The sequence below is a fragment of the Leiobunum rupestre genome, chromosome 6, assembly GCF_980474605.1.
Source record: "Leiobunum rupestre chromosome 6, qqLeiRupe1.1.hap1, whole genome shotgun sequence".
NCBI classification, from domain to species: Eukaryota; Metazoa; Arthropoda; class Arachnida; order Opiliones; family Sclerosomatidae; genus Leiobunum; species Leiobunum rupestre.
This window is the reverse complement of record NC_143389.1, coordinates 68643065-68715153: the sequence shown is the minus strand read 5'-3', so window position 1 is coordinate 68715153 and position 72089 is coordinate 68643065. Positions and strand designations below refer to the sequence as shown.

Genomic DNA, 72089 nt, shown 5'->3' with positions numbered 1-72089 from the left:
CGACGAAAAACAACTTATTTATCAGTGAAAATTCGAGCTTGAAAAATTTACAAGTTGGTGAAGCCAAATTACGATTGTTTGAAACGATAATTGAAAAGGGAACAAGTCTAATACAAACGTAGTAGAGTTTTCACAAAATGTACACGTTTGGTTTTTAAATGCAGATATTTTATTCACATAAATTTTTACAAAACATTTTCAATAATATCACCATTGGCAGCAACACAGGTTTGTGCGCGGACAATTAAGTTCTCAAACGCTTTCTCTACCATTTCTGGTGTGACGTCTCGGCAAGCACTGATTATTCGTCTAATGAGTTCCTCCCTAGTTTCAATGGGCGTGGCGTATACCTTTGCTTTAACGAATCCCCAGAGAAAATAATCCAGCGGTGTTAGGTCAGGTGACCTTGCTGGCCAATGCACTGGACCATTTCTCCCTATCCACCTTTCAGGAAACTCGTTGTTGAGGTGCTCAGTTACTTGCCGGGGAAAATGCGGAGGGGCGCCATCTTGCTGAAACCACAACTGACGTCTTTCAGCCAATGGAAGGTCGTCGATTGCGTCACTCAGTTCGTTCTGTAGAAAATGTAAATACCTTTGGCCGTTGAGGTTCGTCGGCAGGAAAAAGGGACCAATCAAACGGTTTCCAACAAGTCCAACCCAAACATTGACCCGTTCAAATTGAACCTGGTGATGATATTCAAAACCCCAATGTGGGTTGATGTCAGACCAAAGATGGCTGTTTTGATGATTAAAGGGCCCATCTCTAGAAAATGACGCTTCGTCGGAGAACAAAACATGGCGCAAAAATTGTCTATCTTCTTGGACAGCATTTAGTAACCAGTTGCTAAATTCATAACGTCTTTGATGGTCTCCGTCAATTAGTCCTTGGTGGAGCGTAGCTCTGTATGGGTGATAGCGATTCTTACGAAGAATTTTCCACACACGATTTGCAGAACAACCCAAATCAGCAGCGGCGTTAGCGCAACTGTGACGAGGATATGCCACAAAGTACGCGAGTACATTGTTCTCGAAGTCTAAATCCGGTTGACCCAATCCGCGAAACCTAGGTTGCAAGTTACCAAATTGATTGAAATCGTGAATTGCTCGTCTTACTGTATTTACAGATGGTGCTCCATTTGGATGTCTTTCTGCGAAGATTTCAGTCACTCTTCTAAGGTTTTGCGCTGCTTCTCCATAGTAAATGGCAACTATCTCGGTAGGCTCAGCTACTGAATAACGAGGCATTGTTCGAAATATTATCAAACACTGATAATAATCTCCCAAAGTTTTCCTTTAAATACCCAATGTATGTTTAGGATTGACCTATAGCCTCGTGTTTTTTAAATCCGGTCGTTTTTTTAACCAAAGTTTCAACTGGATTAGGTAATTCGGTTTCAATTATCGTTTCAAACAATCGTAATTTGGCTTCACCAACTTGTAAATTTTTCAAGCTCGAATTTTCACTGATAAATAAATTGTTTTTCGTCGAGTGAACAATTTTTAAGGGTTTTCGATGACGGCCTACAACTTTATAATAGAAATTTTTTATCTCGCACCTAGTGGTCGAAAAATAATTTTTCAAAATTGGTGAAAAACATTACCGAAAACGCTCAAATTTCTCAAACTGATGTCCCCCGGTATAGAGAATTGACCTTCCAAATTTGAAATCGGTACTATAAATAGTTTTTGAAAAAAAACACTTTTCCGAGCAAAAAAAAAGACCCTGTATGTTGAGTAGAAATTACTTGATTATTAATTGAGATCACAGGGTGGTATTTTTCTGGAATAGCATTCCAAACTAGTCTTGATATCTGAAACATAAATTTTACTAAGCTGCTCTATTTATGTTATTACCCATGTTTACTTTATTACCTTCCGTTACTTTTGAAATTACATTGGGTGAAGTGGTCACTACAAAGTTTCCACCTTTTTTCGCGAATATATTTCTCTTTTCCCAATAAATCCTCTCTTCCAGAGTTTTTTAACCACTGTTCACATCTGTAAACAAAAACACGCGATTCACCAAGGGTTAACGAAAAACCCGTTTTTATTTATAATCACCTTTGAACATCAGTTTTAAAGTCAAAAAAAGAAACCCCTGGCTTTTTTCTACCTTGGGAATTGCTCCATTTTGTGTAACAGCAAGTTTTCCCTCCTTGATATTCAAGTTTTTTTAAGTCCTTGTCAAAATTAGCTGTGACAACCGCCATCGCGTAAAATAAATAAATGGCGATAGTGCCCAGTACAAATTCTAGGGGGCGATAGCGTCGCGACTCGAAAAAAACTTTCATAGCTCAATGGGCGAGTTAGTCTTCCTTATCTTTCTTCCATGGTTCATCCTTGTGGTAAAACCTTTTGAAATAGTCATTTTTCCTACAGCACCTTATAAAATTCAAAGGCAGATAGACGCATGATAGATAATATCGGTTGTTCGTTATTATTTCAGTGTTAATTTTCTACGTTAAATTTGGCAATCTGTATAAAATTTATAAAAATACCTAGTTTTAATTTCTATAGATGTTTCAATTTTTTTCACTTAGGGTAAATTAGGTAAGTCGGGAATATTATAGTGATATTCTTTAGGAAAGTGAAAATTTTCAAGCCAATATTCCTAAAGTTGCGTTGGGTAAAGATAACGTGTGATACATTGTCGGTTGTTCTAACGTTAATATTTCAGTAATAAGTGTTTGAATTGTTGATGTTATATTTGGGTATGAATAATTCCAGTTATTCAAAGGCAAAGCAGTTCAGTTAAACAACAACTAGTATTCGCCAGGATGAAATGTATCTATTTTTTACTACAGCAGGATACACGACGAGAAAATAGTAAGAGGGTTTGATGGGATTTTTAAATTGCTGTAGCATCATTCAATTTCTTTTTTCTTCTTCGTGTATCTCGTTTTATATATAAAGAGAGTACGCAAATGCTTCACTCACTATAATTAGACGCCAAACCATTTTCGCCATTGAATTGGGAATAGTACCGCTAGAATTACGTAGGCGCGTTCGGTAGCCGTGGTTTCAGGAAATATAATATATAATAATTTTAATAAAACATTTAAATTGAAATCTACCGTAACAATCCAAACTTAGACGACTTGACAAACTTTGTTTTTTACTTGGCAAATTTCACTTACCTCCCCCCCAAATGTACTCTCTTCGGTACGCCCCTGATTTGAGTCGAGTAATATTGAAGTCGAGTCCATTAATCACGTACTTGATTAAGTGGAAATTTTCTCTTATTCGAGTCACGTAATTCAGAAAAAACCTTGAGTAATATTTTTAACGAGTCATGTTACCGAGTATTTGATTAGGAGTTAGATTTATTCAAGTAATTAGGAAATTAAATTTAAAATGAGTATAAACTAACTTTGAATGCTTAAAAATATTCAAATGAACCACAGTTTCCCAAACTTTAGTAACCTTATAGTGACTAGTGGGATATAAAAGACTAGTATACTTGGCTACTAGCCAAATTATAGTAATTAATGGTAAACTAACAATACAATATACATTTTTTAAATTATTAATGATTAATAATTAATTTTAAGCGACTTTTAAGGCCATACCGTCTGTAGTTATGTTGCCGATCGGCTGGAAATCGCAAATCGGCTAGGTCGATTGGCGAGCTAGAAAACAAATCGGTTGCAAAAATCTCCGAAGTACGATCTAGAAAAATGATAACTAGCCAAAATTATGCCCCGCCCACTTTATAACCAATAGGAGAGTCCTATTTTTGGGCAGACGACAGAACGTGAACTCCGTGAAAATTTCCTTTTCTGAAGTTTGCTTTCAAGAATTTTTGATAATTTTGTGTAGTTTGGTAATAGACATCCGGTGGTATGGTCTCTGTTACTAGGTACACCGGGCTATATATTCTGACACATTGTAGTTTGGTGGTTGAAACGTAAATAATTATGGCACAGCGGGAATGATATCAGCCACATAATAATGAAAGATAAAAAGAGGCACTAATTTCTGGTTTGGAAGTCGGGCAAGGCCTAATAAACCTAGATATGTGGTAAGGAAAAAAATACAACAGTCCTGAGGAAGTTATCAAAGGCTGGGAAGCAATAGCAGTTGGCTCTGGTTTTATCCGAAATGGAAAACAATTTAGGGACAAATGGATTGATTTGAAAAGTAGAACCTGGCCATGATACATAAAGTGAATTTTCAACCATATTCGATATTCTTCTAATGTATTTTTAAAGAACTTTGACGATCGACTCGATACCTTTTCTCATTTATTTCAGTTGGTTTTACTAAAAGAAAAACACATACCTGAGTTGCAGAATGTAACGGTGGTTGACCTCTCAAGTAGTCGGTAATTCTCCCAAAACTCTTTTTCATCCAATTCCAATGGTTGTTTTCGTGTATTTTGTACTCTTAAACATCTTAAATCCGGTTCTCCAGCTTCGTTTTCGCGATTAAAAAACCCGCCTTAAATCAAGTATTGCGCAATATTCCGCCATTTTCCCCGTTCTAGCCGATTGGCGAGTGGGTTAGACCAGTTTCCAATCGGCTAGAAATATTAATTGAAAGATATACTTTTGCAACGCGTTTCTCAGCTAGAATCGCCAATCGGCTAACCACGCCTATTTTGGCTAGAATTATGACGTAACATTCTAGCCAAGCAGACTTTTGCAACGGGCCCCAAGACTCCTGACTTCCGAACTCATAAAGAAACATCAAATGACACTCGAAACTAAAACCAAAACTTAATAATAATCGTTGGAGAAAAACCGCAAAGGCGCACTATGTTTTAGAAACATTGATCCATCCCCAAGGTCATTCAAAGCATTTGTTGTTTGTACGTCTTGTAGGTACCGTTTATTACAGCCACCCCAAAATTTTGCAAAAACCTCTCTTTGAACTTAGAGCAGCTTATTCGAGTTATCGAGTACCCGACTATGCAATTTTTTGCTACTCGATAATCGACGAGTATTTTTCAATTACTTATTCGATGTCGAGTTTGAGTACTCGACATAAAAAATGCCGAGTAATCGATGATGTTCGAGTACTAGCACGGCCCTATTCAACGTACTTTTGTTATTCACTAGGCACGGGATTTTACTAGACAAAACTTTGACTCGACACATTTTGTCTCGTAATTTTCCGTTTAAAGTGTTGTGAAGTGAAACTTTCAAATATATGAGTACATTCAACATCCAAATTAATGGGTGGAAAACCTGAAAACCAAGGGCGTATTTTGGCTTACCCAATAAAATGTTTAATATACTGCGAAGAGCCAATAAAAGTTGGGTTTAAAAGTATTAGACAAACTTTGTAGAAATGTCGATGCAAGATGGATGTGTAGTAAAATAATCATTTTGTCTAGTCAAAACGGGGTATACAATTTCTGGTAGTAACATCGGCTCGTGTTTCCATACTTGTACCTTCTTCTTTCTAAACGACTCGCTAGTGGTCCAACAACGTTCAAAGTTAATGAGGTTGAAAGGGCTATAATTGGTTGGTCAATATTTATCTACTCTTTATAGTGATTGGTTTAAATTTTGACTAGACAAAATGAAAAATGACGTGACACAGTGTCATTTTGTAAGTTCACGCTTCAAGTCCCAATACGTCCGTTGGGTAAATGGTAAAGATTCTACATTGAATCTCATTTCGCAGTCTCCTCCTAGGATAGTTTGTTTAGGAGAATCCATTGATTTATTTAGTCAAGCTTGAAGTAATGAAAGTCCTTAATCCCTCGACTGCAAATCCACCATCACTACGGTGATCTTTTAAGTACAACTCCAGAAATGCATTCGTCGCTCCCACGATTTATCTTTTTTCTCATTAACGTTTCTTTAAAAGTTAATATTTTTAATAACTTAAATCTGCTTAAACAGATAAAAGATGGAAAGGAATTGCTTTTGTTTCTCCGTCAGTAAGCCTTGGTTTAATTAACTTTCAAAGACCTTAACAAGACCAAGCCGGTATGTAAAACAATTCTGACGATATTCTAAGCTCTAACCATCAACGCCTTTCAATGAACTAGGTTTTTTAATATTAGAGAACTTTGTCGGCGCAAATTTACAATAAGTACTTACTCATTTATTACAAAAAAAATCTATAACTTAATTTTAAGAAATATTTTATGTAAAAAATAACTTAAGAAAAAAAGCTACGAGGGAAAACCCGTGAATGTCATCATGTATGTCATTTGTGGATCAGTTGGACTGCCAGTTGGTTTTTGCTAGAATAATTCATTTTATGGAGATTAAGCTTATATATTATAAAATTTGTTCAGAGCTATAATAAATCTGTAAGTTGACGAACCACCTCAAAACCATATATTTTACCAACTTTAAACATGATTAGCGCGTAAGAGAAATAAATGGATTTGTTTTATTTTGTTTAATAAGTAATAAAAAATCTTTTCCGAATGTATTAATATTTAGATCGTTAGTTTTTATTTAAAATGGGCTTCTTAATTCAAACTTAAGTTTTAATTTTTTTCTTTTTTTTAATAGTGTATTAACGCTTCTAAACACTTAACAACTTTGTCATTTCAATTTGCTTATATTTCCGCTACTATATTAAATACTAAAAAGAATAAAGATTAGTTAAAAAATTAAAGATTAATTAATTAAAAGTGGTTTGTTACTCTCACAATACAACACGATGCTGATGATAAGGATTTTCTTAAAACCCTAATAATACCTGTGGAATTAAGAATCTACGTGAGTCAAACCATTTAACAAAAATCATCATTGGGCGAAAACAAGTCCGCATTATGACTTACAACGTTTATCTGAGAACTTGGTCAGCGTCTCATTGTGTAAAGCGAGTAGCAGCTTATGTTTAGTACCTGGATAGTGCAATAGATGTCGTTTTCGGCAGCTCCTTCGACCTAGGGTATTAGGTCCGATTGGCGTCGCTTTTCAAATCCTATGACCGAGGCTTACCGTCAAATTTAATCGCAAATTATTGAACAAACATAACTTGGAATTTGAAAAGGTACACGCCTAAAATATGTGTATCAATGAATTTGGTAGTAGATCAGGTATTATTTTTAAATAATTTTCTTTCTCGGCTAAGCTAAGAAATGGTCGGAACTTCTCTTTGGGTGGTAAAATTAAAATATTTCGCTCTGCGGCTACGGTAGTGGGCGACACCTGACCGGGGTCTTTTTGGTGTGTAGTACGGAAAAGTATTCAAGGGTTTTTTTGGCGCCACCTCTTGGCTTAACACTATCAGTCCGTTTCCAATTGCATTTGATGATTTGATATCTAAGTCGCGAGGTTGATTTTCTAATCAAATAAAGCGAAGGTGATTGTGCGTAAAATGTGACTGTGGCCATGACTTACAAGTTAGTCTTAATGTGGTGCCTTGGGTATTAACCAAGCTGATATCTATTATTTAAATGGTTTTAAAAAAAATTGAAGCAATCCGTATTAAAATAGTTTAAACAGAATCGTTTAAAACTTCCAATACGTGTATTTATTAAAAAATTAACTAAATTTTAAAAAACGTTTGAATTAGGTGAAACCAACATAAAATATAATTCTAAGCAATAATACTTTCGATAAGCTTATCGTTGAAAAATAGTTTAATAATTTGGTGAGATAATCCACGACAGTACATGTTACAAAACTTCGCTTAAAAAATTGTGTTTTTTAAATGAACGTTTTAGGTAAGTTCTAGTTTAAAAATCCATTTGCACGAATAATTAATGGCGAAATAAGGTTAACGTTTTATTTGTGTATCTTTGTTCTAATTTTATTTTCCCACAGTACAACGAAGACGTTAGAAATAGCAAAGGGTGAATATGATAGTCATATTTCGACCACAGTGCCTCTAAGGGATTTAGTAGAAAACTTGAAATTACTTTATCGGAGGATTCAACTAAAACGCCCTCGAGAAAAAAAACTGTAAAAATGCGAGCTCTTTGCTCCTCACCTTTTAAGGAACATTTATATTTATTTCAAATACTATTGACCGGGGTAAGGTTGTCTTCCTCGAAACGGCAGGGTGACCCTAGGGTGGAACAACTCTCAAAGGAGTCGCCAGGGCTTCTACGGCTATTATTTTTTTACCGCGTTCTCTTTATTTAAAGACGGGGATTAACAGAGGGAGATTTTCCCGTCCAATTTATTTTGAAATGTTGACAGGCCACGGCAAACCTACTAATGAAGTGTTGTTCAAAGTAAATAATACAAGAAAAAGCACTTTTTGTTCGAGGATATTGATTCGCGGCTGTGGTTGACGAGATACTTTGAAACCACTACTCTCATTAAAGGATTTTGCGCGTCTCAATGCAACGTTTCTTCAGAGACAGACTCAAACAGGCATTTTTTGAAACCCGCAGGTTGACTAGGCTTATATGAAAAAGGGTTCACCAATTTTACAAATAATAAGTCACACTGTAATCGTAATGAAAACTGCGTAAATATTTATTGATTTTGAAGAAAAACCCCTTGAACAAAAGTTATTAATATGGCATATACGAGCTGTCTCGGACTCAGGGACGTAGGACAGTATGGTAGGAGTCATTGCCTAATAAAAAAATTACTGGAGATGGGGCAACTAATATAATTGGCATTATTAATTTTTGATAGTTTAGAAATTTAAATTTTACGAATAAAATATAAATAGGCTTAATGAACCAAAAATGCAATCTATTCTAAAAATTTTAACTTTTTTTTTTTAAATAGAGCTAATACCCAAGGCACCACCTTCGACCACATAAGCAATGTTGCTTGTGCGTGATCAAGTAACAGGCGGCCAGGTTACAATACGTAGGAGGGTGGTGGCAAGCCCTTCATGCCACGCGAGCCAACAGCTCCCTACACTAACTATTACCGTTAACCTCAGCAAGTGGAAAACCCCTTTAACCAGTGGGGAGAGAACTTACAAACTCTACGAAGAAGGAGTGGTTCCGGATTTTAACCCAATGCCACTAGCTGGGATCGAACCCGGCTCCTCTTGCTGCGAGGCGAAAGTGCTAACCACTCCGCCACCCCACCTGAAACAGATATTTTTATAATTGTTCTTTCAAGTGACCTCAAAACCTGGACCCCTCTTTCTTATGAAACGATCCTACGCCCCTGCTTGGACTAGCGGTTCCACGCGTTTTCTAGCTTGACTTAGTTCTCAAAGTGTTAATAAGCTAGAATTGGCTTTTCTATAAAGTAACATTGGCCTTCTTGTTTAGATGTATCGGGCGCGTCACTCGTGACGTAGAAGTGACGTTTCGCTCTAACAGCCAATAGACGCTAGCATAAACTTTATTCATGTCTTATTCAACTTGTTTGAAGTTCCACGCGCGTCTTGATATTTTAGCGCAAATGGGCTCGAGCGATTTCGCGCGTGCTCCCTGAAATAAAAATGCGCGAGCCTTTTACGCTAAAATATTAAAGAGCGCGTGGAACATTTTAGCAAGTTGAACAAGATACGAATTAAAATTCGAAGAGTCGCCCTTTTTATAAAGATCTAAACTTCGAGACTGAACTCGGCTGTCCCATGGCAAAACCTTTTAACCAACACGAACGTAATTTTGAGATATTTGAATTTTTCAAAACCTAAGTAATAAGATTTTAACGTGGTTTTTAATGCGAAAATTGCAAAATCCAAAACCATTTTTTAAAGTCATATTTAGTTAAATATTTATGACTTTTACCTGAAACTTTTAAAGTACTTTTGTACATGCCTTAGTAATACTGATGCGTAAAAATCTAATTTCTCAAAAATTTGTTGGTTAAAAGGTTTTGCCATGGGGCAGCCGCACTGAACTCCTACGTATCTCGTGACGAAAGCGATACATTAAAACAAGTTTTGGCAAGCGTAATGACTTAATAGAAAGGCTTAATGCGCCTTTTAAGACACTAGAAATGAAGCGTCCACTCTCGCCTTGCAAGGAACTGGGTGACGACTCTATTGAAAGGTGGCTGACTATCTCTTTAGACTCTTGTCATAATCATATTGAAATATTCATAAAATACCATATATATATTATTGTTTTCCCAGTCTTCAAACGTTTTGGGAATTAAATATTTCCCCGTTCAATTCATTTTGAAATGTTGACAGCTGACGAAGCAATTGCGGTGTTAGATCAGAGCCTCGGATGTCAAGTCATCCAATCTAGGGAGGCCAGGACCCAAGGTTTCCCGCTGCATATTGGAAACCCTTATTCACAATTCCACGAATCTCTCGCCACTACTGGACTAAATCGCTATTCAAGCCAGGAAAATATTGGTACACCTCACACGATGGACTGTTCCGCTCTTCGCCCGTTCCCTCACCAAAAGTTAGATACTTTTAATCTTATGAGCTCCTGACAAACGTTTTAACGACCGGAGTTTTAAGGGCGGGAGGTTTTATTTTGAAACGTTGACAGGCGACGACAAACCTATTAACGAACTGTTGCCGAGAGCAAATAATACAATAAAAACTTTCTCATTTCAGAGATATCGATTGGCCTGTGGTGGTCGTGATATTTTTCCTTTACGGGACAATCCTAATAACCTTAGCCATGAAACTATATAGGTATACACTTGGAATGTCTAAGGAAGATTTTTACGGCCAGGATGAAGCTCGTAGAAAAGGGCGTGTCTTAAAGCGGGAAAACTCTCGCGCCTCGCTACCCTAATTCGACGAAAACTCGTCATTAAGCCTAGTCATGGTTATTATATTATTAGCTTACCTGATTATCTCTTTTATAACCATACAAATACCTGAAATTAGGTATCACTACACTTCTTTCGCGAAGAACATTATAATTACTTCAAAATATTAAGTACGATAACAAATTGAGGTTTTTAAATCCATTGTTTTATAAGCCTTTTTTGCGCGGGAAGATAGTCTATTTGTTACCATGACGACGCAATCTTTTCGCGTCAAACCTCGGGCCAATGAATTTGAAATGTCGTGTTACTATCCCAATGGAACCTTAGGCATTCCAAGTGTATACCTCTATAGTTTCCTGCCTTAGCTACATGTCGACAACGGGGCTCTAGTCACATTTCCATTTCTATTTCTAATTTGAAGTACATTCTAACTCTAATTTAAAAAAATTGAAATAAGAATCCTCAAGTATTTTTATATTCGACTGATGCATAACTTAAATTTTTAATACTTTTAAACCTAATTTTTGTTTACTTATTAGATTACCCTTGTTATTGCTCTCGATTTAAAACAATAACTCAAGTTGGGGTTTTAAGACTTTTTTGACTTTTTTCAAACGAAATATTATTTTTAAAAACAAGTTAGTGTACTATTAATCTCTCTAATTGATCGTATTAAAAATAGAGTGAATTAATAGATACGTTGGGCTTTTACTTTAGAATGTACTTGTAACAATAAAGTTAGAGTTACACCTTTTGGGAACTCAGGTGTCTAGGCAAAAATCCCTGAAGTTTTGATTGGCACCATCTTCAAGCTAGGCACCGTAATAAGGATTATCATTGTGAAATTCTGCTTTTCTTAAAGGGATCCATCACGCACAACAGGGGGGGGGGGGGGCATAGGGGTAACATGAAATCCAGACTTGCAGTGTGCTTACAACAAAGCTACTCAGTATATAGCTCAAACTCAAACAAGATCAAACAGATCAATTTTTATTTTTATAATATAAAGATAAACCGATTTTTCAAATTTGATATTGTTTTATTATTGTTGCGTGTTTCGGCAGATTTAATTCTAATACAGTTTGTTTTGGTATTTAGGAACAGGTAGTCCCTTCGTTGAAATACAAAAACGTCTAATATCAACGTTTGTATTAACTAATTATCAATTTATTTGCATATTTTATATTTTGAAAGAACAATTATAAAAATATCTGTTTCAGGTGGGGTGGCGGAGTGGTTAGCACTTTTTCGCCAAGCAGCAAGAGGAGCCGGGTTTGACTCCAGCTTATGGTACTGGATGAAAATTCCCCGCTGTTTAAAGGTGTTTTCACCCTGAGTTCTTTGGTTCCCCTTTCCTTAAAAACTTGTAGAGGTTAGCGCTAATAGTTAGTGTAAGGAGCTGTTGGCTCACGTGGCATGAAGGACTTGCCACCACCCTCCTACGCATTGTAACTCGGACACTTGTTTAAGGCATTAAAAGTCTCTAGATAACTTGGGTATTAACCTAGCTGATTATTAGAGTGTTCAAGGTCATTATCAGGAGTTGAGAATCGAAGTGGTCTACGTGATCCCGATAGTTCACACAATATATGAAATGTAGGATCCCTATGGTTGGCATCTTCTATAAGATGTCGGGAAGTCGCGACAACCAAAATAATTTGACCTTCAAAATGAGAAACTCTTTCCCCTAAATACAATTCAACGACAAAAGCAAGTATTTTTGGATGTATGGTACAATTTGAAAGTCTATTTAATACGACAAAGATGGAACCTTTTGGCACAACGGAGATGATAGTGTGATAGGACTATAATCCCACAGGCTAATAACGCTTCGTGGCAATAAAAATAGTTTTTTTTTAAATGTTAATTAGTTGCAATCTTTGTAATCTTGCGAGCGCTATTTTTGAGCTTAGCCCCCCGTTGACCGGGATTGTTATAGGCGCGTCCAAGTTTAGTTTCCACCCATTAACCTACTTCCACTATAGGCTTCGTCCAACGACCCTTGCTGGAAGACGGTGGTAATGGCAGACGAGGGGGGTAATAAGGGACCAAAAAGCCTTTAACAATGATATATCGTTCTCCCATAAGGATTTCATTTAGGCTAAGGTTAAAGCATTTGCATACAACTACACAAAATAGCAATTATATTTTTAGGGCCAATTTCATGTTTTTTTTACTTAATGGTTTTTTTTGGTCGTGCTAACCCCAATATATTTTGATGATAGCGCCGTTAAAAATAGAAACAGTTTTTGCGGTGACACATCAGGGCTTCCTGCCAATCTGTATTGAATTCCCTTGAAAGGACGTGTATAACCTTTTATATTTTTCTTTATACGGGTGATGATGTACGTCCTAGCGGCCATAAATGGAAACTATTTGGATTGAAATTTCAGAACGAAATTGAAAATAATGATTTTTTTCTTGTAGACTACGTAGAGTTGAATCTGTGTTTAGCAAAACGGAATATCCATTTACTGTGTCATAAAAGAAATGAGGGTATGTTTTGCGCCGTTTCCTAGAAACACAATTGCCCGATGCTGTAAAGGTATTTTCCAAGGGCAGTAAGGAAATTGATCCCTAATTTATTCGACTATAGCAACAGCCGCCTGAAGAATGTATCTAGACAATATGCATTCAGTATCTTGTTTGACTCGTGATTCCCGGAAAAAAAACCACGCCCTCAGCCTTTTCTCGGGTAATATTTCTCCCCTTTCTGACAGTAAGGGGGGAAGCTACTTTGGTATCGCGGAAATAGTGAAAACAAAGGTTATAGTCGCGGCTTCATATTGTACGTCAAGCCGAATTCATTCTGGGGCGAATCAATAGGGAAGGCGATGTGTCGGGTAGTAGATAAGTGAAGAGAAGCGTTGTATGGACGCCGATATCTTCAGCATTGCCAAGCTGTCCTGACCAACGTCGGGAAAGCGAGGTATATAAGTACAGCCAGCCCTTTCGTTAATTAAGCTCTATCGAACCAATAATCGGCCCTCCTAAAGTCTGAGACGATAAATGAGGAACTTGTGACCCGGGGCAAACAGCGAACACACCCTATGTTTGACCAACATTGCCTCTACTCCACTGAGGCGCACGTTTTACGAGATCGTAAAAGTAACTTGCAATTTGTCGAAGAAAATTAACTTTGGCTAGACTTTTATATCCTAAATTTAAAGTTTTCCGGTAGAGTGACTTCGCTTTGGGTGCAAATAAAGCGCGATCGACTAAATAGGGTCAATACCGCTTTCAAAACTAGCTATTGAAAGTGGTTTGAGTGCTAGTTTATTCAGACGTACTTTAGAATTCTTAAAGAGCGTCTTTTAGTATGTGTTTAGGGTAGCAGGGTACACGAAGATGAAAAAGTCACCCTGGACAAAAGTCATTTGCGCTTCCACAATCGCAGTTAAATCGAAGCCAATGTTAGGGAGTGTTCTGTTGCATTTTGTCTGCAGCCTGGATGAATATATTGAACTCTGCTCCCTAAAAATTATCTTACTTTCTTTAATTTGGTGTTTTCTAAATCTCCAACCTAAAATTCGATTCCTTGTATACCGTTAAGGTAGCGTAAATGTTTAGATTTTTTTCAAAATAGCGCCAATGGAAATGGTTTATTAACGAAATCTGCGAATTAACGGCATTACACCGTAAACATTTGATTTCGGGATAAAGAGCTTAAGGTTCTTTCCAGATTGAAATTATGTTACCTTTTAAAGGTACACCATTGTATGCAGTGATATCTCAATCGAGGGGTAAGACACTCTCAGTTGACTTGTACACCTAGTTCGCGTACTTAGTACTGTTAAAGGTACGGATATTTAGGAGTTCACGAACTCTTATTAGCACAGTCAGAGGTACGACAGTGTACACCGAGTTCGCGGAGTGACCAACCCCTCGATCTCAATGGTGCGATATTATTCTAAATCATATTTTTATATTTTGAAATTGGGGTTTAATAACATAAATATGACATAATAATAATCAGCTGGGCTAATAACCAAGGCACCACCTTAGTCCCATTTCATATAACGACTTTTCGTGCAATTCGTTCAGATGGCCAGGTTATTCTGCGTAGGAGGCAAGCCCTTTATGCCACGCGAGCCAAAAACTCCCTACACTAACTATTACCTTTAAACAGAAGTAATTGAACCAAGTTATCTGACTGCTATACTCCCTAAGTTGGAGGCGTTTTCCTTATGAAGTTACATGTTTACCTCGAATTTTAAATTTTGTACGCTTCTAGGCCGAAAAAAATGTTTTTCTTTTTACGCAACCATTTTTAATACATAGAAATAGCTAAACCCACAATTCCCTGGCAGTGGCGGCGCCAGGAATTTTCACCAGGGTAAGCAAACCAAATAAATGGGCCCCCTACTCGCCCCCCCTTTTCAACGAAATGCTTGAATAAAAAATTACGATTAAAACCTTCTAATATGCTTGGTTACTGGAATAAATTTTACAATGAAAGACTCAAATATCACTTTTTCATTATACATTTTATATAAGAAATTAATGAGATTCGCCTATTGCCTCTTTTAGCGAATTTTATCTCTTGGGAGAATTTTGAGGCCCTTTCTAGATCAATTTATAGGATTATTTTGGGGCCCCCTTGAAATTTGAAGGTAGGCAGTGGCCTACCTGGCCTACCCCCTAGCGCCGCCACTGTTCCCTGGTGCAATTTATCACGTCAAAAGACGGGGATCGAAATTAGCTATTATTTGACTCGATTTTCTCATCATTTTCATAAGGAAAACGCCCTGCGATTCTGAGCGCTATTTCAATAACTTCGGTTCTTTTACTTCTGCTTTAACCTCAACCAATTTTTTAGAAAGTGAAACTGAAGAACTCGGGAAAAACCTCTCAAATCAATGGTGAGAGAACCATCAAACTCAAAGCAGAATTCGTTCTTCCGTGTTTTCTTCCTCTCGCTGCGAGACAAAAGCGCTAACAACTCCGCCACCCGCATTTAAAACACAGGGAATGTCATACTTATTTATACTTATTTTACTTATAACAATTATTTCTCTGATTCTGAAATCCTTCTTAAGTGCTGGAAAGTAAAAACTATTTTTGCATATATTTAACAGCTTCGACTTCATCCTTATTATAACCAAAATCATTCGTCTAGCGTAATTTCGTTTCCTCCTAAAAGGCTTAAAGGGCCGCTAAATCTTTCGAATTCCTCTCGTTTCCCGCGCTGTTCTCCGGAAATGGACGTCGGAAAATGCTAAATAATAATTGGTTGGATCGGCTATCACGTGGTACCGAAAGGTAGAGCTACCGGTGAATTTCGTCAAATTATTCATATTATCCCGTAAGCCTTTACAGCCTCCCAAAATCGTACACAGGCTTGAGACATAGAAACTGACATTGCGAATGAGTTTCATTCAGTTTCGGACGAATTCTCCATTTATTCAAATCAAACGGCTCTCGAGAATAAAAGAGTCCAACAATCAATTGTGGATCTTCGCGGCTCATGTTCCACTCAAGCTTCCCATTTCTCCATTTTAATCTCGCCGCTGAGCTCTGTTGAAGTCTATTTGTATCGAAGACTTCGTTCTCTCTAACCCGACCAAGTTTGAATAAGTTACGAACTTTCCAACTCCACTTTTCAAGATGATAACATTTTACACTATATATATATATATATATATATATATATATATATAATATATAATATATAATTTTTATCTGTATATCATATATATCATTTATAACATATACATTGTATTTCATAGATCATATATAACTTATATATCATAAATAACATATATTACTTGTATGTCATATCTGTCATAAATAACATATATTACTTGTATGTCATATCTGTCATAAATAACATATATTACTTGTATGTCATATCTATCATAAATTACATATATTACTTGTATGTCGTATCTGTCATAAATAAAATATATTACTTGTATGTCATATCTATCATAAATTACATATATTACTTGTATGTCATATCTGTCATAAATAACATATATTACTTGTATGTCATATCTGTCATAAATAACATATATTACTTGTATGTCATATTTATCATAAATAACATATATTACTTGTATGTCATATCCATCATAAATAACATATATTACTTGTATGTCATATCTATCATAAATAACATATATTACTTGTATTCCATATCTATCATAAATAACATATATTACTTGTATGTCGTATCTATCATAAATAACATATATTCCTTGTATGTCATATCTATCATATATAACATATATTACTTCTATGTCATATCTATCATAAATAACATATATTACTTGTATGTCATATCTGTCATAAATAACATATATTACTTGTATGTCATATCTGTCATAAATAACATATATTACTTGTATGTCATATCTGTCATAAATAACATATATTACTTGTATGTCATATCTATCATAAATAACATATATTACTTGTATGTCATATCCATCATAAATAACATATATTACTTGTATGTCATATCTATCATAAATAACATATATTACTTGTATTCCATATCTATCATAAATAACATATATTACTTGTATGTCGTATCTATCATAAATAACATATATTCCTTGAATGTCATATCTATCATATATAACATATATTACTTGTATGTCATATCTATCATAAATAACATATATTACTTGTATGTCATATCTGTCATAAATAACATATATTACTTGTATGTCATATCTGTCATAAATAACATATATTACTTGTATGTCATATCTGTCATAAATAACATATATTACTTGTATGTCATATCTATCATAAATAACATATATTACTTGTATGTCATATCTGTCATAAATAACATATATTACTTGTATGTCATATCTATCATAAATAACATATATTACTTGTATGTCATATCTGTCATAAATAACATATATTACTTGTATGTCGTATCTATCATAAATAACATATATTACTTGTATGTCATATCTATCATAAATAACATATATTACTTGTATGTCATATCTATCATAAATAACATATATTACTTGTATGTCATATCTATCATAAATAACATATATTACTTGTATGTCATATCTATCATAAATAACATATATTACTTGTATGTCATATCTATCATAAATAACATTTATTACTTGTATGTCGTATCTATCATAAATAACATTTATTACTTGTATGTCATATCTATCATAAATAACATATTACTTGTATATCGTATCTATCATAAGTAACTTATATTACTTGTATGTCATATCTATCATAAATAACATATATTACTTGTATGTCGTATCTATCATAAATAACATATATTATTTGTATGTCATATCTATCATATATAACATATATTACTTGTATGTCATATCTATCATAAATAACATATATTACTTGTATGTCATATCTATCATAAATAACATATATTACTTGTATGTCGTATCTATCATAAATAACATTTATTACTTGTATGTCATATCTATCATAAATAACATATTACTTGTATGTCGTATCTATCATAAGTAACTTATATTACTTGTATGTCATATCTATCATAAATAACATATATTACTTGTATGTCGTATCTATCATAAATAACATATATTATTTGTATGTCATATCTATCATATATAACATATATTACTTGTATGTCGTATCTATCATAAATAACATTTATTACTTGTATGTCATATCTATCATAAATAACATATTACTTGTATATCGTATCTATCATAAGTAACTTATATTACTTGTATGTCATATCTATCATAAATAACATATATTACTTGTATGTCGTATCTATCATAAATAACATATATTATTTGTATGTCATATCTATCATATATAACATATATTACTTGTATGTCATATCTATCATAAATAACATATATTACTTGTATGTCATATCTATCATAAATAACATATATTACTTGTATGTCGTATCTATCATAAATAACATTTATTACTTGTATGTCATATCTATCATAAATAACATATTACTTGTATGTCGTATCTATCATAAGTAACTTATATTACTTGTATGTCATATCTATCATAAATAACATATATTACTTGTATGTCGTATCTATCATAAATAACATATATTATTTGTATGTCATATCTATCATATATAACATATATTACTTGTATGTCATATCTATCATAAATAACATATATTACTTGTATGTCATATCTATCATAAATAACATATATTACTTGTATGCCATATCTATCATAAATAACATATATTACTTGTATGTCATATCTATCATAAATAACATATATTACTTGTATGTCATATCTATCATAAATAACCGTTTATTCCCATTCGACCGAAATCCCATTCGACCGAAATCCCATTCGACCGAAAGAATTTTAAAATGTAGCCCAATTGGCGGGGTGATTTGGTATTTTATTTATAAGGTATGTACTATCGATGTTCCATGTTTAGATTAGGTTAGGTTAGGTTAGGTTAGGTTAGGTTAGGTAAGGTTAGAGTTGGTTAAGTTTACTATTTCAGTTTTGGTTCAGTTATTTTTCTTGACTAGGTGAAGATAAAAATATAATTCATGCTCATTCCATTTTATTGCCGCTCCATTGCAAACGACTTCAGTAACTAAATTGAAAACATAGCAAAAGCCAATTTATATAGCAGCGTTCGGTCGAATGGGACACATAAAAACCGCACGTTTCGGCGGAATTCGGTCGAATGGGACACCTCAAAAACCGCCTTCGGTCGAATGGGATTTCGGTCGAATGGGACTAAAGCTAAATAACATATATTACTTTTCAAATTGCTCGATCAAACCGTTTTTCTCAAAAACTTTAAAACTTAGAATTACGAAATTTTCAATGTGTGTAAATACGTTAAAGATCTCTTTAATTGTTAAATTTCAGGAAAATCGAGTAACTTTTATTGGTTTTGAAAAATTTATTTTTCATCGATAGGTGGCAGACAAAAAATGTCAAAGACAAATTTAAAGGGAATCTTTTAAAACCTACAAATAAATTTTATCCAGTTGAAAAAGACCTATTTTTCAGCAAAAATAATGCTCGTAAAAATAACAAGTTGATACGACCCAAATGTTTACTTTTTGTCTAATTTTTAATTAATTAGATTTAAAAACTACAATACGTTAGGTTGAAGCAATAAAATGTGGTACTCGGGATAATTTCAACTATTTGATATTTATCAAAGAATGATCAAAAGTCGTGCTATTATTAAACTACTCCGCGCTGACGAACTAATGAACTTCCGAAACAAAATTCTGGAATTGTTTTTTAAACTTTCGTATTAAAAATCAAGCTCCTTAAATATTACTCAAACAAATTAATACAGCTGTTTAGGCTAAAGCCTGCGTACTAATTCATTTTGAACTGCAGAGTCGACTTCCCATTTTTTCTGTAAAGAACTAGGCAGCACTTCAAAAATTCGTTAATTATTCTGAACGTAAATTTTATCTGCTCTTTCAATTTAGGCAACGTTGCTGGAACGTTTAAAACTGTATCATCCTCTAGTTCAAATTTTTAATTTTTTAAAACGTCATTTTACTTGCGAACTGCCATTTTAAAACCACACGACCTACCTTAAAGGCGTAGTCAACTTTCTATTTTTTCCTTCATGAATAAACCTTTAAAAAGTCCTCAATGGGGACACAAAGGTACTAAATCCACAATGTTAAAAGAATCCAGTTAAATTAGATGGCTCAACTAATATTTAAATACAAGCTTTAGCCTACATAGTCTAAGCTTTGGCGATTGTATTATTTTGCTTAAGGAAAATTCAAGGAACTTTGTTTTAATGCGAAAGTTTACAAAAGTAACAAAAATTCGACAAAATGACAAAATGATGGTTTTCGGAAATTCATCTTTAACGTTTTTACACACACTGAAAATTTCATAATTCTAACTTTTAAAGCTTTTGAGAAAAACGGTCTGATCGAGCAATTTTAAACTTGCTGCATATCATATATAACAAATATCTTGTATAACATATATATTATTTTAACATGTATGGCATACACAACATACATTACTTGTATGTCATATATTATATATATTATTTATAACATATATCTTGTATATGATATATATCATATATATTATTTACAACATTTCTTGTATATGATATATATCATATATAGTATTTATAACTTATATCTTGTATATGATATTATATCATATATATTATTTATAACCTATATCTTGTATATGATATATATCATATACATTATTTTTAAAATATATCTTGTATATGATATATATCATATATATTATTTATAACAGCTATCTTGTAAGTTGTACTCATATATATCATATACATAAATAAATATATATCTTCCATGTCATATATAAATACAGGGTGTCTTTTTTTCTCTGACTGGGCATTTTTCTCAAAAGCTACAAGAGTTAGAGTTACAAAGAAAAAATTCAATTGAAAAAGACAAAATGGTTAACGAAGATACGAGGTGATGGAAAAAACAAGTTGTTCATATGGAGAAGCAAAAGCCAATTTTGTGCGCGAATTTAAAAAATTGCCTTTAAATCTGTTAATTTTAAAGTTTATTCGTACAATAATATCAGAACATTTACGATGGAGCATAATAATCAGCTAGGCTAATACCCAAGGTACCACCCTAGGCCTAAGACACCAAGCGACTTTTAAAGTCATTAATTCAGGTGGCCGGTAGGAGGGTGGTGGTACCGTTAATCTCTACAATTTTTTATGGAAGGTGAAATCGAAAAGCTCGGGGGATAACCCCTTAAGCCAGTGGGGAGAAAACTTGCAAACTCAACGCAGTGTCTTTTAGGTCAAAACGGAGTAATGCGAAATTTAATAAGTTGTTTTGGGTTTAATTTAAAATATCGAAATTAAATAATGTCATTGAAAGTTTATGGGCTACAATTATCGCCACTAGAGTACTTAAGCTTATGCCAGATTATCAATCGTTTCTTCTTAAAGAGCGCTGATTTTGTTATTATATCTGTAGTTAAATGTTTTTTGAATAACTGTAAGACGGCCATTTTCTTTAGACGAAATAGATCAAAAGCTTGCTAAAGATAGGTATCACACATGTGTTATAAAAGTTACAGTTGTTACTGTAAGATAAAAAAAATTAATTCTTTTAAGCTCTGGCATCATACTCCAAGCAAGGATATCAACAAAATTAGTCTAGTTTTTACTTATTGTGATCTGAAACTGTAAATAAGTACTTTTTAAGTACTTATGCAGCAAAGTAGGCTAGAAAGATTTCTTCCACGTTGAGGTTTTGGCGACCGTGTCCACGGAACCTAAGATTGACTTTTCCGTAGTTGTCGAAGTCTCGAACAACTCCGAGAAAGGTGTTAGATAAATCGACCATAAAGTGGCATATTTGTTGATTACTTAAAAAATATTAGAGAATGGCTCAAAACTTAAAGATTTCCAATTAAATAGTACTTGACAACCGACTTTTGTGCAAAAGTAACTTAAAATGTTTCACTATAGGTCTCAGATTTTTTTACATTTCGATATATCACATGCAAAAACTTTTTTTAAGACATTTTATTAATTTGTGCTCAAAACTTTCTATTGTCCCATATGGACAACTTGTTTTTTTCATCACCTCGTATCTTCGTTAAAAATTGGTCTTTTTTTATTTGTAAGTTCTGCAACTTTATAATTAGAATTTTTTGTCTAGCACCTTCCTGCCAAAAAAATATGTTTTTTAAAACGTGAATAAATTTCCAATTTTGCTAACCATTTGGATTTTATGCGTTCCCATAATAGACATAATGCCCAGACAGAACAAAAAAAGACATCCTATATATATCTCGCATGTCATATATATCATAAATAACAAATATCTTGTTATATATACAGGGTGTTACGGATAAAGTACCGAAACTTTATATATGCATTCTATGGGTCTCTATGAGTAAAAAATGTCTAGTAAACATGGGTCCTAAAGTGCTTCGTTTCAGAGATATGGGCTCCCAAAAAACTACCTCAAAACCCGGACACAGCCTTAAATCTGGCAAACAATATTCTTCCTTGAAGCAAATTGTTTTCTTTAAACTATCAATTGTTTTTTTATCCGTGAGGCGAGAAACTTTAATAACAAGTGGCAAAAGTTCATTAATGTCCTTTTAGAAGTAAAATGAGTTTAAAGACAAATACAGGCCATTTTAATTTATTGATACGATTTTAATTAGTAAATTTAAAGATACAAATTTCTTGTATTTCTTTTAGCCGTCTATCTACAGACTCAAACGCCAGTCGATATGACACCAGTCTTTTAGGAATCTACTGCTGGTTGAATCTTTGAGCTTCTAACCTATTTTTCTTGAGAGCGTCCGTGCAATAAGCGTTCCTGGACCAATGTGCCATATTAGCTACAATATTAGACAATTTTAAAACCATTCCTTTAGAATTTTAATGACATTTATATCTTTAGATTAAATAATTAAAATCGTACCAATAAATTAAAATGACTTGTTTTTGTATTCAAACTCATTTTACTTCTATATATATATATATTCGATGAAAACAAATTATGGGAATAGATTCTGGTGGCCATCTAGTGTCTTTTAATAGAAACACGTTGGGGAAGAACTGGTTTTCAATCTGGATAAGTGTCCCTCCAATGTAACATGAGGCAAAGGAAAAAAGTTTTTAGCAACTAAAAATGAACATATTAACTGTGGGATTTAATATATGAAAATGGCAGGTTTTAAGATCACAGACTTTAGTTATTATACTCGAATTTTCCATATTTACTTGAAATTTTTACCGAAAATTGGGTTTGTAGTTGTCAAAAACATTTTCGGATGTCATGGCAAGCAAAACAATAGCCCTTACTTAACGGTTTAGTTTTGGGAAAAATAAAGATAACCACCTCCAGAGGTATCACTGTAAGTCTAAAGAACTTCCAAAGTTCCGTTTCAAGATATAATCAGTCCTAATTCATTTGTGCAATGTGAAAACACCTAAAACGACGAAATACATTTTCAATAAAAATTATAATTTTTTCTAATCTATTAGTGAAATAATATTTCTCTTTTTTCCTGCGCCCAGTGCCCAATCCCGGCAGATAAACCCCCATGGGATTCAGACAAATTGTTGCTGTATGTTTACAAACATTTCCTTAGTCTTTGGAGTACGTGGTTAGGCAGGGAAGTTTATTTTCTTCGAGGATTTGCTTTGGGTTCGTAATAAAAGGTGCTAAATCTGTTGCCTAACGTACATTTCGATAGCTGGCCAAGAGCAATAACAAGTTAGGCACACAATAGGTTACGGATAAGCCTGGCCTACCTATAGAAGTTGATTGTTTTTATGGCGCGAAAGGAAATAAGAGCGACACGCAATGAAAGAGAACACGGAACAGAGAGCGTTTTAACGATTGTGTGGGCGCAGAGCGATCATTCGTCACTTTGCATCAATTCTCAATTACACCAGGAAGGCTTCAAACCCTTGGCAGACCATGGACGCTGTATCTCTAATCGTACGGGAAAAGCAGCCTAAAAGAGGTACCCCCTCACTGTCCGTTTCCGTCTTACTTCGTATTAGCTGAAATAGTCGTCCGTACTCGATTCGCAGGGCCGTCAAGGTCATTCGAAAGAATGTAAACCCCCATTTCAAACGGAACATTTTGTCGACCACGTGATGAATTATATGGCCTTGACAGCCCGAAACTTTCGAAATTCTTTAACCTCCCCCTTTACAGAGAGACGGTGGCGGCGGCAGGTGATTTTGTATAATGGAAGCTACAGCTTTTCCCGTCCGGTTGGGAATACAGTGTCCATGGGCAGACACAAAAAAGCAACATAACGAAGAAAGTCAAAAGAAAGCAATGGGTTGTTTATTTACCAGATCACGTATAACGATACTAGAGAACAGAAATTGGAAATTTGGTGATCTGGAAATTTCCAATTCTATTTAAATTGAAATAACGGAGATTATGGCCGGCTTTTAGATTCTTTTCTCTTACAGGGATCAGTAACGGATGGAAATAAATATATCATTGTAAGAAAACTTAACTAATTTTAGACTGAAAGTGGTAAGTTTTGGAAATTATAGGTAAGTAATTATTGAGAATGGAAAAATGTGATTGGAAATAAAGTAACGTTAACGGATTTAAGAAAACGTATCAACGGTAATGGTATAGAAATGGTAATATTGCAAAGTTAATGGTATTTAAATGGTAATATTGCAAAGTTAATGGTATTTAAATGGTAATATTTACACGACAATGGTATGGAAATGGTAATATTTCCACAGCAGTGAATGGAAATTGTAATATTTTCACGGCAATGGTATGGAAATGGTAATATTTCCACAGCAGTGAATGGAAATTGTAATATTTTCACGGCAATGGTATGGAAGTGGTAATATTTCCACGGCAGTGGTATGGAACTGGTAATATTTTCACAGAAATGGTATGGAAGTGGTAATATTGCAACGGTAATGGTATGCAAATGATAATATTACAATGGTAATGGTATGCAAATGGTAATATTACAATGGTAATGAAATGTAAATATTAATATTAGCACGGTAATGGTATGGAAATAGTAATATTGCAACGATAATGGTATGCAATTTGTAATATTTCCACGGCAATGGTATCGAAATGGTAATGAAATGGTACTATTAATATTGCGACCGTAATGGTATGGAAATGGTAATATTGCCACGGTAATGGTATGGAATTGTAATATTGCAACGGAAATGGTATGCAATTTGTAATATTGCGACATTTATGGTAGGAAAATAGTGATTTTGCCACAGTATTGTATTATTATGGAAATGGTAATATTGTAACAGAAATGGTATAGAAATGGTAATATTGTAACAGAAATGGTATAGAAATGGTTATATTGTAACAGAAATGTTATGGAAATGGTAATATTGTAACAGAAATGGTATAGAAATGGTTATATTGTAACAGAAATGTTATGGAAATGGTAATATTGTAACAGAAATGTTATGGAAATAGTAATATTGCGACAGCAATGGTATGGAAATAGTAATATTGCTTTAAATGCAGCTTTCTTGTTTAAATAGTTAATCTACGGGAAAAACCTTCCTATATTAGTAAAAACATAATAATAGTCATGTAAATAGTATGTAAAATGTGAGAAATCTACATGTTAACATTCTTTATTACTCTATGGGTTCGAATATGAATTTTATTTTACATCACCGTAAAACGATAAAGCCACGTATAAAGCATTGAAAAATGCCAAGCCAGTACAAAGTGAACAATAAATATAATACTTTTCTCCAGCGTCGCAATCTCGCATCAAAGAAAAACTTCTTCGGAGTCGATCGAATGTTCCTTCAGGGGTCTTTTCGCTCTGAACTCGCGGAGTTTTTCATCGCGAGTATTTAACACGAGAGTGTCGTGTCGGTCCATAAATCCGCTCCCGTTCTTCAGGCGGCTGTTCTTCCCTTGGGATGGGCTGAAGGTGATGGCGGACGTGAAGGTGTTTCGAGACCTCCGAGATCCAGCTGCGCATCGGGGTTAAATGGAAAAAAAAAGACAATTGGGTTTCACAAATTGCCAAACAATTGAAAAAGCGCCATTTTTAATAAAAAAAACTTTTCGATTATTACGAAACAGTTCTCAGGATTTATTTCAAATTCTAGAAACCCTTTCGTGCCAAAGATATTCAAAATACCGAGCGATTTCGTTTGCGCTTTCAAATCCCGAAAGTTTTCGGATCAAACCAAAGTCTGAGACAATTGATTTCGTCGAAATGCTAAAATGAAAACTCAACTGATGTTAGGCAAGAGGTTTTGTTCACATCGCTTCGGTTGGCGACTATTTTGCTATTTCGTTTTCAATAAAATATCCTGCTTATTAACAAGGAGTCGACCCGAGGTGTAACCCACAGATTTGGCTTAAACTCGGTGAATAAGTAGACCTGAACGTAACTTCAAAATTCCCAAAGGGAAAAGTTACGCTGGGCTTTCGTTTTGCCATGGCAACCGAAATTTTTTTTGACAACGCCAAATCCAAGTTTCTCTATGTGATTTAACATGGGAAAATCACATATTTCGAGGGTCCCCAACGACGTACCAATTCACCCATAAATAGTCTCTCTTACCCAAAAATACAAAAATTTTCCCAATTTAATTATTTTTTTTAATTTTAATTTTTTGAAATTTCTTTGTTTTTTCATAGGGGGGACTATTGAAATATGTTATTTTTCCCATGTTAAATCACATAGAGAATTTTGGTTTTGGTGTTGTCAAAAACCTTTTCGGTTGCATGGCAAAACGAAAGCCCAGCGTAACTTTTACCTTTGGGAATTTTGAAGTTACGTTAAGGTCTACTAATTCACCGAGTTTAAGCAAAATCGGTGGGTTACACCTCGGGGTCGTCTCCTTGTAAGTGAAGCAATTCATATTTTTTCTATAAAATGTTATTTTTACATCATAGATTTCAATAGGTAACAATCGAAATGTATCAGCTAGTCAACTGGTGGTTTAACTTCGGTTGGGTTATTTTTTTCCAACTTGAAGATTAGTCATTCTATCGTCGGGAGCACTGAGTTGGGAATAAATAGAGGTACAAATAAATCTGGCTAGCGCGGGACCAATTTCGTTCAACATGGAGACCTTTTAAACTATATCGTTCAACCGTGGCGGCATCTGTCTCTAGTGGTGGCAACTATATTGCAATTGAATTTTTGCGCGAATCATATAACTTTACAAAATATAGATGGCGCTACCGCCCAATTATAAAGATGAATATCGTACAGTCTTCTCAGAACAGGTCCCGCGTAACCATGGCAACCGTAATGGTAATTGTAATTCTAGCAGTATTATTCCCAATTCAATGGTCGGGAGTACCTCGAAGATCGAGGAGAAACATTCTTTAAAATCATTTCAGCGCGCTTTCAGATCACCGGATGACGCAATCAAGTACGTTTGCAATCGAATTTTCACAAATTGCCTCCTTTCGCTAACCCAGAGTACACGAAGAACTAAAAACGTCGTTTGAACAATACTAAAACAGACGTTATATGTATAGGTACATCATTCCAAATTATGACTAGAATTTTTAAAATACTAAAATGTATCCCAAAACAATTAGTTAATCGCTATACTATGCTTACAGTAATATTATTTGACATTATTTAGAATTTGGTTCGCATTATTTTTGAAAATACGAGCAATTTACATCCCCACCTTGTCGTTTTGAAAGCGATTCTAAGCGAACTGACTTGGATGAGTTGCTTCCCGAACCAACACGAAACGATTTCTCACGCGGGTTTCGAAAACTAGTTATCCAAATCAAAGCGATTTTTAAAAATAAAAAAACAATTTCATTTATAGCATTACAATTTGATTTCGATTCTATGTTTTCTAAATAGTAACCAGGATTTAGTTGAATTTCCAAGTTTTTATAATTTCAACAAAAATAAATTATGTTACTACTATTACTTTCCTTAAACCAACTTTGCTAAAACAAATGGTGTACGTAGTTTCTGCATATTTTATGCGGAAAGTTAAATTGTTGGCCTAACTTGCTTCCCTTAAAAGTAAATCATTTTGATAACAGTTTTTAAAATAAAACAGAAACAGTTTAAAAGTATAATTTTAAATTACACCAATTTCAAAGACGCCCCAAAAATTCATTTCAAACTTTATTTAATGTTCTTTAAACAGTTTTAAAAACTCCCAAAGTAGTTTTAAATTCAAAATTTTTCAAAAAAAAAGCTTTTGAAGATTAAGTTTAAATGCTACCAAAATTTCAAAAATGGTTTAAAAACAGTACTTTAATACTACCTTAAATTGCATATACTAATTTTGACCTAATAGCGATACTAGGCAGTGGTGGTTTGGTCTGAAGCGAAAGCAAAGCTAAATAAAATCGTTTCCCCGGCACTAGAATTTGGTGGGGGATCTCGACTATATAGGCGTTTCAATAATAAATAGGTAGTGGCAATTTCCCCATAATGAAAATATATCGCACCGTTGGGAGAGAGCGTTATGGAAACGACTATAACTTCTTGCTAGAGCAAAGGGTTATAAATTTTCATTCATTCGATACTTATTCAGCCTGAGAAATTTGGTGAGGGAACAATAAGTACCATTCTAGCCTAGCTTCGCGGTTCGCTTGATGAAGTTATTAAGTAGCTTTACTAACAAAGAGACTACCCGAGGTGGTTATCACCGATTTTGTTAAAACTCGGCGGTTAGGAAGACCTTATGGTAGTATGAAAATTGCCAAAAGGAAAAGTTGCAATGGACTTTTGTTTACCTATGGCAACCGAAAATGTTTTGACCTCTCCATTTAAAAAAGCATGGGATTTTCTCGGTTACCCAAATTTTGTTAAAATTTAACCAAAATTGATCAATTTTACCCAAAATCCTTGATCAATTTTACCCAAAATAGTCAAATTCATCTTTTTGGGTAAGTTTTGAAAATTTAATTTTTTCAAATTCTTTAAGTAATTAAGTACCCTGATCAACCGAGAAAATCCCATACTTTTTTAAATGGAGATTTTTTTGTTTTGAGAGATCAAAAACATTTTCAGTTGCCATAGGAAAATTAAAGCCCATTGCAACTTTTCCCATTGGCAATTTTCATACTACCATAAGGTCTACCTAACCCCTGAGTTTCATCAAAATCGGTGTAAGCGAAACCTTCTGTCATTGGCTTATTTTAATAGCTTTTAATCGAATGATGATGAACGAAACCTCCACATGTTAAGCGGCTGTGTAGGATATATCGAAAATTATATAAAATTGAAATACTTGGTCTTTGTAAAGAATATCTGTTCCAAGCGCAGTGCCAAACTGCCCACATGTTTTGTCGGAAACTCTTATTAAATCCTCCGTAGATGATCGGATTTAGGGAACTGTTGAAATAGGCCATGAATGTAGCGTAGAAATTGGTGTTCTTGAACCACTGGGGTAACTGAAATGAATCAAATTCAAATAGTAATATCATAGATATTAATAATATTAGTATTTACAATTATATTTGCCAACCTATTTGTAAGCCTTAATTCTGTTCAATATACCGGTAGGGGATTTTCTCCCGAATACTCGCAGGGGTATTGTCCTCGAGGGAAGCAAGTTCAAAGAAACCTAATATCCAAGGGTTGCTATTCTCTAGAGAAAATGCACTAGAGAATTTTATATTTTCACGCCAGCGTCCAAAAGGAAAAGAACGGATGGTAGCAACAAATTGGTCTCGGTAGACGATATGGATCAGTTTATTTACTTATGATACTTTTGATAAGACCTGTATCTTTATAAAGAATATATTTTATGTAAATCGGCTGCCCCATGGCAAAACCTTGTAACCAACAAATTTTTGAAAAATTAGATTTTTACGCATCAGTATTTTTAAGGCATGTACAAAAGTACTGTAAAAGTTTCAGGTAAAAGTCATAAAAATTTAACTATTTATGACTTAAAAAATGGTTTTGGATTTTATAATTTTCGCATTAAAAACCACGTTAAAATCTTAGAACTTAGGTTTTGAAAAAGTCAAATATCTCAAAATTACGATCGTGTTGGTTAAAAGGTTTTGCCATGGGACAGCCGAAATGGTATTTACCAGTAGTTGGTAAGTTTAATATTAAGACTAACCATGGAGGAATAGATAAAAGTCTACCTCGACATACCCCCCGTTTCAACATCCCCCTTTACGCGATTTCTGAAGAGGAACGTCAGTGCTTAGCCCAATCAGAACTATCAATACGACTCCAGGGCTATTCCTCTATGGACTAACCTAGTATAAAGACTACGTTTTTTAAGGGTATGCGTTGTAACAAAACTGGTACATTTTAATTAATGAGCACAGATAAATAGAAAATGAAATGATCGACTTACCTCGCCGTCGTCTCCGCTGGAATGACTGTAGATGGAATACAAAATTAAGATTTGAAACGGGGTCCAACAGAGGACGAACACCGCCAAGACCACGAATACCATCTGAACCACCTACAAAAAATCTTTTATTGAAAATTTAAAAAAAAATTGACACTTTGGTTACAAAGCTTAGTCTCTGTCTTTGCAAGTTTTCTATTGCAATATGGTGCCGTCCAAAACAAAAACTCAAAGAATAAAGTTTATATTTATATCAAAGTATTTAGGGCATCATAAACCTTAATTTTAACTTATGCAATAATATCGTGGTTTTAATTATGTATTTTAAGCTATAAGATTAGTTGTCTTTCTGTTTTTACACACAATCCTTAGGGATTTGTGTGGATTACGATCACCTACTGTGTAGCCGCCGCCGCCGCCGTACACACGATTCCTCGCGGTACGTTAGTGGTACAAAGGCGATTGATATCTCAATCGGTAGGCACTATTATAGACTCAACGGGCGTTTCATAATTTTTGGGATCGGGGCCCCGGAAGTGGGGTATTTGCCGATTTAAGTGAGTTTTGGCGATTTTCGTCTTAAAATGTACGTACTTTTTTAAAATTAAGAGTTAATTGTTTGAATATTATATTTTTAGTTGGTTCTGATCATTTCTGAACTACGATTTCGGTTGCATTCAGAATTTTTAATTTTAAGTGAGATTTTTTGCCAATTCGCGGGACCCCACAGCCCGCGTAGGCACTATTGTCATATTTGAATTTCGTGCCAATTGATACATGCGTAGAGCTCGTCGTTAGGATAAGTAATATCCGTTTTATTTGTTTTTCTCCATAGCCGAAAATTATCCGAATAAAATCTTATTTTTGGCATATTCGTTTTATAACCGCGAATAATATTCATAAATAAAGAGTTAACCGAAATTTTTATAAATAATTTAAATTTTGTCGGTTAATTTATCTGTTCCGCCGAGCTCTAGACAGGCGCCATCTAACTCGTTCGTATTGTCTAAAAATGAATTTAAATTAACGTGTTTACGTTTCGCTACCTTATTTCCAAAACCAGGTAACTCAAAAAATTCGTTTTGCCTAAAAATTAATTTAAATTAACGTGTTCACGTTTCACTACCTTATTTCCAAAACCAGGTAACTCGAAATATTGGTTTTCGATAAAATTTCTCTTGGGTTTAAAAGTTAAAGTACTAAACGATTGGAAATTTGTTCAAATATAAATTTAATATTTGAAATATAGTTAATACATCGGGGTTGTGTGTACTTAAATGTCCTGGACATCTTGTTTCTTCTAAATAGTTTCTGTTCAGACCAGGGAAACTGAGCAGTATGAAATAAAAAACTTGTCTAGGTTAACGGTAATAGTTAGTTAGCGTAGCATGAAGGACTTGCTACCCCCTTCTTACGCATTGTAACCTGGCCACCTGGATTAATGGCTTTAAAAGTCGCTTGGTGACTTAGGCCAAAGGTGGTGCCTTGGGTTTTAGCCTAGCTGAAAAAAAAACAAGTATAGAACCAATGTAATCATGTTTGGCATTCTTTTCGAAACGAGCGTATTTGTTTGACAGATTTTAGTTATCAGTGGCGTAGCCAGTGGGTACAAGTGGAACGTGCCCTCCATAAATGTATGGTTGAATGGACATGTGCCGTTATTAATTGTTTGGCGAACAGGAGGAGAATACATAGCCAGAGACACGAACCGGAGAAAAGAGAGCAGCCAGGAAACGCCGGATATAGGGATAATCATTTGCTAAGACACTAGCAAATGTTTAATAGGATAATCAATTTGTGAAAATTATTGACTACACTTATGCTATTCAGTGAATTGAAAGTGTATTCCCCTGACTTGTTTTTTCCTCGTCTATACACACCACTAAAGCGAGTATTTCACTGAAATAATTGTGTAATTTTATCCAAGGCTTAACTTTTAAGTTGGTTTTTTAAGTAACTAAATTTGGTTCGAAATAAAAGTTAACTACATCATTTACGTTTACATTTCGCAAAAACCAATAACCAATAGATACTAGCAGGAAGTTTCAGGTAGTGGAAACTACAGTTTTCACTGTATTTGATTCACTCTAAAACGCATTATTTCGAAATGGCGACACGCGCATAGCATATACTGAAGATAAACGTCTTTGAGGGCGTGTCGGTGGCAACTGCTCAAAGTGTCCGTCTAAAGAAAACATCCACTAATTAGATGAAGACAATTTGTCCAAAATTAATCTTTCAGGTCAGTAATAGCTCCTTGAGGGATTTCGTTTATTGTCCCCAGAAAAAAAATGAAGGGGAAATGAACTCGGCTATTTAGTAGGATGAACGTCCAATTGGGTTTTAGCTTATAAGTTCCCTTCCATTAACAACACCCTCGGGGATAGGACGTTCAGCTATTTCCGAACTAGGCCCTTGGCGAGAAAGATCAAACAAACGCCGCAAAACGGCCGAATATATTTGAGCAAATCCCCCCCACTCGGCCTCTAGCTTCATTGCGGTGTCAGTTACCTTTTTCTTCGCTCGGTCCTGCAACGAGATATTGGATTCGTTGAGTTCTCCGGGGAGGCGCGTCTTCCACAAAGTCACGATGATTAAACCATAAGCCGTAGACATGACAAATATGGGCAGGAAAAACAGCGTCACGGACGCCATGGTGTAGTAGATGGTCCTCGTATCAACGCACTCTCCTTCCGAGTCGAATTGGAATTTTGGCCAAGACTCCACACACGCGTTCAGAACCGCGTCTGAAAACTATAGACGAGAAAATTCTTTAAGCATATTTTCCTACCTTATCGTCATAAGTTTGCTTAAATAAGCCATAACAAATCAACTTGTCCAGCGAGTTATTAAAGAAGTAAACAACAAACAAAATATTCATCAATAAGAAAACCAATAGCTACATATAGCCCGATCCAGCTTTTTAGTGGAAAAATATTGTCTTGGTTTTCGTATGTACATCAACTAAAAACAATTTCTCCGCGTATAGATCAAACATTCGTCTTGTTTTTAAAATAGTTAGTGCTTTTTAAGTCCTAATTGAGTCTACTTCAAAAAAAAATAGTTCACACCTTTCCGCATCACCTAGTTTAATAGGTTAATACTACTAGTAAATGTTTAAAAATGCCACTTTTCGTAGTGAAAATAAATAATTTGATTTAAAACACGACTATAGTTTCGGTAACCATCAACAGGTGAGAATTTGAAACTTTGAGGGGAGGTTACGAGTTAACTTCAGTAAATAGCATTTCAAAGAAGGGATTTTTTTAAAAGATAAAATTCCCCTCTTAGAAAACATATTTAAGTATTTAATAGAGCAGCATTGTGGGAAAATATTATTATTCCCTTATTTTTATCCCCTATTTTGTTTATTTTTTATTTATAAATGTTGTATGAGATTTAACTTTGTCAATCTGTAAAACTGTAACCTCCTCTCTAACTTTTGGATTCTCACCCGATGATGGAACCGAATGGTTACCGAAACTAGTCGGGTCTCGTATTTTTAAATAAATACTTTATTTTTGCTTCGAAAAAAGGTATTTTTAAATTTAAGTTTTAATGCGTAGGGCTATTTTTTTTAATCATTCAAATTAACAATGGAATTTAAACTAGGTACAGAAACTGGAACAAAATCTACGGTACCTTTCCAACTGCTACTTTTTTCTAACCGTGATGTTCATAATAATCGCATCGTAACCCGGCTACCTGAATTAATGCCTTTAAAAGTCGCTTGATGAATCAGGCCGAAGGTGGTGATTTGGTTATTAGCCTAGCTGATTATAATTATTATTATTATTATTACTTAACTGATTGTTAACCCTCAGAGATATTGTTTTCGGTTAGACTAAATATACTTTCATGTAATTGAATACACACAATCCTTCTAATGTGTTAATTTTTTTGAGCTATTCACAGCAAACTGCAACGCCGGTATCACAACCAAAATATATCTGCGGTCACACATATATACATATTCACACTTATTTCTTACTTCTAGTCATACTTTGAAAGCATCGAAGATTCCTTCGATCAGTGTCACTCTTATTTTTTACTACTAGTCAACCGTTAAGTGTCACACTTATTTCTTTTGGTTATACGACAAACACTAGTTCAATCAGTTTCATACTTATTTGTTACTTCTGATCACACTTATTTGTTACTTTGAGTGTCACACTTGTTACTTCTGGTCATACGCCGAAAACTAGGTCTATCAGTGTCATACTTAATTGTTATCGGACTTAATTTTAAATAAAATATCTACCACACAAAGCGAAACCACCGAAAATAGTAAATTGGGCAAATGCCCAACTTCTAGGGCTCCGATTTGAAAACTTTATAAAAGGCTATCAATGGCGATGTATGTACATTCGAACGAGATATCATTGACTTTTCTAGCCCTAACCGTTGAAGAGATATGCGCGACACGGCGGCATCGGCATCGGCTACACTGTACGTCAGACTAATACACACAAATCCTTAGAATTGTTTGTAAAAACCACTATATTTTTGACATTCTATTTAAATAAATTACATGTTATTTTTTAAATTAAACTTCTTAAATTTCAAATTAAAATCAAATTCCCATTTCGTATTATTGTGATGCTGTCGAATATTTAACAAGTTGGAAAGCTTGCCAAAATATACCTCTCCTCTGAAGAGTTTTACCTTGGGCGTATTAACTTCTAAACACGGCACTCAACGATATTTCGCCATATTCAGAGCGTTCTCCTAAAAACAGTAATTATTTTTTTATAATTAAAATAAATATTACAAATGTTATTGCCTTAAACAAATATCAAATATCAATAGAACAAAAACCAACTTTAGACTATACCAACTGTTAATGTATTCTTCCGCTGAGTTTCTAATTTTCAGTGATGCGTATATCGTGTTTATATAACGTGTATCGGTGGTAGGACGGCCGCCTGTCATACAGGAGGATTCGGGTTCGAATCCCGCCTGATGCGATCGCAAATTGATACTAAGACGAATACCGTGAGCATTTGATGGAAACCCTGCCATTTGGACGTTGAGACGTTTACCGTAACTCTCAGCACTCGGTCCGTCCCAAAATCAGTACGTTGAAGTTAGAGAATACAGACCCCGTACAGACAAAACATAAACACAACCTTCATACTCACTACACGTCACAAACATACACCGCATGTAAACATAACACAAACCAGTCTTCTCGGAAATTTTGTTATGGTAAAGTCAAAACCGTCGCGACGGTGAGCGTTAACAAAAAATGACACCCCGACTCAACGCCGACTTAATGCGTTGACGCTCACCGTAACGGCGGTTTAACACGGTGATTGTAATACCCCTCCTAGGTTACATAGTACCCTCGGAGAGGTAAAAACAGAACCAAAAATGCGATACACCATTTTCCAAATAAGGATGGCTTTGAATTTCGAACAAAAGCACTAGACATAATTTAGTGGACGTGACCAACCCAAAACCAATTAAGCTAAGTGGGCTTATAATCAACGGAGTTATATTTTGTGTTATCCGCCATTTTCCAAGATGGTGTCTGATTTCACCTTTTCCAAGATGGTGTCCGATTTCAACTTTTCCAAGATGGTGTCCGATTCCAACCAAAAACATTAGGTCTTATCTTCTAAGTGTAGCAATCCTACGACAAAACATGAGCTAAGCATCGTAGAGCTAAGTGTTACGTCACGGCTGACGTCACGATGATAGGAAAAAGTGGTTCGGTGCCGTGACATATGGTAGAACTTGATTTCGATCTCGATTTACCTACCATATCGACATTTATACTGATTGATAATTTCTGGAAATGCTTACAGAATAGTATTATTTCGTAATTGAAATCACACGAATTATCGATCGAAATCAGAACTTCGATTGTTTACAGAATCGGAACCCAGAAATGAAAATGTGTGGACCGACAGATACTTTACTTTGAGCTTAAACAAAATGTCATGAGCTTAAAGCTATACTTAAGCCAATAATTAATGGTACTTTTCGATTGTAATCAAATCAATGACCTGAAATAAAATACTACATCTGAAATAAATGAAAAATTATTTCTTACTTTCGCAAAATAATGTATTATCGAATTGAAACAAGTTAATTCCTGTTCTTAATACACATATTGTCTTTTAAGATATCAATGCTTTTGAAATAAAATTTTTTTGGCATAAAATCTAATTTGGTAACAATTATGTCAACAATGAAATTGTTCTAATCGTCGAATTTTCAAACATCTTTTAACAGCGTCAAATGCCGTAATTTGGTAAACAATATAGAATAACAATTAAACACCACAAATTATAAATTAGTTGACGACCGCGTCGAATCTTTTAAACAATTCCACAATAGTGTTAATGACGTCACGTTTCCACTATGTCCCTAAATCGATATTTTCCAGTAAAATTCTATATTCCAAATATATAATTTTTCAATTAGAATTTTTAAGCAATTTTACGTTTAAATCATTTAAATTAAATGTACGCTTTTCAGTATATAAGTTTTGATATTTAAAATTAATTATGTTCTGTCTATGGAAAAACCTACTTTCTTATAGCAACGTAAGTGGTATTTACTGGAATAACGCATCCAGGTATATTTTTAGAGGTATGCAATTCTTCTAAGCCTATACGTAAAAAATAAACCAGGTATATATATAAACCAAATTAAGAAATTGATCGCAATCGTTTTTGCCAGCGTCGAATTTCTATTCGTTTTGCTGTAGCACAAATGAAATAAAATGCGTTTCGATCGTTTTTCTTTTTGAGTATTGAATTACTTTGCTTCTATCCGCGATTTTGCCCAATTGCATGCATTGAAAAGCATTATTTTCCAAGCCATTTCTCGGAAATTATTGCGTTTTTGGTAGGTCCGGAACTCTTTTTTAGGATAGCTTTTCTTCACAACCTTGTCGGTCAATCGATTTAAAAAAATACCTATTGGGAAACTTAAAATATTTGCGATGAGTTGAAACTTATTGTAAAATGGCTGAATGCCGGGAAACACAGAAAAACTCAGTAGAAGTAATCCAACTTTATCCTGGTCAAAGTTGCGCTGATCATAAAATAGCATGACAAGCGGAACAATTCTGTATAGTAAAATGACCTTCAATGTTTGAAGGTTGTTGACCAAAGCTGGGCAGAGTATAAAATTACCTGCCAAGATTAGATGGATCTGTTTAAAGCAGCGCAGCTACTACGATACGAATAGTGTATAATTTCAGCATTTTAATTAAAGAAACCAAAAAGTATACACCTTGCACCACAAATCTGAAAATTGAAGTTTATCAAAAAGGTTCCTTTACCTAGCTTACCAATGCATATGTTGAGGCAAATCAACACCACAATTATTGCACAATAGAACGTTTGCGATCTGATTTCGTTAGTCGGACTTCTTAGAAATCGTACAGTATATTTTGTTCTTAGTTTCTTTTTATGAAACTTTGGTAATTTTTCTCTTAGAAACTTTTGTGTTTTTAATAAGTTGAATCAAACTTAGGCTCATTGACTCTGTTCAAACTTAACGACTCTATCGTAGCAGTTTTCTAAGACAGATGTTATTATAGTAAGTTTTGGTTCGACGTGAAGTAGCTCTTTTTCCCACAGATGTCGCTAGCGTCGAAATCAAAAGCAGATACTTAAGCTACATTATGCCCCAAAAGGCGGGACATAAAAGTACTCCTCGCGTTGATTAGGTCGTTTGTAAATTTGTCAACAACTAAAATTATGGTAATTTTTAACAATATATTTTATATGGGCTATATAATTTAGGTTAAAGTCCACTAACCAGGAGACATCCCGAAGTGTAACACACCGATTTTGTTCATACTCAGGGGTTTGGTAGACCTTCATGTAAATTGAAAAACCCTAAAGGGAATTTATTCAATGGGCAACCGTTTTACCATGGCAACCAAAAATGTTTTTGACAACACCAAATGGAAATTTTCCCATTGAAAATAATATGGGAATCTGACCAATTTAAATGGTACACCGTGTAAAAAATTTAATCAATTTCGAACTTTTTCATTATTTTTTTAATTATATTTCCTATTTTAAGCATTTTCAAAATTTAAAATTTTTCACAAATTGGTCAGATTCCCATGTTATTTTCAATGATAAAATTTCCATTTTGTGTTGTCAAAAACATTTTTGGTTGCCATCGCAAAACGGTTACCCATTGAATAAATTCGCTTTAGGGTTTTTCAAGTTACATAAAGGTCTACCAATCCCCCGAATTTGAACAAAATTGGTGCGTTACACCTCGGGTCGTCTCCTTGTAAGTAGAGTATACGTTGTCTTATTATATTAATTATAAATGGTTCTCTGACGACGTTATTGTTTCGCTATTTTAAATTTTAGCTTCCTTTGCCATTAATAGTTGGCACCACACTCTCCACTAAATTAGTTTTTTCGAAGAATAAGCCTTTCTATAAAGTCATTACGCTTGCCGAACTTGTTTTAATGTATCGCTTTCGTCACGAGAAACGTAGGAGTTCAGTTCAGTTTTGAAGGTTAGATCTTTATAAAAAGGGCGACTCGTCGAATTTTAATTGGCTATCATAGTGAAACGTTACTTCTACGTCACGAGTGACGCGCCCGATATATCTAAACAAAAAGGCCAATGTTACTTTATAGAAAGGCCTATTGGATAGATTCATTGCCATCTCTAATAACAAGGGACTTATCATAATGCAGGTGGCAATGATAGAGCCGACACTTGCTTAAAGTTCCAAGTTGGATGCTTTAATGTGGGGTGGCGGAGTGGTTAGCACTTTCGCCTCGCAGCAAGAGGAGCCGGGTTCGATCCCAGCTTGTGGCACTGGGTGAAAACTCGGAACCACTCCTTCTGCGTTGAGTTTGCAAGTTCTCTCCCCACTGGTTTAAGGGGTTTTCCCCCGAGCTCTTCGGTTTCCCCTTCCATAAAAACTTCTTGAGGTTAACGGTAATAGTTAGTGTAGGGAGCTGTTGGCTCGATCACGTGGCATGCAGGGCTTGCCACCACCCTCCTACGCAGTCTAACCCGGCCACCTGAATTAAAAGGCTTCAAAAGTCGCTTGATGACTTAGGCCTAGGGTGGTGCCTTGGGTATTAGCCTAGCTGAGCCTAGCTGATAATGTTCAAATAGGAAAAATGAACTTCATGCGCAAATTAACGGGATAAGGATCCATGTACCTATTCTGCTGATGTTATTCGCTTTAAAAATGTTCCTAAACAAGCTCTCGTTGATTTTTTCAAAACACGTTTGTGATGAAAAATGTTGCGCGGTTGAGAATACTGTCATATATTGATTTTCTTAAACTATTTAATCTTTGACGGAAGTAATAGTGATGCGATGTAAACATTCACAACTTGGCGGGAAATTATTGATCGGCGGAATCCGCGTGACGAACATGATTAACTGAAAATGGACCTAACGTGTTACATGAACAAGTACGAAAAGCAAGATAGCACTTGTTAATTTTATAAACAAATTTAGAATGGTGAGCTTATTGTATGGTTGTAAAGATCTGAGAAACGTGTGAATTTACTCACGTATATATGACGATATTGTTTGATGATGAGTAATGGAATGGACACGAGAATGGAGAGGACCCACACGACGAAGATGACGGCGCTGGTCCTCTGCTTCGTGATGCGGGCGTGAAATGGCCACATGATGGCGATGAGGCGGTCGAAGGATATGGCTGTCAACGTCAGCACACTCGATGTCAAGCACGTCACTTAGGAATACGTAGAAAAAACAGAGTTAATTAGGAACAAATTGCTTCCTCCCAAAACTCCAAATTTAAAGATCTTATTTAGATCACTGCAAAATTTGAATTGAGGTTACCAAAAACCGTAACTGGATAAGATCACGTACGGTCAAAAAACTAATTTAGTACGTGCGCTTGAAATGGGTGGACAGTGTTCTTATAATGAGCCCGTATGTTCTTGTAACGTATCAATTATGTTCTTATCCTTGAGTTCCCCATACGTACAACAAGATAATTTTCCTAACCACATAAGATAACATATGCACAGCTCATTTGCGACTACACTTCAAGAACACCTCGGTCTCGATGCTATCTCTAAGTGCATTACTTATTGTGATGAATAATCTTTTACCATAGATCGGTTAATTAAGATGCATCAGTAAGCCAACTTGTGGGGACTCTAGGGAGGCTCTTCGTTAAACACATAGTTTATCTTAATTTACTATATTTTATCCCACCTAACTTAAATAAATGTGTGTGAAGAACGTATATCTTGAAATTTTTATATAAATTATTTTTTATAATTAATTATTTGTATCCGTCTTAACGAAAAGACCTCAAAAAGGAAGACTTTTAAAAACTATTTCAAAAAAATTATTTACATACTGAAACTTAAATGTTGCAGGGATACGATAACAGCAATTTCTAATAAATATTAAAATCAAAGACAACTAGCCAAATTTTTTAGTAATCAAGGTGCAACCCTATGTCTTAATTCAGCTAAGCAAGCCCAACAAATTGGGTCATCACTGACTCCAATACTTCTATGATACAAAGGCGTAAGAAATTTATGATTTAAATTTAGTGATAGCTTTGAATTCGTAATTGTATTTTGTATCTATTAATGATCACAATTTGTCAGTCTGCTTGAAATCTCAACACGGTGGTGGCAGGTTTATGTACCTGGATGTAAACAAAATCCTCGAAGATATTCAAAATTATCTATCAGCCAATGGGGAGTTTTAGACTTATGACGTTATAAGTGTAGCAACAGTGCAAATGACAACCGATAAATGAACAGCTTAAAAAAACGGTTTTTGCTTCGTTGTAACAAATTATTTTAAATAAAACTAATAAATGAGCTATTTTATCGCTATTTTAATACGTGAATGCACTCTTCATTCAGTTATAACGGAATATTATTCGTATACTCTATTGTTCTTAGATCGATATCAAACGAACGGTATTGTACTATTTTTAACACAACTTTCAAATGGCAGATAAAAATTATATCTGTGAGAGTTTGATTAGACAAATATATGGTAGGTTCGACTTAAAAACATAACAATACAAAATCAATATTTCTAGTAGCGTTTTAGTGCGAGGCTCCTCTGTATGGAAAATAAAGTTGCAGACACGCGTGATAAAATGTTCTTTGTGTTCCGGATTTGTGAGAACCATCAAGTGGTGACGAGAAGCGAGAATGAAATGGGCGTTTAAGCCGAAACGTGCTCCACCCGACTTAATGGCGGCTATTTTGTTTCAGATTACATCATTTGCCGCTCTCATCGGCTTTTCCACACGCGAGTTAACGAGAGGGCAAAGAGCCCAGAATCTATAGTAATAACAATTCACACCCAAAAATCGCTATTTTTTACATAACAGCCTCTATTTTAACGGTTATAACAGCGTTTTCAAGGGGTCGTACTGAAGGGGTCGTATTCCGGGGGGTAGGAAACTCGATTTTTTCCGCTCAATTGCTTGAATTTTCTTGAAAAACTTCGATTTGAAACAAAGGTTTTCAAAACTTCATTTTGTCATTTCCATCTCATACAGGTGTCGCTTCCCCTATCCCCCCAAGGTATGTCCCTAAATTTTCACTTTAAATCTCCCTGGAAAATTCAGTAATTTATTTGCTCAGATCCAACATTGTACACATTTTCAAATACCTGCTAGAGCTAAAATTGCATTTAAATTAATTTAAAAGCACAAAGCTTTTCGATAAATGCAACGATTTTTCAAACTATAATTTAGTTGAATAAAAACATGATCAGCTAGGATAATACCTTTAGGCCCAAGTCATCAACCGACTTTTAATGCTTGAAGGTACAATCTAGTAAAATCTATGAGTGCACAGCCATTTTGGATACGCCAAAATTTGTTTTCTTTTTACTTTATAAAAGTCGATAGGCTCACGAGAATTTCTCCTACGCAATTTAAACTGGCTACCTAAATGAAAGGCAAACGTTATTTAAAAATTCAAATTGAAATCTCAACGAAAGAGATGACCATTGAGATGTATCTCCAGCCTCTTGTTTAGTGACTAAAATAACTTTTACAATTTTAAATTTAAAAGTAATTAAGTTATTAAGTTTTATTTCGGACCCCCGCAGCTAAACAAGCTGGGCCTTATATCTCGTTCACTATTAATATTAGAGTTATCAAAATTATTCTAAGTACTAGAGGAAGGTTCAGCCTAATAAGAAAAATATAATTCAATTATGTTTTTGTTAAAACCGAAACGTTCAGCTTGAACGAAAAAGAGGCTTTTACTGTATTCTTCCCCCTTAAAGGAAGTATGAACTAAATCCAAATATCGCCTGTCAACACGCGCAACGAGTTGTTTAAGACTCGCTCACTTGTGAAGTAGTTTTTATTTATGTAACAGCCTCAAAGGAATATTGGGCAGAAAAACCGCGTTTCTTTTATTAAAGTTAAGGGTCATTCGAGGACCATTGGTGTCTTCTTCTCGTTGACAGAGCCGGCGTTAGGGGGGGGGGGGGTAAGCGGGGCAAAAGTACCCCGGGCCCGGGCCACCGAAAAGGGCCTCCGGAACGGGTGCCTAACTAAAACTATCTGACTATTTCCAAAAAAAAACAAATTTTGGAGTAAAAATTACCTGGGGTCCGAAAATCCTAGCGCCAGCCCTGCTCGTTGATTTGAAATACTTTGATTTAGGCCTACTCATAAAAATGCTCTTTCTTACTCTACTTACAAGGAGAGTACCCAAGGAGTTTATTGCCGATTTGGTTCAAAGTCGGGCGTAATGTAGACCTATATGAGATATGAAATTTCCGAGAAAGAGACGTTGCACTACCCATTCGATTTGCCATGGCAACCGAAATTTTTTTTGATCACTTAAAACAAAAAAAATCCATTTAAAAAAGCATTGGAATTTCTCGGTTTCACAGGTACGAAAATTTAAAAAAAAAATTGAGAATCACGAAATGGGTAATTTGGACCACATTTAGGTAAATTTCATCAAGTTTGTGTAAATTGGAACATTTTTTGGGTAAAATTGTAACACTTTTTGTGTAAAATAAGAAACAAATGTTTTTTGGTTTTAAGTGATCAAAAACGTTTTCGGTTGCCATTTCAAATCGAATAGATAGTGCAACGTCTCCTTTTGGGAAATTTCATATCTCATATAGGTCTACATTACGGCCGACTTTGAACAAAACCGGCAATAAACACCTCGGGTACTCTCCTTGTAAGTATATATAGTAAGTAAATGATCGATAGTCATACAGAAATTATATAAGCTAAAGAATGAATTATTTCGTTAGTCGTAAACGAAAAGAGTGGAAACAACAATTTTAGGGTAAAATGAGCGTTTAGAGGGAAAATAAGAGCAACTTCGATCGATGCGCCCTAGCCGCGAATTAAAGTGGCGGCTTCAAAGAAAATTCCTGGATGTTTTCCGTGTTACGGCAAAAGGACCCCGTAAAGTTTCGCCGCTTGTCGTGGCAGCAGCCCGAAATATTTTAATTGAATTTAATTAAATTTTGATATTTATTTTCTCGAGATTATATTTTATAGTATTTTTAAAAATATATATTTATTTTAATCCACGTATTTGAATCTTTTTTTAACAAACGGACGCGATTGAATTCCATAAGCAACTTTAATTTAGAAACGTGGCTATTGTAAGTTGTTCTCCAGCATTTCGAGGAAGCCAACAATGCCATCGAAGCCTAGGTTTTTTTCACTCACATTGAAAGTTACTTATTCTGATAATTTGTTGTGATTTTAATATATAAATCGTGAGAAAGTAATGAAGACCAGGTATAATTACATAATAAAACTTGAACGTTTATTAGTATAACATCATAAAAGAGAAACAAGGCGAATGATAAAATCACAGTAACACGCGACCTAAAAAACATTTATACGCTGTTATAACGCTTTGTACTTTGAACCACCAGTTTTGATCCGCTGACATCGATATTCTCCAAACGTAATTTCCACATGAACCCAATTCTGATTATGATCACATTTAGTCCGTTCGTTTAGTTATCTCACCTTGTCAGGTATAGAATCCTTAGTTTTGGCGTTTCAAACCGTTTCAAGTTTCCACCCTTCAGACGACATCCACTTAAAGACGAACTTTCTCTAAGACTAATTTTATACTGGGTATCCCAATTTTCTCGATCAAAAATTTTACTCATCACAATAAATTCTTAATTTACCCAAAAATAATTTTATAAAAATGCTAGACTGCAAGTTTCTATGATAAGTTGTAGACCAAGCAATAAAGTTATATTTCGCAATACATCCGCGAATAAATCTACAATTACCTTCGAGTACCTATCAACAACATACACGTTGTAATTAACTTGTATCACAAAGAGTTAATAAACATACAGAGTGCCCTACCAAGAGTTACTTAACTGTAGTGAGGGAAAATGACTATGTAATAGAAATAATAATTATCAGCTAGGCTAATATGTACCCAAAGCACCACCAGTCTTAGGTCAACGTCATTGAGCGACTTTTAAAGCCATTAATTCAGGTGGCCGGGTTACAATGCGTAAAACGGTGGTGAAAGGATCCTGGTACGCGCTTCAAACGTCATTTTTAGGGAACAAATGAATAAAACCGGTCAATTTCATTTCATTTTAAAAGATCTGGGCATTTTTTTATATTGAGAGTAAAGCCTGGTTTTCACTTGGCGGAAAATCACCGACAGAAAGTTTGACGTCGGCGATATGGTTTTCGACGTTTCACTCACTGTCGGCGTTTTAGCATTATCACTTGGCGTTTTTTTAGGGCGGAAATAAAGCGATTTCTTTCTGGCAGCGAGTTCGTCGGTTTTCGTCTGATAGTGGAGATTTAAGCCTAGGCCTAAAAATGGATGATTTATCTGATCATAATAGTGAACTATTGATTAAAGCTCATGTAAGCATTTTAAATTTAATGTTATTTTACATGATCTATCGTGTTCAAAGAAATATGAGTTATGAAAGATCGGTTTGTGTGAAAGAAACATACTGGAAAAGAAGGCAACAAGGGTATAAAAAAAAACACGTTCCAAAATTCACAGAAAAGCACCTGGCCGAGTTCCGGATGCAAGAAGCAGGAAATTAACCATCCCCCTGACGTCACAGTCACCTTTCGAAAATGGTTTTTGATTGGTTGAAAAAGAGCGAAATCGCCCAACTGAGCGAAAAAAATTGAAATGAAAATCGCCACACAAAACCGAAAACCGACGGAATTTCCGCCCGGCGTCGACGAAAATTTTCGCCCATTTTCCGTCGACGCCGGGCTTTTTCGCCCAAAAACCGCCAAGTGAAAACCAGGCTTAACGCTCAATATCGTTTCAATTTGTCATTCGCCCAAAGTATAAAGATACGCAATCTTGGTATTAACATCAATGCGCGAAAAGGAGCTTTTATTGTTGAAGACCGACAAAAACATTTATACCAACCAATTTATTTTGTTGACTGTCGTCGCGTCAGCGGAAGTATCATCGAGACCCCACTCGAGAAATTTTCAAGTTTCTATCTAAAACGACGGAACTTCAAATTGTCAGAGGAAATTGAAAATTGACAATGTTGAAGTGTAGTTTATGTTCAACCAGAAGTATATAATATACTCTTACGAGATAAGTATTAATCTACTTATCTTGCTTATGTTTTGGCTTGAAACATGTATACCCTACGCAGGCTCTCATTGATTTTTTAAAAAATAGTGCGGGCCAAAGACTGTCATATATTGATTTTCTAATAATTTTTCCAACCGGAAAATATTATTAATCAATAGGTAAATGTCCCGGCGTGGTTCGAAATTTACTGAAAATATCTTAGCTGTTTGACTGGAAATTCGCACCCGCCGAAATCTGAGTCGAGCCTGGGAAATGTGCGTGTTTCGTTTTAATGGCTTTGGTGGATACTTATATCTTAAGAGGCACCTAATAAACTTTTGGTTCTATAAACGTTTTCTATTTTTTCATGAACACATTTTTGACAGAAACAGCAATAATTTCATTTTTCGTGAGCACGTTTCAGAACTGTTTTATTAAATTCTATCGTCTACTAGTGCCTTGGAACAAAACTACTAGTTCATAGCTAGCAACTAGCTAAATGGAGCTACACAACATTAGGAGGAGCTTTGCCGCGTATATAGAAAAACGGAGGTGCCACGCACTCTGCATCGAGCGTTCTAATGAACCCGTGCCACCGAGCGCGCGTCATGCGCTGTTTTAAAAGACGAACGGGAAAGCACAAATGTTGTATAGCGCCATCTTCAGCATAGTTAGGATTAAAATCATCTTCACTATTTACTTTTTGGTGAAATTTACAATTTAAATAGATCTCTGCCGGGAATAGTGGCGTACTCCTGTAATGCCAAGCGTCTGGAAGGCAGAGTTTATGGATGACCGTGTACGGACGACCACCAATCCCCAAACGGGGGGTCGGAATACTTCCGCCACGGGTGTCCCCACCCCTGTCCCACGTATCCCCCCGTTGGCGTTGCCGTTACACATATCTCGCCCTGATTAATCAGGTGGACTAGCGGACATAATTTGTCCCAAACGTTACAATACCGAATAAAAAATAAATAAATAAATAGATCTCTATTGAATATGTACATCCTTAAAAAATTCCGATCGCCGGGTTCAATAGGTTTTAGTTTATAAAAATGCCCTAAATAGTTTTAAGTCGCTTGCCATCTTCTGATTAAAGATTAGCCGCAATAAGAGAAGAACGAAAGACCAAATTTTCCCCGCGCGTATATTTGAATAGCGAGCTTCTATACGGCCCATTTTAATTAAATTTTATTGATGTTTCGCCATTACAGCGTAGTGCTAGATTCTCAGGCTGTACTGACGAAAAATAAAATGTAAAAAGAGTCAGTTTTAAGAGCGAGAGAGATAAAATTACATTTTTAATCAACTAAAACGTTGTTGTGGCAAAATGAAAGATTTTTACAGGTCGTATCGTAGATCACAGAAAAATACGTTTCTTCGGTTCGGTCGAATATTTCCCAAAATACTTTTCAGCTTTTTTACGAATATAATTAATTTTCAAATAAATAGATTATGCCTGTATCAAATCTATGTATTGCCAAGGGCCAGGTCCGTACATGGAGGGGGGCGCCAGGGGAGGCTCAGCGGCCCAAAAAAAACTTGAGCATCCCCAACCCGACCGACCTACCACTCGTTCTACTACTGAAAGATAGGAACTAACATATTTGTATTTTAATCAATAAGGAGAATCACGTTTACTAGCGAGCTACATCACAATTTAATATTTAAAACCTTTTGGAAAATTTAGTTTTCGCCCGTTTTACTGCACCAAAAGTTTAAATATTGAAAACAAAACTATAAAAATTTAATGCGGAATGTAATTTCGTTTTTTTTTGGTGGAGAATGTAGCACTTGACGCGTACATTACGAAACAATTTTTTTGGGCCGCAAATGATAATTAAATTAATTAACTTAATTTTAAAAATTTAGTAATTTTTGGGAATTACCGTGTTTTTGTATTTTTTTGTGGTGGAGAATGTAGCAATTGACGCGTAGATTACTAAACCAATTTTTTTGCGGCCGCAAATGATAATTTTGCAATTTGAGATTCCCCGTATTGGCGCCTGACGGCACCGCGCACTCACTTCGCTCAAGCGCTGGGGGCGCGCAGCGCCTCCCCAACCCCATACTAAAAAAAGCGATGGGCCATCTATAACGCGACCTAGAGGACAGTACCAAGCCTTACGCATCAAGTATATACTTTTAATCTCAACCAGAAAAAAAGTCCTAGAAAATGAACAAAAACTGTAATAGATTTGATAACGTACGGGAATATCACTTTGTGGCCCAAAAATACAAAACACCGATAAAATGAACAAAAACTGTAATTGATTTTATAAAAAAGGGAATATCACGTGGAATTCATTAGGACACCGAAACTGTGGTGTCGGCGAACACACGACGGAAATAAGTACAACAAAACACGTGAAAATGCCCAAAAATTAGAAATTTAAAATTATATTAAAAAATTAAATAATCATTTGCGGCCAAAATAAAAATTACCCTCGGCATCTACGTGACAAGGTCTATCAGGCGCAACCAAAATTAATATAAAATTCAATGAAAATGAGAATTGTTTAAAATTAAACAATTAAATACTCATTTGCGGTAAAATAAAAAATACCCTCGGCATCTACGTGACAAGGTCTATCAGGCGCAACCAAAATTAATATAAAATTCAATGAAAATGAGAAATTTTTAAAATTAAAAAAATTAAGTTGAACAATTAAATAATCATTTGCGGCCAAAATAAAAAAATACCCTCGTCATCTACGTGACAAGGTCTATCAGGCGCAACCAAAATTAATATAAAATTCGATGAGGCCGCTGTAGTGCACTTCACCCGAAATCAAAACAATTACACGCTTTAAATAACGAAAGATTAGTTAAGCAAAGCGCTCTAGAAATTCCAACGACAACATCGGGAGTCACGTGATAATTTTTTACGGTTCCCTTCGACGTTTAGACTTCTAAGTCGAATCTTGAAGAAGACGCCATTTTTTTGCTGACCTTCCACATCGCTTCAGATAATATTTATAGTATTAAACGTTAAACTAGTAATTTACTTTTACTTGAGAACCTCTTGAAATAATTAAGGTGAGTTATTATTTTATTCAGCTCAATGCACGATTAAAAAGACTACGCAGTGGTTGACATTGAAACACGCCTAAGCCTTGACGTCTTTCTTCAATGGTATCCAAATTGTCTCTGCGCAACATAGGCTAAGGAAAGATTGTTCTTTGAAGAAGAGATGATATTGATCTAACACCTGCTATAGCTAGAAAAAAATTAACCCCGTCGAGTGCTTAAGATAGATATTATAATGTGTGAAAATCGAAAAGAGATCACATCGCTCGAAAAACTCTACATTTTTTACGAAGGTTGGCTTACCCTAATCGACTCAATGACATATCTACATTGTTTGGCCGCTCTAAGACAGAACTGTCATATGTCTGCAAAATGGTTCTTAACATTCTTTACGAAGACTATGGTCACCTTTTGCAGAACACCGAAAGGGATTAGCTGACAACGTAAAAACTATAATTGTACGCTCAGGCCATTAGAGACTAAGGTGCCACACTTCCCAAGTGTTGGGGTTTTATCGATGTGACAGCCAGACCCATAGCTAGTCCAACTCGAAGCCAGTGAATGGTGTATGGTGGTCGTGTTCACGTTATCAAGTTTCAATCAATTGTTACTCCCGATAGAATTATTGCAAATCTATTTGGTCCAGTTGAAGGAAGGCATCCTGACTCTCGAATTCTGTATGAAAGTGGTACTCTAAACCAGCTTCGTGATGTATCACAACGAGTCAACCAACAATTCTATGGGGATCCAGGTTACCTTTTTCGGCAATTCCTTATCACTCCTTTCAAAAGTGCAAATTTCACCCAAGAACAAGGCGAATTCAATAATAAACATGAGATCGGTGCGAGAATGTATTGAATGGAGCTACGGAAAAATGTCAGCAATTTTCCAATTCTAGATATTTGGAAAAATCTTAAAACACTTTGGTAACCTGTAGGTAAGTTGTGCTTAGTTGGTCCATTTATCACAAATCTACACACATGTTTATATTGAAGTACAACTTCTTAATTTGGAACCACCACAACTTGAAGAATCCTTAGAGCATATTCATATAAGTTTAAGAAAAAAGTCTCGAGTTGAAATATCCAATTTATTGATCATTTATTTAGTCCGATTTTAAATCATTGACTCCAATAATATAATCATCATCTTTTGCGCACAAGTTTTTGCTAACTTTTCCCTATTATTGGTATTTTCAATTATATATACCTCAGATATCATATTTTGCAAAAATATATTATTTTGCGCAAGGTTTTTGCTAACTTTTCCCTATTATTGGTATTTTCAATTATATATACCTCAGATATCATAGTTTGCAAAAATATATTATTTTGCGCAAGGTTTTTGCTAACTTTTCCCTATTATTGGTATTTTCAATTATATATACCTCAGATATCATAGTTTGCAAAAATATACTATTTTGCGCTAGGTTTTTGCAAACTTTTCCCTAGCATTGGTGTTTTCAATTATATATATATCTCAGATATCATAGTTTGCAAAAATATATTATTTTGCGCAAGGTTTTTGCTAACTTTTCCTTATTATTGGTATTTTCAATTATATATACCTCAGATATCATAGTTTGCAAAAATATATTATTTTGCGCAAGGTTTTTGCTAACTTTTCCCTATTATTGGTATTTTCTATTATATATACCTCAGATATCATAGTTTGCAAAAATATATTATTTTGCGCAAGGTTTTTGCTAACTTTTCCCTATTATTGGTATTTTCAATTATATATACCTCAGATATCATAGTTTGCAAAAATATATTATTTTGCGCAAGGTTTTTGCTAACTTTTCCCTATTATTGGTATTTTCAATTATATATACCTCAGATATCATAGTTTGCAAAAATATACTATTTTGCGCTAGGTTTTTGCAAACTTTTCCCTAGCATTGGTGTTTTCAATTATATATATCTCAGATATCATAGTTTGCAAAAACCTTGCGCAAAATAGTATATTTTTGCAAACTATGATATCTGAGGTAAATAGAATTGAAATTATCAATATCTAATAAATTTTTTCAAAAATCTTACGCAAATTGGTATCTGATTTGCAAACTATTGGCTATTTCTGAAAATATCAAAACTTGCGTAAAGTTTGCAAAAAGAGTTTGCATGCGAAAATTAGTATCGAACACCGACACTTCGACTGAGCTCTCCGGTAATTACGCGCCTTAAAATGATTGTCGATTTTAAAGATATATTGTGGGCTATAAAATGGGCATAAAATTATGAATTTAGGCCTACACTAAACCTTGAAACTTACTACAAAGCATATTAAAATTTTACCGTTGATAAAAATCGTTAAAATTATGGAAAAGGCCGTGAACTGCAACTCACTTTCGAATAAATATTCTCATAGGAAAGCATTGCCAAAACTGTCCCTCCTACTAGCCTTCCAAGCGGTGAAAATTCAGGAAAATGGTTTTTATCCCATACGCTCGTTAACATTGAAGACGATTAAAGCCGGCGGGCGTTCTATGCGAGGAAGTGAACGGGTTTAAGTTGGCCGTGGCCTAACGGAGATTTTCTACGTCAACGCTTGCATTTTGAAAAATTTTAATTAAGGAAATAAATGTTTATTAAGGGATTGTTGTACCTGTTTGATTTGGTTTAACCGGAGTATGAAGTGTTGTTGGCTTCATTGGCTTGCCTGGTAAATCTGGTAACCGTCGCACCAGACGAAACATTATACATAGCAACTGAGGACTGTTCACTTTTAATATAATATAACTTTAAACCATTTCTGAACTCCAAAAAGGTCTCTCAAATTTCGGATTACTTTTTTACCCCACTGAACTTCCTTATTAAAGCCATCGACCCCTAAAACCCAAATTTGGGCGCTGCAACGTAGGACTTTGTGCATCTGCCCACGTGGGATATGATTTCTTTGATGGAACACTTTAGTCCTTTTGAAAGTTTGTTAATTTTATAATTAAGTAATAGAAATTAGACTGATTTTAAACAGCTTTGGAATGAATTTTGAATTCCAATTGACACTCAACTCGAAACTATTTTTAAGGGACTCCAGTGGTCTCGCCTTCGACTTGTATTCGTCCGCGAAAAGCATTTTCAATATTTTTTATAGCTCGCGGCTAACCGTTTAAGCATTCGCAGTCCATTACCCGCTGAATGGTAAAACTACTCCCTTCAGCTACGAGATTCATCTTTCTAATATATAAGGGCTATACATGTTTTTGCTATTTGTAAGCCTTTTGGGAACGGAAGCCCTTTCACCGACGAGTACAGGTTGGGAGTGTGTCGTTTTCAGCGTTCGCGAATGCTGCTCACGTAGCGATGACCCAAACTGCGACAGAGAATGGACTATTATTTTCGTGTACTTTTGGTTTTGACACGATAGCGACGATTCCGAAATGGATTTGATTTAATAGAGCGTCTGTCACGGCGCAATCTGGCCATTAAAGAACCATCTTTTCCGACTTAGCCACGATGAAACGACTACAGCTCGAAACAAAATTGACAATTCACGAGCCACCGACGCACTTCGAATGCTTTATGTTTCTTTAACCTAGCAGAGGCGAATGGACGGCAGTGTCATAAAAGGCCTGGTAGAGGCTCATTGAGGCGACTATCAAAATTCAATCGTGTACAATTGTAAGGAGTCGAAAGCTAAGTATCATAAACATTGGTTCGTTCTCTTTATCAATTTTAAATCAAATTTGTCCAAGCACGGGGCTCCTTTCTGATTCACTTCCCCGTGATTATCTAAAAACAATCGTTTATAACAAATCGCCTTCGGGTGGAAGTATTTAACTACGAGTTTCCTTGTAAGATCATTTTTATGGTAGTGGACAGTTTTAACCGCCCACAATTTCTTTTCCTTCCCAATTCAAGGAGTTACGAAAATTTTTACTAAAATCATGTGTTACAAACCTCGCCGAAAAGAGTTTCTTTGTAATTTCATACTAAAAACAAAATGTGTATTTTTAGAAAATGACTTTATAATTATTAATATTTACCTATTATTGTGACTTACAATTGCTAATGAACAATTAAATGAGAAACACGTAACTTCATACGTCTTCATTTCATCGTAGTCGGCAAAAATTAAATCAGCGCGGGGTTTTAAACGGTTAAAAAAATCTTTTTTCGATTACAAGATTTCCGGGAAAATGTTTTCCTTTGGCCAGCCGTTTTAACATTTTCTTTAAAAAAAAGCAGGGGGCCAAATTTGAAAAGGAATTAGAAAGATTGACTGAAAGCCTTCCGAGTAAGTTTGAAAAGACTCTTTACACCAACAGCAAAAATATAATTCTTCCCTCGTATATTTATCTCCGCAGGAGTTAGGATTTACAATCAAAGTGAAATTAGTTACCTCGCCTTCACTACTGTATTTTCATATACAAATCAAATTTTGAACAAATTGGTCATTCCAATTTTACGTTTACACAAAAGTAACATAATACGTATAAGTATAACGCGGTATAATATCGGTTAGTTGTAGGGAAATCGAAGGTTTGGAATTGTTCAGGAAACTCATAATTCGCTACTCTCTTGTTTGAACAAAATTAAGCACTCCGAAATTTAAGATCAAATCCTTACGACTCATATTTCCAAGATAGTTTGATGGCGACGATGGGTCCGGACATTCGTATAAAACTCCTACACTCTAGAGAAAAATGGTTTTAGAAATCTGGAAATCAGGGTCAACCGGTTTGAAACCACACTGCATTGAAACCACACTGCTTTGATACCACACTGCTTTGAAACCACACTACTTTGATACCACACTGCTTTGAAACCAAACTGGTTTTAAGCAACACTGCTTATAACCCACACTGCTTTGAAACCACACTGCTTATAAACCACACTGCTTATAAACCACACTGCTTTGAAACCAAACTGCTTATAAACCACACTGCTTATAAACCACACTGCTTATAAACCACACTGCTTATAAACCACACTGCTTTGAAACCAAACTGCTTATAAACCACACTGCTTATAAACCACACTGCTTATAAACCACACTGCTTTGAAACCAAACTGCTTTTAAGCCACACTGATTATAAACCACACTACTTTGAAACCAAACTGCTTATAAACCACACTGCATTGAAACCACACTGCTTTTACACCACACTGCTTTTACACCAATCTGGTTTTACACCACACTGCTTTGAAACCAATCTGGTTTTAAACGACACTGCTAACAAACCAAACTGGTTTTAAACCACACTGCTTTGAAACCAAACTGGTTTTAAACCACACTGCTTTGAAACCAAGCTAGTTTTAAACCCGTACCCTAGAGAAAAATGGTTTTAGAAATCTGGAAATTAGGGTCAACCGCTTTTAAACTACACTGCATTGAAACCACACTGCTTTGAAACTAAACTGGTTTTTAACCAAACTGGTTTTCAACCACACTGCTTATAAACCACACTGATTTGAAACCAAACTGCTTATAAACCACACTGATTTGAAACCAAACTGCTTTTACACCACACTGATTTGAAACCACACTGCTTTGAAACCACACTGATTTGAAACCACACTGATTTGAAACCACATGCTTTGAAACCACTCTGGTTTTAAACCACACTGCTTTGAAACCACACTGCTTTTAAACCCGAACACTCTAGAGAAAAATGATTTAAGAAATCTGGAAATCAGGGTCGTCTGGTTTTAAACCACACTGGTTTAAAAAAAATAATCATCTTATTTTTTTAATTTTGCTACGATTTATTCTAAATTATTCCAATTATTTGTAGATTTTCTTACCAAAACACAACGAAACTAAAACCAAAAGGTCTTTTTGGCCGAAATATTTGTACACAATCGAACCTGAAATTAAAACGTTTGTGGCTAGCCCTTTGTTATATTCAAAACCGAAACTAAATCTACAATTACACAGTTTAAAGTGATGTTGCTGTTCTATGGTAGATTGCTGGCACAGATAATGTACCTAAACTTGTGTTTTTGTTTGAAGTCATTAGGTATATGGTTTTGGTACTTAAATTTTAATTATTAAAGAACAGATGTACAGTTAAAAGAACTAACACAAGCGAAGAAATACTTTCAAAGTAATATAAACCAGTGTTTTGAAAAACCCAGGTTTAAACAAAAACAAACGGTTATTTTGTGTTTTTTTAAACAGGTTTTTTCCCACATCAGTTCAAAAATGTCAAAATCAGACTAAAAACCAGAAATCAACACCAAAATCCTGCTTTGAAATCTCAAAATCAGTTTTGAGTTGCTGATAGAACTTTGAGATTCGAAATCCCGTACACAAATTTTGCAAATGTCAAACCCCTCGGGGGCGATCAATACGAAAATTAACGAAAAACTTCCTACCGAAACGTAGCGAGTGATTATAATATCCAATTTTTTATTCAATAATCCATCATTATTTTGTCAAAGTAAGCGTTATTTTTGCTTTTGAAATCTTTTACATTTTTAATGAGCCTTGGCGAATCCCAACGGAGTCAGATTTTGTAGGTTTCTACCCTGTTGGTTTGTGGGTAAAATTTACAGGGCACTAATAAAATGCTTATATCGACTTGTTTATTTTTATATTTATCTTGATTTTTATCAGTTTTTTCGTTTCCCGCGCTCATTATTTTCAATGATTTTTTAGCTTTAGATTAATTAACATTTTGTTTACGTAACGTAGTGTCGTGCGGTGATGAATCAGGATATCTTTACGAATTAGCGCTCATACAAATCATAGTTATGTTATTTGTGATAGGATTTTTATTAGATCACAGTAGCGTAGTCAAATCCTGGCTATGCTACTGCTTTTGTGTACTGAAACCGAGTTGCAAATAATATTAAATAATTTTCCTTAAATCATTATCATTGTAGAAAGGGTTAAATACAACCTAAATGCATCTTTTAAATTACCCGAATGTTAACTCAGATTCCGACAATGTGACCATGAAAATATATCAAATAAACGAATGAAAATAATTGTAGGAAACATCTTGGGTTTCCGACACCCGCCAGCTGATATCACTTCCAACCATTAATAAAAATAAGTCGCTAGTTCCAGTTTCAGTTGGTAGCTCATCAGCCATTTAGTTTTTATTTCGGCTGTCGATATCTCGGAGCTAATTAACCGCGCGTTCCAGAGTTTCATGGGCGTCATTTCCTGAATGCGGTGGCCTTGCGGAGAAGCGACAAGGCTGTTTGGGCCCTCGCCCATATATATATATGGTTTCCAACGAAAACCCTACCAATGACTCTCACTAATTGCTTCAAATCTAATCTATTCATGTTATTTTCATATTAGTATTATTATTCTTATAATTAGTATACTTTATTTTTGAAAAATATTTTTATGATGTCATTGATAATGGTAACTTCATTTTGCTTTTATCGCAAAAAATAGATTATATTTTAGTCAAGGAATTATAGACATTCAATTTTGAATCCAAGTGTTAAATATGAAAAGATCATAAACAATTATATTCTTGAAGAATAAAAACAAAACCAAAAAGAAAAATTTTTCTACTTTAAGATGTTAATGTTGAGTGTGTGTTAAAAGCTAATCAGCACTCCAAATGACACTGTTATATAAATCAAATATTTAATCGAAATTATATTCTTAAAGAATAAAAAAAAACTTTTTTCTTCTTTAAGACTTATGTCTTTTGATTTTAAAGCAATGTCATAACGATTGTAAACGGTTAAAACTATGAATTTCAGTAAGTCATTTTATTAAATCATGAAATTAAAATTATAATATTTGTAATGACAAGATTTAAGAAATACTTAAAATAAAACCATGAAAATAAAATTAAAGTTATTGGTTTTATGCCGATAGAAAATTTGAAAACTCAATACTACAAATTTAAAAAAATTTTCACCCGTCAAAAATGAAGACATACAGTAAGCGTGTCTAGAATATATTCTTGGATTTTTTCTTCGAATAATAATCAGTTAAGCTAATAGCCAAGGCACGAGTCATCAAGCCACTTTTTTGCCATTAATCAAGATGGCCGGGTTATATGGAAGGGGAAACCGAAGAACTCGGAGGAAAACCACTTGAAACAGTGTGGAGAGAACTTTCAAAACTCAACGTGGATGTAGTTGTTCCCAGTGCCACAAACTGGGAACGAACGCGGCTCCTCTTGCTGAGAGGCTATAGTGCTAACCATGGCGCCACCATGCACACCTTGCATAGTATCTAGGTCAACCTAATTAAGTTCAAAGTTTCATTAAAATTGGTTTAACGGTCACCATAAGACGATGGCAAACATTTCGCCATTTGATGATTTGAGACGTTGATAGCGGAGCTTAGCGCTCTAAGACTGTACTTAAAATCATTCGAATTTTCACAAATCCTATTGATTAATTGGAAGAAATCTTATTCGTCCTTTTTCAGTTTTAAATGAACGGTAGCATGCGCTGAGAAGTCGTTTTATTTTCAACGCGAGCCATTGCTGGGAAGGGAGATTCTGCGGACCGATTGTCCGTTTCGTTTGAGCGAGATCAATGTTAAAACCGCTGATCCGCCAGAGAGCGAAACCTCGGACGAACGAGAGGCGAAAGTTGGGAGGAAATTGCCTTTTGTATTTTAGGCTTTCTCAGGCGCGCACGATACTCCGCTTTAAAAGCTTAAACTGCCAAAGACTGGCGACGGCTTATCGTTACAAAAGAATTCGCAATTTTCAAAGAAAATATTAATACTATGCGGGAAAGATTTTAACCGCGTTTCACGCGTATATAGTTGGTTAAAAATATTACTTCCATTTCAACTTCTACGAAAAATTATCTTTTGGAAGCAGGGTTCTTGAATTTTCTTATTTTAAACGGAAATTTGATTTAAATCGGATTTTTATTGATGTTGAGTTTTTGGTTTTGTAGATTTTTTCACATTTTATTCCTATTTTCTTGACAAAATGATTAATGATGTGAGTTCAGCGGTAACGTAAATTAAATTTTAAATTAATCTTGATTAAATTTAATTACTTATCAAAAACTAAATTTAAGTTTTGAATAAACTTGCTACATTTTCATAAATACATCATAATAGGTGATTTAAATAAATGATTTTGTAAATCACATCGATTTCACTCAGATAACCCTGTTCGGATGTATTAATATGATAATTTAAAGAAAAGAAAATTTTATTTAAATTTTGTGTCAAAAAAATTAACTAATGTTAATAAATGCGATAAAGAAAAATTCAAGTTGATAAACAAACAAATCAATGCAAGTTTTCAATAGATTGCAATATCATACTAAATGTTATTCCCACAACATTTTAATTTGACTAATTCGAAACAACGAATGTTATTTTACTTAAATAATGCTTAGAAACGCGTCACGTTAACTTTCAGTAGAATAAGTGGTATAATATTTAGGAATAATTATTTACTTTTAAAGTTGAAATTTTCTTCGAAACGAAATGCGTTTTAAATCCTAAAAATAGCCTTTCCAAGAAAAAAAATCGTAAACAATATGTTGAAGACAGGCAAATAGAACGTCCACTGCCGGAATTTAATAAAAAAATTTATTTTATTTTAAATTCTAAATAATGTCCAATAATATTACTGTATGTATAGTAAACATGATTAACTAATTGTTTTGGGATACATTTTATTATTTTCAAAATTCTACTCATAATTTGAAATGGCGTTAAGCCTTGGCTATAAGCGAACCGGGCTGAATAGATTTCGCACGTGTGAACCAAAAATTATCGTCGGCGGTCAAAACTGGCATTCAAACCGACCTAAACTGGGTTTTAGGCTCTAGTGTGAACGTGGCTTAAGAGTTTATAAACCCTCAATATTTCCCAAAGCATCACTTCCACACGACAATGTACTCACTTTGGGCGAAACTGTTGATTTGACAGAAAAATGGTCCCAGAACGAAACGGTCGTAGATATGGTTGACCAGATGCACCCACATACAAAACACGCAGATTAAAATGTCGGATATGGCCAAGTTGACTAAGTAACAATTGATGGTCGTACGCATAATTCGGTTGGCGGCGACGGCGGCGATCACCATGGCGTTTCCCAGCACCGCCACCACAATGGCCACCACGTACATTGATATCTTCAAAGGAACGGTCCACGAATACGACGACACCTCGGTTTCATTTTCGTCCCCGGCGTAAGGAAACGGGATGTCGGAAAAGTTAAAATTCTCCACCGACTCGTTACACCACATACTTAGAGCCCTCGAATTCCAAGTTCAATAATCAGCCTTTCGCGGGACAATTCACATCTTTCCTCGATCACTAAGAACCGTTCGAATGTTTCTCCAGAAGATACTGTTTAATTTTAGCTCTTTGGTAAATAAACAAATCGGGATAATTATTTGGAACGACTACCGTTACGCTTGAAACGCACGTGTTGCCTGTTGGGGTTTTAATCCCAGCAGCAGAGATCCGAGAGAGAGAGAAGTTGCTTCTATCCGTTCCCTCGAACTTCGTGGCCGATGTGAGCGGCGGCGGCCGAAGAAAACAGTTCGTGGTGCCGTCGGCGCAGCCTCACAAAGTAGAATCCTCGGGCGGCTGATCTCCCGCGAGAGGTCGTCGAAAAGCGAAAAAACTTCTTCCACTTCCGAGGGTGCACTTTCCTTTTCGTGTCTATAAGACAGCGACGGTAATTGCCAAACTCGTAAGCTGGGCAAACATCCAGGCACACCCTGTTTGACCGCACCATTTACAGCGAACTAACGTAGTAATTTACGGGGATGGACTTTCCAAGGATAGGGTGCTTCGGAATACATCACGTGTTTTTGCGGATCGACGCGTTCGGCCATTCTTTCCAGCCCCCTTCGACGGTAAAGGAAATAGCGTCGAGGAAATGAAATCGCTGTCTCAACAAGAACCCATAAATGTATACTATAAAACTGATAGTTGAGCTTTTTCCTCTTTGTACGGGCGCTGTTGTCTACATCACTTTTAAAGAAAAAAGTTTCGGTGTCTGTTTAACCTCGTTTCAAAATATTTTCGAAGCCTGTAAGTCTTGGCGTGAGCTCTGAAATGATGGCAAATAATAAATATCGTACAAACGCAAAATTTGAAATATTCAGTGTCCCATCTGAATTTAGTTTCAATATATAAAACAGAGATAAAAATAAAAATACCGAAAAAGAAGTTGAATAAATATTAAATGTTTCTTATGTTGACAAAAGAGCAGTTGGCATTACCGAGAACGTTAGTGTAGGCTAGTTTCGATATTTGGATTCTTTTCTCAGGTTTTACGTTATCCATTTTTTACTTAAGATAGTGGATATTTCGAATTAGAAAGAGTTATACTTAGGGTTGGCACTTTTTTGATTTTATCGATTTTTTTAATATTTTTATACAATTAATGGCTCTATTCCTGAATAATTCACGGATATTTTACTTTTATAACTTAGCTAATATTTAATTAATTTAAAATTTAATTGAATTAATTATTATTTTATATTTTAGTTGGCTCAAATGTATATTAATTTTTTATGAAACTCTTTTTTCATTTATTATACCGCCTTTGAAATACATTGTGTCATTTAAATCAATGATTTTTTTAAAAAATCAGTTGAATTAAATCTTGATTTTAATCATGATTAAATTCAAATTGATCCTGGTTATATCCAACCGGTGGATAAAATGATTTTTTTAAGGAGCGTAATGAAGTTCAATTTTAGGGATGTTATGAAATTTAATGAACTCAGTGATTCTCAAATGGGGCTCCATTTCATATTCGAGGTGCAACACGAGATTTTGAGCTGTGTTATGACAGAAATAGTTTCAGCAGAAAAAATTAAATACCAAACTTTTATCAAGCGAGGGTTCCACATAAAATTTTAAACTAAAATGGGATTCCACGGGGTGACACAAGTTGGGAACCACTGGCGTAGTATATAGGGTTAATATGGGCCGTTTTAAAGGATCAGCGTCATTTAAAATCGGATTTTTATTTTCATTTTGTGAGAAAGCAGGATAGAAGAAAAGTGTAATAGGTATTCCACTCTCAAGTAATTTAAAAGTTAAATACCTCGAGCAAGCACCTTCTTCGAATATTTGCGGTCCCATTTGCCAAGAGCATACCTACTCCTAGCGCTAAACATGGATAGCGGTTGGCTTTAGAACTACAGGTGCAGCACGACGCGGAATAAGGGAAAACGTCCCGCAAAACGCCATTGGAGAGGTGGAACATTTATGGTTCTGGAGAGTAGTAGGTGGCGCAGCAGCGTTACGGCCGTGGAAAATACAAGTTATTAAAACTAAATTTTTAATAGTTTTTTTTTCGCAAACCATATTAATACGCTCTACACATTTTATACGTTTTTAGGCAATTACATACCAATGCCGCCGGTATTTTAACTTCCGCCTGTAAGAAACAAAAACATACTTTCTATTAAGCTTATTAAGTTTTAGACACTCCAAATTTTAAAAGCTTTGTTGTAATGTCCAAACGAAACGTTTAACGAGCATATGCAGTTGCTGTTTAGGTTGCAATCTCTCGCTAAATAAAAATAATTGAAAAAGCGACGCGAAACTATCGCGAATAAAATGATTACGTGGGCCATTCAGCCTCTACTGCAGTAGCCAAAAACAAAAGTTTCCGTGAAATTTCAAGGTTGAATAAATCGACCCCGCCCCGGGTTTCAGTGGCGCCCTCTTTTGTAATCGTTGGCTGTAATGGACAAAATCCTTTTCTTAACGTCCTCAAACGTCTTCAAATAATAGAACATTTACTCAATTACTGATATTTTTAGGTTACATCTAAGTAATAATAATCAGCTAGGCTAATGCCCAAGGCACCACCTCTGGCTCAAGTCATAAAGAGACTTATAATGCCTTTAAATAAGTGGCCGGGCAGCCGGCTACAATGCGTAGGAGGGTGGTGGCAAGCCCTTCATTCCACGTGAGCCAACAGCGCCCTACACTTTTGTGTATGTACTCGGGTAATTTTTCGAAAGAAGTGTCATTGGAGAAGCAACGTAGCAACCGTTCCGGGGACGGGGTTACATATCTACAAATTCCCCACTAATGGCTGTCTTTCAAAAAGAATTAACTTCGCCTTTACTTCGGGCCCCTCTAAAAAATATGAACAAAGAAATTGCAACAGGAGCTGATAATTCTCCAACAACGACGATGGAAATCATGGTGATTCGTCTGAGTTCGATTTAAAAGCCTCTAGCGCGGATATTTAGAAGCTAAAAATACGACTTTGCATAAAACCAGGGTTTTAAAAGCCTAATTAGACTTGGTTGCGCGTCAGAACACAAAGTCTGTTGAATACAATAATAATCATGAGTACGTTTTTTTTTCATGATAGAAATGTTGTACTAAGAAATATTTTTTAATCCATTAATGCAGTTTAAGGTGTTGTGATGCCGAGAATAGGTGATTCCGAAAAAGATCGGTGGTCACATGATTTGGTTACTTTCTGTTGTATGGTTAAAGTATTCGAGCGCGCGCTTTATTTTTCATTTTCAACGCGCGTGCACAATCGCGCGAGCCACAATCTACTAATATATCAAAAGCGCGCGCCCATAAAATTAACTCTTTTGTACATGTATTTGTCGATATTATATTTCAGAATCAACTATTGTTGGCTTATAGTTAACCCTTGTACGACAGACCAAGTAAAATATACAAAACTTTTTATTTATATACAAGATATATATTTACCAGTTAGGCATGTTGAAAAAGGAAAAATGAAAAATAAAATGAACTTAAGCCCCTTTAAGAGAGGATCTTTCTTTGTTCCGTGCCGCGGCACCCCTTTTCATAGGGGTCCCCTCGGATGACGCCACCGTTCTCTAACCCGATTGGCTAGAGGAAAAAGCCCGCCAAGAAATCTTAACGGACTTTCCGGGGTGCAATAAAACGTCCCCGGCGACTTCACCCCGCTCATAACCTATTGGGTCAGAGGTCGCCCCCTTTCGTAGAATGCCAAGAGAGGGACGACGCGAGCGAGGATGAGTCGTCTTGGCCCTACCTGGCGGCGTTCGCCCAAAACAACGAGAGGTGTCTCCCAAGTAAAGGGAAAGGCGGCTAGAGACAAAGCCTACTTTTGCGATTGCAAATGCGGGCTTTACAGTGTTCAAGCGGTATATTTTAGCTTAGTCGAGCTTCTTAGAAAACCAAATGAAAAATTAGTACAATTAATATTTTGTAGTGGCGGAAAACGGACTTAGGCTTAAACTAAAATGAAAAGTAAATAATTGGATTTTTTAAGGTAAAATAAAAGGTAGAGTTGTTAATATTCCGGAAAAATAAAAATTGAAACATATACTACTTTTTAAGGGATTTTATTACCTCTCCGATTGAGTTTTGTTCCCTAGAAGAGGCCAGTCACCGTATCTGAGGGGGGGGGGGGGTGTCTGTCTGTCTGGGCTGCCAACGCGATTGGGGAAAAGTGTAATCACTGAGTTCGCAGTTTCTAGAAATTAGGGAATAGGTTTTTCCATTAACCGTTCTTTTGGTCATTGAGTGTATTGAGTGTAGAATGTTTTTGTTTTTGCGTTTTGTGATTGTGCTTGACGTTAAGCGACGTATGTTTTGTGGGTGTGACTGTGTGTGTTGTATGGTGATGTTGATTAGAATAATTGTGCGTGTTTAAGCGTGTGTTGTTGTGTTTCGAATGTACACTCCGTCTGTTACTAATCCTTGACTTTTGTGACGGATCGGGCTCTAAGGGTTACGTTAAACGTGATAGCACCCAAAGGGCAGGGTTTCCACAGCGGTATACGTCTTATTAATAATTTGCGATTGCGTCGGGCGGGATATGAACCCGGGCCCTCCTGCGTGGCAGGCGAGTGCTCAATCATAAAACCACCGACACTTTTTACGCTTCATTGAAAATTAGAAATTCATTTCAAGGAAAAGCGTATATTAATAGTGTTTTATGTGTAGGTTCTTATTTAAATATAACGAGATATCGTGTTCGATTTAAATTATTGCGTAGAATAAATTCAAATTTTGCGGCTTGTCTATTGAATAAAAACCGGCGACTAGGGTTTGAACTCAGACCCTCCTGCCTGCCAGGCGAGTGTTCTATACCACAGAACCACCGACACACATTTACAAAAGTAGCTTCAATGGCGACAATCCATTTTCCTTTAAGCTTTTATAAACGTCAATTTATTCTATTATATTTTTAATAATAAATTAAATAAAAATTAAAAATAATTAATTTAATATATAATAAGGTCGTAGCCAGGGTTCGAACCCAGGTCATATTTTTAACAGGTGGATTGTTTACCATTGCCTTTCTTACAAGGAGAGGTATATTTAAGCTTGCCAAATTGTTGTAAACTATTTTAGACTAATGTTTAGTTTTACTTTTGGATTAAAAAAATAGGTAAAAATGCCAAGATATTTAAATTTGCGAACAGTATTACTCTAATCATGGAGTTAAAACCTTTTTGTTCTTTTTTCATGTAAATATGGACATTTTTCTTGAAAAAAGGTTTCGCTAACTTTCCGGAAAATTCTCGAACTTCCAACTCTAATAAAAGGTTGATTTTTTCAATTAAATCTTAAGTGTTATTTTCTTAATTACGTCCACGGAGCAGAGACTCAAGAAACTGGAGCAAAAAATATTTCATTTGATCTCCCATATAATCAAATTAAGAGCTTTTAAGGACAGTGAAATACGCTCGGGGCTGTTCATCTGTCAGGTTGTCATTGTCTTTCCAGCCTTTATGAAAACTGACGGGTTTCACCTCTTAATCTATTTTCCCAATTTGGATTATTTTAAATGCGCAGCCCTGTGGTCTCCTTTTTTCGCAGCGATCTCTATGATTGAAAACCCGAAGCGAGTTCAGTCCCGCTCTTCAGCTGTTTAATTGACTGTCTCTATAATTTGTTTCGTCATCTTCCTTGTACGTCATACATATTTGACCATACATCGGAAAGGTTAAAGAAACGTGTGATTTTTACCCACTACTCCTTAAAGTGACAAACCACAGTTAGTATTTTCCAGAATACGATTGCTGCTAGTCGATTTTCACAGTTCAGCATGACCATTTAATAAATACGATAGTATTCGTTCTCCCTTTGCCCTTACCGAGGGGCAGGTCACTTCCGTTTTGGGTGCGTCTTAATCATAGTAAAATGATTTAATTAGGGTAATCAAGATTAAAAAATCTAATCAAGATTAGAAAATCTAATCACGATTTAAACGAGATTTCATCAGTCTAATCATGATCTAATCTTTTTAATCAGGATTTAATCATTTAAACTAGATTTCATCATTCTAATCATGATCTAATCTTTTTAATCAGGATTTAATCATTTAAACGAGATTTCATCATTCTAATCATGATCTAATCTTTTTAATCAGGATTTAATCATTTAAACGAGATTTCATCATTCTAATCATGATCTAATCTTTTTAATCAGGATTTAATCATTTAAACGAGATTTCATCATTCTAATCATGATCTAATCTTTTTAATCAGGATTTAATCTTTTAAACAAGATTTAATCATTTTAATCACGATTTAATCAATATAATCGGTCGAATCGAGAATTTATCATTAAAATCAAAACTAAAGTACGATTTAATCATACTAATCACGATATAATTTTTTTAATCAGGATTTAATCATTTTAAACAGATCTAATCATTTAATCATGATTTAATCATTTAATCATGATTTAATCATTTAATCATGATTTAATCATTTAATCATGATTTAATCATTTAATCATGATTTAATCATTTAATCATGATTTAATCATTTAATCATGATTTAATCATTTAATCATGATTTAATCATTTAATCATGATTAAATTAGATTGACAAATTTTAATCGTGATTAAATTGAATTTTATCAAAATAAACACGATCAAATCGGATTTAATCTTTTGAGGGGTGCGTCGTTACACAAGGAAGTGACCTGCCCCTCGGCCCTTACCAACCACGTAATTGTTTTAAAAAATCATGTTTTGGTTGAAGTGGAGCTTCAATAGAATTAAACTTGTAGACTAAACCTAGCTAAAATTCGAGGGGCAGGTCACTTCCTTAATTAACGACGCACCCCTCGAAAGATTAAGTTTGATTTAATCGTGATTATCTTGATTTAATTCAAATTAATCACGATTATGTTGATTAAATTAGAACGAGAATCAGAATGTTTATATTGGTGATTGGAAAGATTATAATTTTGCGTGATTAGAACGAGCGGATGATTTTAATTATAAAATCTCGATTCGACCGATTATATGGCTTAAATCGGGATTAAAATGATTAAATCGTATTTAAAATGATTAAATCGTATTTAAAATGATTAAATCGTGATTAAAATGATTACATCTAATTAAAATAATTAAATCTGATTAAGATGATTAAATCCAGATTAAAAAGATTAAATCCTGATTAATATGATTAAATCCTGATTAAAAAGATAAAATCCTGATTAAAAATATTAAATCATGATTAGAATGATTAAATCTCGTTTAAATCGTAATTAGATTGATTAAATCGTGATTAGATTTTCTAATCATGATTAGATTGTTTAATCTTGATTACCCTGATTTAATCATTTTACTATGATTAAGACGCACCCAAACTGGAAGTGACCTGCCCCTCGCTAAAATTAACGCTTGAGGATAACGAGAAAGTACATACAAATGATTTCGCCTGGAAAATATATTGAATTATTTTTAATAAATTAATCCGAAATTAGTGGGAATAATTTTCAAAATTATTCGCGTTTTAAAAGTAGAAAGACTCGAGTTTCAGACGCAGGAGGGCGTGAAACCATCGTTTTCTCTTGCATCGAAGAGACAAGACTCCAACTTACCACCTTTCTAAGAATTTCTAAGAAAATCGTTTTGGAAAGAGAAACTTCAAAGATGTAATTTTTCACGAAGCTTCTTGGTTCTGCGTGAAAGTCATAATTCTCAGTAACACAGTAGCTGTTTTGGCAACATGGGAATATTCTAAGTGCAAACAAATTTGGTTTTCATAAAAGGGTGTCTAGAACAGGGCATTTTGCTACAAAACTATAATAGGCAGAGTTTTGAAATTTTCAGGAGGAGCGTTTGAATTTAGAATCTTAAAAATTTCCGATTTTCAGAAGAATGTAAAAAGATTTTCATGTTTTATAAAAATTAAATTTTGACCCGTATAGGTGAATTATGAAAACTTTCAATGGGAAAGCTGTAGATCATACTTGACAACGTACAAATAGTAGTTGGTGGAAAAACAATTTTTTTAGGAGGCAAAAAGGCGTCAGGCTCGAAAATGTTGCAAATATACTTCTTTTGTGCCTTATATTTAGAAAAGCGCAATTGTATGAAAACAAAGATAGTTCTATTTATTCTATCAACTTCTACAATCTACATGGGAAGTTTATTAATACACTCGGTTTCTGCGATTAGTTGGCAAACACGTTTATGGTCTAATTAGAGCTAGATTATGAATAAAATGTTTTGTACATCGTAATGGTTTGTAAAGAGGTCCGTTTTTGTAGTATTTAAAGCAACACATGTATTATTTGATATAAGTATGTCCAGTGACGCATTCCAATCAAGTATGACTGGTTATTCTCATCAAGAGCTCAATTTAATGGTGGAGCTATTTTCAGTGTAGGAAATCGTATCGTTTCTAGAGTTACCCTTACTAGGTTGTTTCAAAAAGAAATTAAAAAAATATATTTTTTTCAATTTTTCTGAAATTCAGTAATGATAAAATTTCCGATTTCATACGAATACCCTGAAAATTTCAAAACTTTAACTATTATAGTTTTTGAGAAAAATGCAAAGATAGACACTGTATATGTATACACTAGGAATATCTAAGCAAGATTATTTTGGTCCTGATGATTCTCGTAGAAACCAGCGTGGTTAACCGCGATGTGCAAAGCTGGACTCGGCTCCTAATTGACACTAAGCCTTGTCTCGAATACACTTCCCTTCTGTGCTCTTTTTTACCATCTAAGTACGTGATTTTACGCCAAACTAGACCAGTTATAAATTATTCAAGATTTTCAGTGTGAAAACTAATCGGGGTTTCTAAAATTCAGATTCTAGTAAGTTTATTTACCGAGTTGGATAAAATGTTTAAGCTCCTCCTATTTCTCGGAACACTTTCGAAAAACGCTGGCAATGTATATCCTCAGACGTTACAAGTGCATTCGTAAAAAGTTTCGTTACTGGCGGAAGTGGAACATAGCCTATGTTACATAGGTTGCCAACTTAGCGTGGTAATGGCAATAGAGGTTATAAAGAAGGCTGCAAAAACTGTTGATGTTATACCTCATTATCAAAACTCGATAACTAAAAGTAGTTTTCACTGTTTGTATCGTCTGTATTTTCAATTTATTTTTTATTATTAATTAATAATAAAAAATATCTCTAAGCCTTTTCTGGCTGAGGATTAAATTTCTTGCGCTCTTCTCTGAATAGTAATTTCAAAATGAATATCTTTGGCTGCCACAAAATAATAATAACTATAATCACCATACGCCTAAGCCGACTAGCGACTTGTAAAGCCAATTACCCGTGGCCGGGTTAGAATTCGTAGTAGGGTAGTGGAAAGCCCTTCAAGCCACGCTAGTCAACAGCTCCCTATAACCTGTTCAGTCCTCTCACTAAAATGGTTTAGTAACTAAAGTGTTTTCATTTCTGGATATATAGTTTTTGTAGAAAATAAAAATGGGCTTGGTTAGATTGATTTTAAGGTAAACAGCAAACTAATAACTATATCGTTTTTCACTCAATCAACTCTCAATCGTGTCATAAGAGATTGACACCTTTAGTTCATTAGCCATTCATTTTGAAAATTTCGAGTTAGTAGTAAATTTCTGTACATCGGCGATTGGTACATTTTCCGAAACAATTTCAACCTGCCAAAAAAATTCCTGAATTAGTTACACCTTTAAACGCCTCCATAAGAAATAATGTTAATCAAAATAATGAAATTTAAATTTATCAAATTTAATAAAATGGAATTTACTGGGTTTTACCATGACATCGCCAAGTTGACACCGCTCGAAATGCTTTAGAGCACTTATTATAGTCTTTAAAGTGTACATTCAGATCGATCGAAAGTAGTTTTACAAGTATAAAGTAGGTTCCGTATCGATTAACTCATCATTATCGCCGTGAAATTAATATTTTAATCTACTCGCAACAAACTATCAACTTTAAATCGATACTCTATATTTTAAGGCCACAAATCCGGCTGTAAACATAAAAGGGGTTAAATCTTTATTGAAGTAGATATCAATGCGTAAAATGCTCAACCGACGCTAGCAGTGGTGAATGAATACCCCGAAAATTTCATAAATCCCTTTTCAGTTTATAATATTGAAAATGCATTCGAATTATAGATAATTTGCGTAAAGGAGGAAACGCGTAAACAATTTTAAAAAATGTTTGAAAAAAGCAATTTGTTCGTTTTTACCTCTCCGAGGGGACTTTGTACCCTAGGAGGGGTTATACAACCACCGTGTCAGTCTGTCTGTCTGTGGGTCTGTCTGTCAGGCCTGCGAACGCGTTCGCATTTTCGGGGCAAAGGGTAATCATTGCGTACGCAGTTTCTTGGAATAACCGTTTTAGCAGTTTAAAGGTTGGCAAAACCACCGTGTGGCGGTAAGCGTTAACGGCTAAATTTTCGATTACGTTGCGTTTGGTTTCATTTTTTTTCGTTAACGCTCACCGTCGCGCCAGTTGTTATGGGTGCGTTCTCTTAAACTCCTTCTTATTGACTTTGGGACGGACCGAGTGCTGAGTGTTACGGCAACCTCTCAACGTCCAATGGCAGGGTTTCCACCAATTGTTCACGGTATTCGTCTTAGCATCAATTTGCGATCGCATCGGGCGGGTTTCGAACCCGAGACCGCCTGCTTGACAGGCGGACGTTCTACCACAGAACCACCGACGCTTGTTACGCTTCGTTGAAAAGTAGACCTTCAGCTTTATCGGAAGCGTATTTAATAGAGTATGACATTTTGGTTTAATTGAAATAGAGCACGATTTCGTGTAAGATTTAAATTATTGCATCGAAGAAATTCTAATTTAGCGTTTTCTCTATTGATTAAAAACAAATACGCCACCCAGGTTTCGAACCCAGGCCGTTCGGCTTGGCAGTCGAGCGCTTTACCACAGAACCACCGACGCTTATTACGCTTCATTGAAAATTAGACCTTCAGCTTTATCGGAAGCGTATTTAATAGAGTATGAAATTTTGGTATGTTATTTTTACTGATCGAGATAATGTTGTTTTTTGTCTATTCTTTGATCTTATATTTTTATCTTTGGTTTTTTGAGATTATTTTGTTTCCACGAAAACGTCCAGTTTTGGAGGAGACTTTATAGTGTGTAGGTCGTGTTGCTTAGCTTATCCGGTTTCATGATAATAACGTCGAAAATTCCTGTTTGTTAATGGTAAGGTGTCGCACTAACTATTGCGTCTACGGTCATTTATTGATATACGAGTTGTGGTTTAGTCAAGTGGCTTTCTGTGCTTTGTGAGGGTAGGTTTTTCGCTTCTTGTTAATACATTTTTTATTGGTGTGGATATTTGGACATTCCTAATGCAGTCATTGATTTCCTGGGTGTGCGAGTCATTATATGATATTGGAAATTGGACGGCATTGGTCTTTTTCATGCGGTATGTGTCACAATGTCAACAGGAAGTCTACGAGTCGTCCACTACCATCTTCATCAAGGGCGAGTGTTGAAATAAAATGAGCATTAAAGATGCAGCAAATATTTCGTAAGCGAGAAAAATACAATTACCCTCTGTAGATATTTCTTTCATTAAAATTTGCTTCGTATTATTTACTGATAAACTTGTTCTGTATATAGGGTTAAATTCAATTGTGCATTGTTTTAGTAAGTCTAACTCGCTGTTGTAACTACATAATTTATAATATTCTGAATAAATTAAACTCGGTTGTTTCGTCTCAACTATTTAAATTAAAATTAAAATTTTATACCGGGCAGGGATTGAACCGAGATTACGTTTTTAGTAAATAACTCTGAATTGCGGAGATATCTTTAAGGGTCGTCTCAAGAAATTTATACCACTAGGGACCATTCTTCCGAGGAGAGGTATATTTTCGCTTGCCAACTTGTTATTTGTTGCGGTAAAGCAGGGTACGCGATGATCGTCACAGAGTCAATGTTTGGTCAATTTCAACAAATGGACGATAGTTATTTTTTTGTGAACAATGAAACAAAGAAAGTAGAACACGGTATCTATTAGAAGCAATAACCTGATGAAAATGTCGTTCTGTTCAGGGTCAAAGGAACCCTTGAAGAGAGGCCCTTTAGTGTACCCGTTCGAAAGAAATATACCTCCCGAGAAAGAACACGACCCGGGCCTTGTTCGTTAGACCAGGTAGATCTTCCCAGCAAAGCACGGGTGTGGTGTCAGTTCGGGAAAATAAATCATTTCCGTACGTACTAAGAGTACAAATGACACCGTTGACTAGTCCCTACTGTCTGGGACAGAGCTGCTGTCTCGTTTGACCCCAAAGTTTGTACGGATACACCAGGAATGACCAATTTTGCGATCTTAACGATCGCCCTTTGAAGATTGAGATCACCGTTCTCAAGGTCAAGATCGCTTTGTGTATAGTTGTTATTTTTTATTATAAGATTTTACTTTATTTTCGAGAACACCATTCTCAAGGTCAAAATAGCCAGTTACTAAAGATCATCCATTTGCGCACCGATGGAGTAAACTGTACGCGAAAGCTGTATACCGCAGCATCTAATGCTATAATGCATAATCTTTGAAGAATGTGGATGATGGGATGTGGCAGCTATCACATTCTAGCGTTACGCTTTTTTCTTTCTACTTCTGAAGACGGCTGATGGAAGCTTACTAGTTCCTTATTTCTTTGCTATTCGAAAAAGCTACGTATAATATCAGAAAAACGTACATACGAATTGAAATGATTATCCGAGCATATCTTTCGTGGTAAGACGCGCTGGAACGTTGTGCCAGGCCAGTTTTGTAATAATACGTCAAAGCCGATAAGGTTTCTCTCTCGCCGTTCGCCGACTTCTCGAAGAGAAGGGATAAAGTCTTTTATTAGCAGGCCCTCAACCATGATGCGCGGACGACATTAAGAGCAAAAAGGCGTTTGCTGGCGCGTCTACCCAATAATGAGGATATACCGAAAAGTACATGCAGATAATATAAAATGAGACCCTTTTAACTCAGCTTCTGTAATGGTTTTCTTCAAGAACAATATG

General features: G+C 35.0%; 1 protein-coding gene and 1 pseudogene across 1 annotated transcript; one reads left to right on the top strand and one right to left on the bottom strand.

Moving 5' to 3' along the window:
* Nucleotides 1-25690: 25690 nt before the first annotated feature.
* On the bottom strand, nucleotides 25691-59120 carry LOC149943280 (QRFP-like peptide receptor). The gene is made up of 6 exons (XM_090177664.1): nucleotides 58746-59120; nucleotides 39887-40074; nucleotides 32874-33116; nucleotides 30366-30476; nucleotides 29280-29442; nucleotides 25691-26021 (listed from the first exon to the last, which is right to left on the bottom strand). The coding sequence occupies exons 1-6, from the start codon at nucleotides 59089-59091 to the stop codon at nucleotides 25813-25815; spliced, it is 1260 nt and encodes a 419-aa protein (XP_090033790.1). The 5' UTR covers nucleotides 59092-59120; the 3' UTR covers nucleotides 25691-25812.
* On the top strand, nucleotides 49397-49873 carry LOC149943281 (uncharacterized; annotated as a pseudogene).
* Nucleotides 59121-72089: the final 12969 nt, after the last annotated feature.

Excerpts from the sequence above, each read along its gene's own strand:
- LOC149943280 (XM_090177664.1), bottom strand. The coding sequence starts at position 59,091 with ATGTGGTGTAACGAGTCGGTGGAGAATTTTAACTTTTCCGACATCCCG. Across the intron at positions 33,117-39,886 it reads AACAATATCGTCATATATAC|TTTTCAGACGCGGTTCTGAA; the intron begins GTGAGTAAATTC and ends TCTCGTCTATAG. Across the intron at positions 26,022-29,279 it reads ATATTCTTTACAAAGACCAA|CTGGATCTCGGAGGTCTCGA; the intron begins GTATTTCAATTT and ends CCCGATGCGCAG.